At 42.7% G+C, this 60,948-nt stretch overlaps 2 protein-coding genes across 2 annotated transcripts; one reads left to right on the top strand and one right to left on the bottom strand.

The window, feature by feature from the left end:
• The first annotated feature begins 4,362 nt into the window (after positions 1-4,362).
• Positions 4,363-15,975, top strand: pmm2 (phosphomannomutase 2). The gene is made up of 8 exons (XM_034120945.1): positions 4,363-4,620; positions 7,587-7,698; positions 7,904-7,980; positions 8,141-8,232; positions 8,507-8,606; positions 9,858-9,933; positions 10,051-10,163; positions 14,885-15,975. The coding sequence occupies exons 1-8, from the start codon at positions 4,546-4,548 to the stop codon at positions 14,987-14,989; spliced, it is 750 nt and encodes a 249-aa protein (XP_033976836.1). The 5' UTR covers positions 4,363-4,545; the 3' UTR covers positions 14,990-15,975.
• A 12,984-nt stretch (positions 15,976-28,959) lies between these two features.
• On the bottom strand, positions 28,960-43,481 carry mtmr7b (myotubularin related protein 7b). The gene is made up of 14 exons (XM_034120943.1): positions 43,155-43,481; positions 42,219-42,344; positions 41,318-41,480; positions 40,613-40,770; positions 38,362-38,490; positions 37,598-37,732; positions 37,370-37,502; positions 37,148-37,257; positions 36,638-36,763; positions 36,466-36,515; positions 35,513-35,713; positions 34,422-34,556; positions 34,080-34,252; positions 28,960-29,706 (listed from the first exon to the last, which is right to left on the bottom strand). The coding sequence occupies exons 1-14, from the start codon at positions 43,176-43,178 to the stop codon at positions 29,645-29,647; spliced, it is 1,725 nt and encodes a 574-aa protein (XP_033976834.1). The 5' UTR covers positions 43,179-43,481; the 3' UTR covers positions 28,960-29,644.
• Positions 43,482-60,948: the final 17,467 nt, after the last annotated feature.

Below are 60,948 nucleotides of genomic sequence, written 5' to 3' on the forward strand. Positions count from 1 at the left end.
GAAAAGTCCTTTGTTTGCTCCGAGTCAAACTATCACAGTCTGTTTATGTGTGGTCGGGGCTTCATGAGCGTTTAACCGTTTGTTTTCTACAAGAGACTGACAGCCGCAGAAAACAACTACAGGACCGTTTTTTATTCAGCAAGCTGCATTCAAAAAGGAGTCGACTAAAACTGCCCTGGTTAAGTCAAGTAAAAACAAACTGCTCATTTTAACAGAAAGAAAATTTAAAATAGACTTTACCCTTTGGAATCCAATGACAAAGGCTATATAAACCTAGATCCAGGTCAAAGTAACAACAAACCCTATTACAGTTTAATAAATTGATGCCAATAAAACTATATACATTACATAGGCTACTGGAAAACAAAATATTTGACATCTGCTATTAATTAGATCTTCATAAGATTGCGTGATGTAATGAAATCAAAGTAAAAATTAAGCCATTTCCATATAAAGAGAAGCCCAATACCAGCCTATGTTTTTCTTTTTAAAGCACCCTATAATATTTAATTAATAAGCAGTGGAAATGTTCAGTTTAGCTTTTGCCCTTACTGCATGGGAATTATTTTACGTAATTCGCCTTACTCCTGCTGGTTATTGTAATAGATAGCTATAGGGCCTACCATAAACTTAAAAGATGCTCCATTTTTATTCCCTTTGAAAGTGGATTGCAAACTCACCTTCGAGGGTGGATGAATGGAAGTTTGTGAGAGAATGTATGCCCATGCTGATCTTTTTCTAAGCATTACAAAAAAGTGTTTGTTTGATAACCTGGAAGTACATTCCTATTCTCCACAGCCAGGTTGATGCTGAACATGTTTTAATCCTGCTGCAGGACTAAAAAAGACCTCTGCTGGCCCGTCTTCAACAGACTGCCACAGAAACTTTAAGTAAAAGGACTAAAAACACATTTTTACTTTTTTAAATAACTTTAAAGGAGGCAGACAGAGAACCAAATTTGCATTGCTCATTTTTTCATTACAATTACAATCACCTGGTCCAAATGGAAATCAGAAACTAGTGTCAGAGGAAAGTGTTGGATTGGTCACAGGAACATGATGCTCTTTTAGAAGGGAGCTTGGGCATGTGGGTGCAGATGACTCCAATAACAAATGAATTGATTGAATATAGCTTTATATTTTGTATGTGTTTGTGTTCTTATACCATCCGTTTTGGCAGAGTATTTATGCTGCTCCTCTTTCTTTGCATGAGATTACCACACTTTTTTCAACCTGCTGGATCATGTTTGATCATGGCTGGATGTTGGCTTCATTCCGTGTGATTACATGATCTTATGTAACTACTGTGAGTTTTATGCAGCATTTTCTGTTTTCTTCTTCTTTTTTTTGCAGGTGATGTAAATGATAAACCCAGTTTGAGTGAATGGAGGGTGATCAGAGCTAAGAACTTTGTCTTAAGGTCACCTCTGCATTTAATAATAATAATAGTAGATTTATTTTGTAAGCGCTTTTACGGGTGCTCAAAGTTGCTTTACAGAGATAGTGAAAAGAAAAGAACAACAAATAAATATAGTACTTATATATTTATATGGGTTTTCTTTGGGGAAGGGGTGGGGTTGGGTCAGGCAAATGCATATCAAATAAGCACATTAGCAAAATGTTCTTCCTTTTGTTGATGCGATGGTTTGATGATAATTTAATCCTGACAAAGTTAAGCCCTTTCAGTCAATATAACAATTCTAACAAAATAACGGTAGGCAGCACCAAAGTTTGGCCTAATTATGAAGCCATAGAGTTGGATTCCTCTCATTTTTTTAAAAACATAATCAAAAGCAGAAAATGTGGGTGGCATAAAACTGGAATCAGTGAAAACATGCCAACCTAGCAACAAGTCCTAGTTTACAGTTACTATTTAACACGGTGTAGCAGATACACTGTAGCTTTTTTGTTTAATGTATACCGCAAACAGCTTGCCTTTGTACTTCACACTGAAAACGTATAGGTAAGTAGCCTTGCCTAGGGGAAGTTTGTGTTTATATTCATTTGATCTTTTTTTTCAGACTGCTCTAACAATACTACAATTAACTCTTCTCCCAGTTAACATAAAAGGAGATCTTGTCATTCCTTGCACCTTTCCGGATTGAAAGGCTCGCTGCCCTTCATCCCAACCATCGGTCTTCCATCGATCATGAGGATTTCCAAGGCTTCTCTGAAAACTATGGGTGAGATTGAACAACGCACTACTATGAAGGTTGATATATGGAAGAAGTTGAGTGGGAAGGTGATGTAGGACAGATCCATAGACATACACCAGGTCCAGCCAAAATATGTGAAAAATAGTTTTCCTGCGTTTGACTGACTGTATTTGCTCTCAGAACACAAGATCATGGCGGAGTGCTCGACGCATGCAAACCTGGCACCACTGGCTTCTGGCAGCTGGTGTCAATGTAGTTGTTACAGGAAGTAACTGCTGCCACCACAGTGAAGAAAGTCTTCCCTCCTACATTAGGTAGGGGGAAGCCTCTAACCGGGGCAATGTTTCGGTAATCTTTGTCTTTTGGGTGGTTACATCTCTGCTCCATGCTGATGGAATAGATTTGGTCTTCCCGCCAACTCTCATTGGTATCCAGAGTATAGCTTTAGCACCACGGGGCAGTTTATATATACGTTGTAGGATACAGCGTTTCGTCCATGTTGTGATGCAAATCTTGCTTTCTCTACCACCTGCTTGTTCTCTGTACACTTGAGTGGTGCAGTGTCAAAGAACAATCACATTCAAGCGAAACAAAATGAAGGTTAATTTTAAAAGTCACCTCTTGTTTTTAGGTCATACATAAACCAAAAACATAAAAAACTATTTAAATAACTTGCACCTTTTTGGACCCTTTTTATCCAACTCTGTCTCTCAATGTTCTTTTCTGTGGAGTGACCTGCCTTGAAACCAGACTGGTGCGGATGCAGAAGGTTGTTCTGATGGAGATAACAGGAGAGTTGTTTAAAGACAGCGCGTTCGAGTGTTTTAGACAGGAACGGGAGGAGAGAGACAGGCCTGTAGTTTATAACATCGGACGGGTTGAGAGTGGGTTTCTTTAGGAGAGGGTTTACTCTTGCCTCCTTGAGACTGTTTGGAAAGTGACCAGAAGATAGAGAAGTATTGATGAAATGGAAGGCATATGTAAATACATATGCTCAGTTGTCACTTAATTATGTATGAGGGGTGTAGAATAACACAACAAACTAAAACTTTACATATAAAGGCTTTACTATTAGGTTATTATTATTCAAATGATTGTATTAGATGTTTAGGTGTACCTAATGAAGAGGCCAGGGACTGGAAATGTTATTTTTTCTCTGATAATCTCTAACTTTTTTTGGGTCTATCAAAAACGAAACAGAGTAGGGATCATTTTTTTGTCCCAGATTAATATGGGGCTATAACCTGTGACTATCTGTGACACAGACATTGATTTATTTCAAGTGGCCTTTATTTAAAAGAGGCAGGTCACATAGTGCTTGGTTTCTCTTAATGTCACTCTTTTCATCTTGAAGCTCATTCAGTTTTCTGCTATCCCTACAGTGTGTGTGTGTGTGTGTGTGTGTGTGTGTGTGTGTGTGTGTGTGTGTGTGTGTGTGTGTGTGTGAGAGTGTGTGTAAACTTCAACATCTTTCTTCAACGTGTTGTTTTACAGCTAATGAAGTCTCCTCAAAGATCCAACTTGAAAATCTCCACGTTCATTGCCACCAACAGAGTATTTCCTTGTTAATTAACAATCAGTTGAAGTCTCAATATGTGAGGTCAACCAAGGTCATGGTGGAGGATTCGATAGATGTATAAAGTATGAAGCACAGAGAGAGGTGTTGATGAATCATTTAAAGGAGGTAGGGTTAGGATGTCACTTTAAAGGGAGTATTGAGCATGAGTAAGGGGGGCACAGAGGTGAGATGTTTTATTATCGTTGGTTTTGTGTGCTTTTTTATATGGGGGAGATTGAGAACTTTTGGTCTACTCCACACTGGAACAGAAAGGTGGCGGTAAGTAAAACCAGAAGAAGAGGAAGCAGAAGTAGTTAACATCCATCAGGAGCATGTGAATGTGGCTTAGACGAAGAAAATGTAGAACATGCTGTCACTGCCAGATGTATAAAACACAGAGAAGAAAGTTAAAGAAATGTGGAGTAGGATTGTTAAATCTTAAGAATCTCTTGAGTTGCGAGAAAGACAACTTTATTTGAGTTCTTAAAAAATACTGGGTCGATGAAGAGAATTTTTTTTTTATATTTCATTTATTTTCCTTTTTCTTCTTCCTTGTAGCTCACTGTTTTTCCCATGTGGTCCACAGTCACACTCCAGCATAGTAGGTGGCGGTAATGCACCTTAAACGTTAGGTGCCACCCGCCATTAAACAAAAAGAAGAAGAAGTTGCGATTTCTGCACTTTTGCAGATGTGAAGGGCGTGGACGAGAGAAATACAACAACTCTTCGAGCAAAGCGACAAAGACTGAAGACACTGAGGGACAGAGGAGACACTCAGAGGAGACAATCATATTCAGGACAGTGAGACAGGCAGCGGCAGAGAGACAGGAAGATGAGAAGAGCCGCCGAGGACCCGAGCACGCTCTGTCTGTTTGACGTCGACGGCACGCTCACAGCCGCGAGACAGGTAAGTGTGTTTGTGTGTGCGCGTGCGTTTGTGTATGTGCGCGCACGTGCGTTTGTGTGTGCGTGCGCGTTTGCTTGTGATATATCCGGCTCAGAGCCATATAATATCTATGCGCTGATCCGGCTCTACGATGTTGTTTTTGTATCGCTTCCGAGCCAGATTGTGTTCCGCAGAAACACGCGCTGAGAGAAAGGTTCCTCCCTGAATCATTAGCCGCGTTCACACCAAGTACTTTCCTGTACTTAGTTCCGGCACTAAGAGCCCTGGCGCTTTTAACCCCAGGGTTACTTAGTACAGATCGCGTTCACACCGGAGTACTTTTCCCTGAGGGAAGATTACAAGTACAGTAGGTGGCGGTAAGCACCTTAAAGTTGTTTGCAACCCGCTACAAAACAAGAGAAGAAGAAAAACTGATACAGGATCTGTTTAATCGCCATGTCGGTTTTCTTTATTGCACTCTCAAGACATAACATTAAATAGAAATATTTTAAATGTAACTAAAGTGTCAGTTGTACATGTCAGTAAACATTGTCAATATAAAATAAAGTGTCAGTTGTACTATATAATAACAGTAATAACAATATAAAATAAACTCCCAGCTGTAGGGAGTCTCAGCAGCAAACCCACCTTTATTATATATCTTCCTGAGACCCACTGCATCCGTCTGCCATAAACACTATGCAAACATACATGTTAGTTTTGGCCCATAGTGGACTCCATGTTGTGTTGTGTGAAATGGGGGGGAATTAAAAGTTTAGGTCAAATAATATTTAAAATGATATAAATTGTCATATTTGTGTATGTGCCCCTGCCATTCCCCCACAAGGTTGCAACATTGATGATAAATAAATGACAAATAAAGCTTTGCCAGTTTATAACCGATGAAACATGATGGTATCAGAATAATCACTTACATGTGATGTATAGGATGCTACACAGGTCACAAAAGATAAAGTGTCAGGAGAAATAAGCTTAATCGCCATGTCGGTTTTCTTTATTGCACTCTCAAGACATAACATTAAATAGAACAATTTTAAATGTAAATAAAGTGTCAGTTGTACATGTCAGTAAACATTATATATAAAATAAAGTCATAACAGTAATAACAATATAAAATAAACTGTCCCAGGTGTAGGGATATTCTCAGCAGCATGCACACCTTAGTGCAACGTTGTGTGTCGTGTGTCAGTATTTACAAAAACTATACCAAATAAACTGTTATTAAATGCAGTTTGTCGCTCATCCTGCCGCTGCGCCAACGCTTCCTCATGGCGCAGCGCCCACACTTCATCCTGGTGCTGCTGGCGCTCCATCTGCTGCTTGAACACTTCTGCCTGGCGCTCCATCGAGGTGAGCATCTTGTCCTCCGTTTCCTGGGCCTTGGTGAACAGCACCATCTGATCTCCACGCAGCGACTCATTCACCACGGCACGCCGGTCCTCCAACGCCTGGGCGGTGTCAAAGAAATTCGCATCCCGTGTCCGCTTTCCTAAGAGGGGAAAATAAGCAATATACAAGTTTAGTCGCCATGTAGTTTTACAACATACTAGGAATGTGTTTTTTGTATTTTCACAAATAGAATTAAGGTTTCACAAATCTGAAACTGTGTTATAAAGAATGTTTAGACCCTCTGGGATAATCCAGTCCAAATAAATCGGCTATGCAGCGATTTAAGAGGTTCAAACACGGAGGATTGTTCCTTTTTGAAGAGTGCTTCATGTATGCTTGAACTTTGTTTAATGTTGTTGAGGCAAGTTAAACATAAAATATGATGAATATTATGAAATAAACATGATTGTGAACATCAGTTCGATGCGCAACGTTCTTTCAAGACAAAGTTACAGTGTGTGTGTACTGTGTGCTCGGGGCCGGTGTTAGCCTATTATGGCTAGCATGGCTAGCTTGATCTACTGAGCAAATAAAAGTACATCTGAGACCATTATTGTGCAGATTAAAACCCCAGTGCATGTAGTTGATTTTACCTTCGTCGTGGTCGTCATCGTTGGCCACTGAATCCGCCGTTTGTAGTCCTGCCCGAGTTTCTTTATTTTTAGCCGGTGTGCCGTGGGGCTGTGCTCATTCCCAGGTCGAGTGAAAGCTACTGAACTGGCTTCAGTAGCATTCCCTGGGTCGCGTCCTCTGCGTAGATCTCCAGAAGCGCCGACACCTCCTCATCATTTCTTGATGCTTGCCATAACTGCTTTCAAAAACAAACACAACGCACGGAGCGTTGTGTTTTTGTAGCGAGGAAAAACAATGGCGGCTCTACACAACATTTTCAGAGTTGTACGGGCGTGGTTTGCAATTCGCCCAGCCAATCAGCACTGGGGCACTTTTGGAGAACTTTTCACCCACAGAAAAGTACGTTCTCTGAGTTGGCTCTAAAAATGGGGGTAAAAGTACCCGAGATTAAGTACGATTTTTGGTGTGAACGCGACTCACGGAACTAAAACGCGAAAAGTACGGTGAAAGTAATCCGGTGTGAACGCGGCTATTAGCTGATGTGAAGCTGCTCCGATGCTCCGCCGTAGCGTCATGAGGCACTCACTAATAGTTATCATTAACAGTATTCACGTATGAGCTTACTTTCTTTAAGTGGTGGGTGTTTGATTGTGTATTACTATCAGTGCTGGGAGAATAACTGTTTCACAACAGGGTATAGTAAGTGTGCTTGTTCAACAGACAAATCAGGTAACACAATGTACTATCACTGCATGAAGAATGACCATAAAGCCGCCGCCACCATAAAGTTATACAAAATAAATATTCTATAACTAGTAATACAAGTAAAATGTCAGAGACCGACAGAAATAAGTGAACACAGCTTTGTTTTGGCTGGAAAACTAAAACATTTGACACAAATCCTGACAACTGGAGTGCATGCAGGTCTTTTTATTGTATTGTTGCAATAATCTCTGTGTTTTACCTTAATATTCCAGTTAATGTGTGTTTGTGTGTGTTTTCAGCGTGTCACTCCACACATGTCAGATTTCCTTGAGAAGCTAAAGACTCGGGTTCGAGTCGGAGTGGTAGGAGGGTCGGACCTTTGTAAGATCAAAGAGCAGTTAGGAGAAGATGGTGAGACACGCGTATTGTAAACCATATCTATCTATCTATCTATCTGTCTATCTGTCTATCTGTCTGTCTGTCTGTCTGTCTATCTATCTATCTATCTATCTATCAATCAATCAATCAATCAATCAATCAATCAATCAATCAATCAATCAATCATATAGATATAGACCGTTAATTAGTTAGTTTGACTCTCTGTGTGATTGTGCAGTGATCCAGAAAGTGGACTACTTGTTTGCTGAGAATGGTCTTGTGGCCTATAAGGATGGACAGTTGCTCTGTATCCAGGTGAGATTGACGTTATGTGTGCACACCTTTTTTATTAACAGCTTTTAAGCCTGTATTGTCATCTTTTTGTTTGACATATTAAGTTAATTTGCCATCCTTACCTTTTGTTTTGTAAACAAAATAAATCAAACTGTTTACTGTGTCTGCTTGCTGTTATCAGTCTATTCAGGCCCATATGGGAGAAGAGTTGCTCCAGGACTTCATTAACTTCTGTCTCAACTACATGGCCAAGATCAAACTGCCTAAGAAGAGGTACAGATACAGCTGGTTTAGATTAGAATTAGAATTGCTGGGTGAAACCCTCTTTATTTCACACATGCACACAGCACACACAGTGAAAGTTGACCTCTGCATTTAACCCACCCTAGTACTAGGAGCAGTGGGCAGCTATTCTACAGCGGTCATGATCTCATTAGCCATATGTACTTGTTTTTTCGATTTCTGTGTAAGCATGCAGACCATTAAAATGTTAATAATAATTAAAAGTAATGAAGGAACATTTATTGTAATTTGGCATGTTTCACAGGGGGACATTCATTGAATTCCGTAACGGCATGTTAAACGTCTCCCCTATTGGGCGCAGCTGTACCCCGGAAGAGAGGAAGGAGTTCTACGAGCTGGATCAGGTACACACTCATTCACATAAATGCATCATTTAAAGCTGCACTCATCCATATCTTTCACATTAAAGGTAGAATGACTCACAATGTAGTGTTGCAGAATTGCGTTTCTAAAATGTAGTCAGCAATCAGCATTTTATAGTTTCCGGTTCCCTCGTCTTGAAGGCAACCATTTTTGAACGTGTTTTTTGTTCAAACCTGAAAAAAGGTCTGTGGTTAACACAAGCTGGGTTTATGTTTTTGTGTGTCACGAAAAGACGGTTTCTAACAAGTGAATACATGACTGTGTGCATCAGGCCAAACATTAGCCACCTTTATCTTAGTGTCTAATGGCGCATTTCCACTACACGGCCTCGCTCGGTAGGGCTAGGCCTCGTTAGGACTGGCTCACTTTATGGCGCATTTCCATTACAGTTTAGGAACTGGGGTAGTATCTATAGTAACGCAGTGTAGGCGGAGCCGTGACGTCATCTTCAATGAGAACCCCAGAAAAACAACACAGCCGTTAGCTGTTAGCACTCAGAGCTCACAGCTCCTCATATATGTTCAGAAACTAGACAAAAGTGAAACAAGTACAAACCACAGACTGCCTGTGTCATGGCGAATACAGTCGCTGCTTTATTTATGTCTGTATAGGCCGTTGTTGTGAGTGTGGACGGTCGGAGCATATACTGCGTTAGCTTAGCCAATCTCCATTTAGAAAACAAGCATTTTAAAAGGTTTTTCCCCTGCCGTCTGTCTGCAGACTTGACAAAGCATTAATTCATGGTTTTTACTAACCGGTATCAGTATGTTGTTACTTCGGCATCATTTTGAAACGTGTATTACAATTAAATCACGGTCAAATATGTCCATCTTGTTGTAGTTGTAGCCCCCTTGCCAGCGATTCTCTCTCTCTAGTTTAGCATACTCAGCCCGACTCAGCCTCGTTGTCTCTGGCCCTAGACCCACGATTTTATGAGGCCAGAAAAACTGTGAATTAGGACCCGCTAGCCGGTACTAGGCCAAGTGGAAACGCAACCAAAGACGGGCCGCTGACGTCACAGCCCTCTTAAACCGTGCTCCGCGCTGTAGTGGAAACGCGCCATTAGTCTCTTCTGACTTTTTTTGTTGCCGTCTTTGCGAAATAACCATTCTTCTTTAACCTTAGGATGTTTGTTTTACTTCTCGTTTCAAAAAGGAAAAAAAAGATTAAAATGACAGAAAATGGCTCCATATTTAGTGCTGTGTTTATATTTACATGCTGCTCTTTTTCAGAAAGAGAAAATCAGAGAGAAGTTTGTGTCAATATTAAAGGAAGAATTCAAAGGAAAAGGACTGTCATTTTCAATCGGTGAGTCAACTCCAATTTCAGTTCCAGTGTTGGTTTGGAAGGCTCTATTAGAATGTAGGAACAGAGCATCAGGTGGATGTCATCATCTTCCTGCCTCTCGTCCTTTTCTGCGTACAGGAGGCCAGATCAGCTTTGATGTTTTTCCTGACGGCTGGGATAAGACATTCTGTCTGAGGTTTGTTGAGGAGGACTTCTCAACCATCCACTTCTTTGGGGACAAGACCAAACCTGTGAGTATGCTAACTGATGGCAGAGGACAGAACAACATGGTTCTTCTTTCAAAGGCTCAGGCCATACACACAATCGACAAACTTACACTTTTTGTCAACAAGTTGTAAATCTATGCTGTCTGTCTATGGCAGCCCAGCAGAGACCTGCAGTATACTGCAACCCCCCCCCCCCCCTTCTGTTCACCCTCACTAAGCTGGCCCATATTTCTCCAGTCTAGAGTCTGTCCTGCTTTTTAAGCTGTCTTCTTATTGTTTCATGCTTTAGTGTGGATGCATGTTTCTCACACACACACAGGGCACACTCAGCGCTGTGTGGTCAGAATCAGAATACCTTTATTCGGGGACATTTTGACATTTGTTACAGCAAGTAAAGGGCCAAAGACAGCTTAAAATGTATTAAGAAGCATGCATACAAATATTAAAGATACAACTAGAAATTACACAATATACAAAATAAACATCCATTCACAGTTTAGAAATAGCAGCCAGGTGAGAGTGTTGAAGGTGGAAGTATTTATTTGCAGTATATATACAGTATATTGCACATAAGAAGTATTTCAGGAGTGTAATAGTCTTTGTTATTATATGTGTGTGGTGGTTGTAAAGTCTGACTGCTGCGTGAGTGGGTTAGTACATTTAAACTGACTGTAGTTCATTTAGTGTCATTATCTCCAGTTGCATATACTGCAGGTCTCTCTGCCTTTCAAATATGAACTAGAACATTCTTAAACTCCAAGGTTTCCACCCAGCTCATTGCTGAGAAACACATTTAAAAACCTTTTTGAGTACAGCTTTGGCTCAGTCTGCATTCTGCTGGCCATTTGTGATGGGAGGAACAAAGCAGCATGGTAATGCGTTTAGAGCTGGGAGTGGTCCCTGCAGACCCCTGTGGAGACACACAGCCAGGTGTGAAGGTACTGAGGTGAGCCAGATGCATGTCTGACGGCTGTGAATAAAGACACTGCTGCTGAATAAGGGTCTGAATGCTCTGCTGTGGGAAGCTGACCCATCTCCATTCACAAACATGCTCCCATTGATCCAGCCCCCCCAACTCAGTTTGCACACATTCATGAAAGATCTGATTCACACTGCTTTACTGATAACTGCTTATATGCTATCAGCCACTTAGAAGCAGCATGTTGACTTTCAGTGTGTCTGCCACTCCTGTTAGCATCTGTTTGAAGACAAGAGATTTAGGCCCAGGCCCCACGGGAACGCATACGGCAAAACGCATAGGATTAATGCAAACGCAATCGCCAAAAAGCTTCCGTCCACACGCAATATACACCGGATAGTGTCTTCCCACACGAGACAGCTCCGTTTAGATCCAACCGCTGGAAAAGCTGCAGTACATATGCCGAGCCTGTACGTGGCGCTGTAACTTCCTCCACAAAAGCAGCAACTTCCTCCACAAAAGCAGCAAAGAAGAATGGTTGTCATGGCTGCACTTCTGTTTATTCTCCGCGGTGGCGGCCGAGGGAACCGGGCAGAGTTTTCGCCGGTCAACGTGTGTTAAAGTTTAAATCTTCATGCTTCCTCATGCAGCAGCTGATCCAGTAAGTAAACCCGACAGTAAAAATAAACATATTTATAACTAGTTTAGTTTGAGAGGTAATTAAAATAGCTAAGGGTGGTGATCTGACTTGAAGTGTGTGTTTTGCTCCCGCTGCTTCACAGCGGGAGGAGCTGCGTGTCTCCGTCCTGTCAGATTAGACTTCACTCGCGTTTATGTCCATATCGAGAGAAAGATAAATAATCTGAATTCAGTGTGCAGTGTACTTTTGCGGGGGTGAGCAGCAGAGGTGGGGAGAGGCGGGGGGAGGCGGGGCTATTGAGTCGTCATTATCACAAACGGATGACCGTATAGGCTACCACACGGCCCCGTTGGACCCCCCAGAGCGCTCCGTTCCCAGATCTATCCACCTTTGGACCTGTTGTCGTTCGCCGTTTCTACCGTTCCGTTACGGCGTCGTGTAGCAAAAAGGGCTATACGCAAGAGAAATATGCGGATACAACCCGTTTACGTTCCCGTGGAGCCTAGGCCTTAGGCCCCGGCCCCACGGGAACGCATACGGTAGTTTCCGTTACCGTTTTGTGTCGTATAGACCGTTCGGCCACACTAGGACGACAGAATATGGCAGTAAACGACTACGGTAACGATAACGGGTCCCAAGGTGGATAGAACGGCATACGCAACGCTCTGGGGGGTCCAACGGCTCCGTGTGTACGCCCAATGATCATTTTCTGACAGTGATGACGCAATAGCCCCGCCTCTCCCCACCTCTGCTGCTCATCCCCGCGTCAAAGTAAACTGCACACTGAATTCAGATTATTTATCTTTCTCTCGATATGGACATAAACGCGAGTGAAGTCTAATCTGACAGGACGGAGACACGCAGCTCCTCCCGCTGTGATGCAGCGAGAGCAAAACACACACTTCAAGTCAGATCATCACCCTTAGCTATTTTAATTACCTCTCAAACTACCTAAACTAGTTATAAATATGTTTATTTGTACTGTCGAGTCATCATTACTGGATCAGCTGCTGCATGAGACAGACACTGACGCTGTCAGAAGAGGAAAAAGAGAGGCTCCGTGTATTTTATTATTATTATATATATAGTCGTTATTCATTTGTTTTAAAGCTCAATAACAAAGAAGACCTTTGACCGGCACTTTTATAATTTTGTCGGGAAGATTTAAACTTTAACCTGTTCCACTCTGAGCCTGTTTTTCAGGTCTCAGGCTCGAAAATGACATTCCCAGAACAAATGACCATATCTTCCCTTCTAAAAGGGTTAAATTAATAATCTTTTCTCAAAGTAATGATAAACCTGTGAGTTGGATGTAGAAGTGTCAGAATCAATATAATGTTTTTTATTTTAAAGAAAATTCAGATTTTACATAGTAAAAAACTGTAAATTATAGTGTCCGTCCAAAAATTATTTTTTACAGATAGTGAAAACTACCCTTGGATGATGGGTTAGTAGACTAAAAGCTTTAGGAATCCAAAGTACAACATATAATAAGTACCCTGTATCAAGATTGATGCAAAACAAGTGAAATTTGACCTTTTTAGAGAGATTTAGCCAAAAACTGGGCCATCTGGGGTCCTTTGGGTGGATTTGACCTATCTCTGGCCCCCCTTGCTCGATTTGGTTGGTTGACATACCCTTGTGACCGTTAGAGCCAATAGAATCGAAGGGGGAGGCTCCCACCCAGACACGTTGTAAAGAAAAAATGTGGTTGCTTCGCGTGTGGAAAACGAAACCAAAGTAGAGGAATGTCTCCTTCTGGAGTTTGGAAACTAAAACGCAGTTGTATTGCTTATGGATTATCAGAAATAATTTCAAAGAAGGCACAGACACATAGGATGAACCTATGGATTAACTGCAGCATCGTTTTTTTATCGTTTTAATGCCATTGAAGACCACTTTTGACCAAGGTAAGCCATATTTACGTGTTTAGCTTCTTAGCTCCACATGTGATGATGTACGCTTTCGTTTAGAGCGTCGCGAATGTTTATCACTGAGTGTTGAGGAGGGCACCGGTAGATTCAGTGTCTCCAGGACACCAAAAAAGAGTGGTTGGTTGTGCATCTAGGATAAGTAATAAGGGAGTTAGAGTGAGTTTAGTTGCCTTAGTATGTTACGTTTTTTTCGCTTGAGGCTAATTCAGAGGCTGAGTGCTAGCAATGTGGGTTTTTTTTGAAAAAAAAAATTAAAAAGATCAGTTAGCTGAGTTTCTTCCCGTTACATGGATATAACACATTCATAGTTTTATTCAATATTAAGATTCCTTAGACGTTGTTTCCTGCAAATGACGCGTTTATCCGCCCGGTACCGGGGGAAGGTGTGAAACAGGTTAACACACGTTGACCGGCGAAAAACTCTGCCCGGTTCCCTCGGCCCCCACCGCGGAGAATAAACAGAAGTGCAGCCATGACAACCATTCTTCTTCGCTGCTTTTGTGGAGGAAGTTACAGCGCCACGTACAGGCTCGGCATATGTACTGCAGCTTTTCCAGCGGTTGGAGCTAAACAGAGCTGTCTCGTGTGGACAGACACTTTCCGGTGTCGATTGCGTGTGGACGGAAGCCTTTTTTGCGATTGCGTTTGCGTATGCGTTTCACCGTATGCGTTTCACCGTATGCGTTTCACCGTATGCGTCCCTGTGGGGCCGGGGCCTTAACTAACTTCATGTACAATTCCACTGAGCAGAGACAGCCTCCTCTGTCCCAGAAGAGGAACATCCTCACTCTTAAAGACATGTGTATTCACTGTGAGCTCCTTGTAGAATAAGACAGTAAATAGTCACATGACTATGGCTCGAGGATAGAAACGGAATCTACCCATCGGAGGGTCAGTAATTCCATCCTGCATGTATTTTATGAAATGTTCTAAACTGTGGACAGATGCCCCAAGCTCTGTACAGCTCCACGAGTTTGCTATTCAGACAGAGTGTGTGTGTGTGTGTGTGTGTGTGTGTGTGTGTGTGTGTGTGTGTGTGTGTGTGTGTGTGTGTGTGTGTGTGTGTGTGTGTGTGTGTGTGTGTGGTGTGTGTGTGTGTGTGTGTGTGTGTGTGTGTGTGTGTGTGTGTGTGTGTGTGTGTGTGTGTGTGTGTGTGTGTGTGTGTGTGTGTGTGTGTGTGTGTGTGTGTGTGTGTGTGTGTGTGTGTGTGTGTGTGTGTGTGTGTGTGTGTGTGTGTGTGTGTGTGTGTTAGGGAGGAAACGACTACGAGATCTACTGCGACCCTCGGACCATGGGCCATGAAGTGTCCAGTCCAGAGGAGACTCAGCGACTGTGCCAGCAGCTCTTCTTCTCGTGAGACTATGAAGAGTGTTGTACACACACTGATACTGCAGGTCTTGTTTCATCGTATCTTAAGGTTTAATCACAGAAATAATTAATTGAATGCAGCAGTGTAGTATTAATGTTGAGAGGAAAGACTAACGGACATTCGGGTTGGGTTTGAAATAAAGCTGTAATGGCTGTAATTGGGATATAATGTTTTAAAATGTATTGTTGGAGGAATTGTATCCAGAGTTGGGCTTGGCTTGTCATCATTACCCCATGGTAAACAGTTACCCACTAAATGTATGCTTTTGCAGAGATGTGCAATCTCCCCAATCGTGTTTTCGATTGTTAAAGCAAACCTCAACAGGAATCTGTTGTATATGTGATGCATGTCGTTACACATGATCAGGAATTGGCTATTGACAGTAGATCAAAGATCACCTGAAAGGCCTGGGACACTCACACAGAGGACTGATTCCCTTCTGATGATCACATGTCATGGAACACACTGAGCTGGAGCTCTCATGTCTTCCTCTTGGCATGTCTTCTTGTAGTGTCTCTGTCAGCCATGTTTAGTATCACTGCTGCAGTGTATTCACACACAGTCACCACAGTATCCAGACGTCCTCCTGTATGTTAGCGAACAGCACATACTAATACTTTGATGCATATGGTTGTCAGTAGAAGGCATCACATTTTGTAGGAAATATCACCAGACAATGCATTGATGTCATGGCCCCTGCAGGTAGAAATGTATGAGAATATATCTGTCATGAATGCCCTATACAAATGTGTGAACTTCTTTATGCACAGCACTTGAATTAAGTTTAAACTGAAGAAGATTCTACTGTAAAAGATGTGAACTGTGGGAAATAAAATAATCGACCCATTCTGAAAAGTACAATGTGTGGGGAGCCCCGCAGATATGGGATATTAATAATTGTGTAAATCATTTTTAAATGAAGCAAAAAAGGTTTGCACAGAATACCTGAAATAAAGACATGAGCAGGAAAGGTACTCACAAATGTGTGTGACTGTGTTCCTCTGTGTCCTCACTGATACTGATATATATCTGCAAAATAGACAATGATTGTTTCTTTGTTGATGTATCATAATGGGAAATGTACAGGGATTTGAAACCATGAGAAATGTCTTTGTGAAATATTCATATGATCAGTTGTGAGCTGTTTTCAGTCCCTCCCCCTGCTGATGGAGCCCTGACAACAACCCCCCCCCCACACACAGTATCGGTGCAGTGCCTTTTCAGTGGGGCAAGATCATAGACTGTATAAAGGGCAAGATATAGCAAATGTGTGTGCCTATCCTGCTATTTCAGTTTATTCTTTTAATCACACAGCGTTAAGAAAAAATTCAAATGTGCCTACATAACTGTCAGTTGCAGCCCTAGCATTATTATTGGTACTAACAGTATATTTTAAAAACGTTTTAAAATGACCATCTTGAACAGCTACAACATTAAAATACTTCTAGGCAGATTGTGGACAGTAACAAAGTACATTTACTTATATTAAGTACTGTACTGCTCCACTCCCATTCAGGCAAATAGTGTTTCGCTAAGCTGAACAGCCAATCACAGTGATTTCTTTTGCCGACAGCCTCTGCTGCCGATTCAACATGTCGAATAAAGCTGTAATGGTTGTAATTTGGATATAATGTTTTAAAATGTATTGTTGGAGGAATTGTATCCAGAGTTGGGCTTGGCTTGTCATCATTAGGCTACCCCATGGTAACAGTTACCCACTAAATGTGTGCTTTTGCAGAGATGTGCAATCTCCCGATTGTTAAAGAAAACCTCAACAGGAATCTGTTATATATTGTCATATGTGATGCATGTCGTTACACATGATCACGGAAGGCAGGGTTGCCAACTTTGGGTACCTGGCTGGAGTGAGATTTTGATATCATGGGTTTAATTACACATATGCGCACTAAATGACTGCTATCATGTCAGTAGCGGGACCTTAGCATATATATTGGATATATATACAATATATGCAAATACACAATATTGGACACAGACTATAAAGGGCACAAAGTTTCATTCACTAATGAAAGTCAAACACATGTTTGTTTCCACTGTTTTATTGTGCCTGTCGCGATAAGCAAATAATTGACTTATCGTACGATAAATAAAAATGAACTCGATAAATTGCCATTTACATGAGGATGTGACAAGCAGTTTGAAAGGATGTACTTGAATTATTATTATATATTATCATTATGTCAGTGGTCTAAAATGGTCATACAACGGTGCCGACAATATTATCGTTTATCGCAATAATTTCCGGGAAAATGTATCCAACAAAATTAATTATCGTGAGAGGCCTATACATGAAACACACACACACACAAACAAATCTACAGACTTACTCCAAACTGCCAAATATATTAATTAACACACTCTCACTCTCATATACTCTTTGACTCTATTTTGGCCTAGTAGAACAATAAGCAGCAGACTTTTACTTTTTATCATTTCTACTGGACCTTAGATCTGCGCATGTGCAATACGGGTCGGGGATTGACCAACCGGCTCCCACTGCTCTGCTGTCTGTTAACGTTGTTAAGAGTGGTGGGGGCGGGGAGGGAGCGGATTGACAGCTTGAGCAGCTGTCAACTCAACATTGTAAATAACCAACCAAAAATGATCGCCGGTTCATCTTGTTTTTGGCGTGAGAATAGGTTGGGCAGCGTGAGAGCGTGAGATTGAGAGTGAAAGCGTCTGTCACACGCCAGATGCGTGAGAGTTGGCAACCCTGCGGAAGGTGTCGACACGGCCGAAAAGGCACGACGATGTTTCAAAGAGCGTCTTCCCTCACAGGAAAGGCAAAGAGGTTCCACCATCATTTAAGTTTATATACACACCATAGACTGTATATATAAAGGGACACACCAATCTGAGTAGGGCGACAGGACGCTCATCGACAGCCGAAATCGGCTTGGTGTGTCAGGGCCCACAGCTCAGGAGGAGCTGCTAGTGGAAGCTCCCCCCAGAGGTTTTTCATGTCACATTAGCTGCGTCTCACTTTCCTTAACTTCCATCCTTGCGTCCATAAAATAGGAACTCATTTTCAAAAATAGATAAAAGCCATTCTTAAAATGTATAAACAAACTATAGTTTAATACAATAGAAATACAATAATTGAGAGAAGAGCATAACGCATAACAGAAATATTGTGGGTTAAATAAAAGTGAACAAAGGTTGCATGCATTATCATAACGGTATTGTTAGGCATAAAAATAACATTACGTAACGGCACTTACACTTGTGTTGTGATGGCTGTTAAACTGAGACAAATCACGTAATTCATGTCTCAGCTGTGACTGAATGGAAATGACAATAAATAAAAATGTAAAACGAAAAAAGCTGTTCCTGCTGACAGATAATAAATCTGTCTCTCTTTTAATGTTATTGGAGTTGGAGATCATGAAAAATGTTTCCAATAACTGAATAAAATGATTGTTGTTGGACTTTGTTGTTCAGATATATCAAATATTTTTAACTAGATGATAGGCCTACATTAATTGAAACAAAACACTGTATAAACTGAGGAGTGCCTCCATGGATGTATAATAAGAACTGGATAGAGCGTGGGGGGCGGGGCCTCATTCATTCCTATGAGAGCTGCTCATTGGCGCATGAAGACAAAATGGCCCAACTTTTGAGAGAGCGAAACGTCACAGATTACCCAAGTACCCGTGGGTGTTTCTCAATCGCGAGTATGCTTGCTTGGTAGCACATTTCTGCCGAGCATCTTGCTTCAGAAGCGAGGCAAGAATACTTCCTGGCATTCGGAAAACGAAGAGTGGAACACGCTAGCAAGTGTGCAGGTGTGCGTCATATGAGAGGCCCCGCCTTACATTTCCGCCACAGATTTGGGAAAATTGGTCCGTGCGCAAAGCATTGTGGGGATTTTAAGACCGCGGAGTCTACACATGTGCAGCCTTGAAATTTCTCGCTACGAAGTACGCCGGGCTCGGTAGATTTTCAAGTATGCTGGAGATTGGAACAGTACTTCGGCGGCACTCGATGACGTAGTATGCTTGTTGAAATAGTGGCTCTGAAGCAGCTTTACTCGCGATTGAGAAACACCCCGTATGTGCACTCATAGAGCATGTGCAACTTTAACCACGCCCCCCAAAAGGCTCGTTCACATCAAGCACGTCAATTTGCGTACACGTAACAGCACCGCACGTTCATGACATGGATGTATCAGCGCCATATAGATAGATTCTATCTATATAGAGAGGCGAAGTCCCTCCCCTTCCGGTGGACCTCCATGGGACCTTATTTTGGAAAAAATATGTATTGAAGTCAATGGAGAGAGAAAGATTATCTTTCGATCCCGTTTGAATTGTGCCACGAATTACACATATGATGTTTGTCAATTTAAAAGATAATTTTGCAAGTCAAAAAAAAAAAATGTGTCGTAAAACTGTGAAGTAACACATTTTTGTGTGTGAAACGCTCAATGAACTACATCTCTTGCACAACAACACACGTCACCAAGATGGCCGTCACTACTGTCTTGTCAAAAAAGTTATTGACTACCCTCACTATCACCACAATGAAACACGTCCAGAAGAATGTCATGCAAAGCTGCCTGCCTGCCTTCCTTTGATTCTCTCTGAACTGCCTGGTCTTTTTAATGTTTAATGTCAACCATTTGTGCAGATAGCATGAAGTAGAGAAGATCGCCGATGCTAATGTAACGTTAGCGTTAGCATTTCTCCCCCGGGCTTAAATGGTGTATTATAGAATGATCACACCGGTGTGACAGTAAAAATGACAAGGCTAAGGCTGTAATGCTAACTAACGTGCTAGCTACTAGCTAGGTAGCTAACTTGATCCAGCCACTCCTGGTCCTTTCATCAGACGGGAAGCGAAAGAACGAGCAAGACCCATTGCTGGTATGATTACAACCTGGTACAAGGCACACAGGCATCTTGTTAAAGTTATCTTATCTTAGCTATCTCTATTTTAGTGGAGGAAAACAATTGTGACATCAGTTATGACATCACTTACGCGACTCTGGGATTTGTAGTCTTTCTAGTTGCGTATTTTTCATAGTCTTATATTTCAACAGTTTTACGACAAACTGTGACTTTTTTTACATGGAACATTTTTTAAGATTGACAAACATCATATGTGTAATTAATGGCACAATTCAAACGGGATCGAAAGATACGTTTTCTCTCTCCATTGACTTCAATACATAATTTTTCTGAAATAAGGTCTGACTTCGCCACTCTATGGCGCTGGGATGTATAATAGAGAACCGCAGTGACGCGTCCTAACACCCGGAAGTAAACTCCTTCCGGTTCCTTCGTCAAAAACGCAATGCAATTTCTCCATAGGATTTTGGAAAATAGCTCGAAATAAGGTCTGTGGTTGACACACATTTAAGAGACGGATCACGTTTTGTTCAGCCGGATAATATCCACATGTCTACCCTACTTTTATCATTTAGGAATCATAAATCTAGTCGCCAGAAGCAAAATGCTAACGTTATGCTTTAAACGAACTACAGCAGGGTCGCTGCTTCAACGTCACGCCAACTTCAGATCCATATTCAAACATACAGATTCTAAATGGTACGAGTTGAAGCGTTTGTTTGAACAGTTTGCAGGAGGCAGGTACTTGCTTTCAAGCAGAACAGGGCAAACAAACTTAGCGGGAGTGTTTTATGTGTTCGGTGTAATGACGTAAAATGGCCTGGACAACTTCTGTAGTCCTATTCAGCCACATGTTAACAACCATCGTTTTTCAGACACGTAAACTCTTCAAAAATCACCAGCGGGGTCACTGCTGATGTATTTAATGTTGTAGAACAAAACGTGATCTGTCACACAGACCTTATTTCGAGCTATTTTCCAAAATCCTATGGAGAAATTGCATTGCTTTTGTCGAAGGAACCGGACGTGGTAAAAATGCTAACTTACTTGCTACACACATTGCCGTCAATAACCCACACACAAACACCAACGCAACTTCAATTTCAAAACATGCAGTAAAAAGTCTCTTGTTTTCACACACATTGCAGGGGTGTGGCACGACCACTAAAACAGAAACATATGGACATAAGCCATATGCCATCTGCACACTTCCACATATAAAAAGTGTGCAGATGTATTTAGTATCCTATGCATGTGAACATGTTTTAGATGGGTGATGGACCTAACATCCACTAGGGGGGTCCGGGGGCATGCTCCCCCGGGAAGATTTTATTTTAAATATTGAAGTTAAATGCATCAATTTGGTGCACTTAAAGCAACATTAAGAGATCTATGGATACATCTGTCAACACCCATATGAAACAGAACTGTAAACAGATTTACTTTATCTGTATTTAAATCACTCCCCTTTTAAACTGTATTCTTGTTTTACTGTCCTATAGAATTTCATACCTGTTTTTCATTTATTCTCTTATTTTTTAATAACTACAATGATCATATAAAGGTGTTCCTCAGAAATACTTGTTTACAGATGGCGGACTGGCCATCTGTAGAATCTGGAGAATCACAGACTGCCGGCACTGGTTTTAGACGGCATCATTGAAGTTGCGATGACAGACGACAGAGGTACACCGTTTCCCCGCAGCGAGGCTCCCACCGTTGACAGTGCACTAGCCCCCCCCCCCAACGGCAAAGTTGGGGGGGGGCGCAGTGTCTTGTTTGGGGGGGCATGGCCCGCGAATGACCCCCCATGAAGCTGACCCTGCTGAACACGTCACATGAGCGTGCCGGGCGGCGCGGTCCCGTGGGTTAGATCCGCGTTCATAATGCCGAGGAAAATAACTCTCAGAATAACGTTATTAGCACATTTTACAACTTGAGGAACGAATGTTTTTAATAAGGGCTATACAAACGTTCATACTGGGTAGTTTATTTAGTTTAAAAAAACAACGGTGGTTCCTCGGTTATCGATCCTCGATCCTCGGTCCTCCGGCACAAATAAGCGCCATGGGACGCTCCTCAAGATTGCGTAGAAAAATCAACTTCCGGTGAGACAGAGGACAGAGGAAATTACAAATAAGTAACTTGAGATCGACCCAGTGAATAATACTTGAGACCCAGGTTGCAGTTGCATTGTCCAAAAATCAGCTCCGATCGTCTTTTCCTATCCACTATTCCTTGACCTCTGTGTGAAACGTCACAGGGTTAAGGAATAGTGGATAGGAGAATTCAAAAGGACTTAGGAAAAGAGACTGCAGTGCTTTGAGAATCCGACTGCACTTACACTATCCAATGTATTTATGATGCGTCTGCTGTGGGGAAACTACAGTTTTTATACACACATGGATGTTTAATAAGAACGGCTGGCTACAACGCATCTAGAGACTCTGCACTCTGATGGTGTTGTTTTGTGCTTTATGAACGTGGACAACAGTGAAAGGCGAAGGTTGGAATTTAAATTAAAAAGTAAAGGGAAATGTTGTTGCAAGGTATTGTGGGGCAGCATTTTCACCTTTCCTTTCGTTAAGGAAGGTCCAGTGTTTCCTAAGCTAAAGGAGGTTATAAAAAAATAAATAATAATATATATTCTTTTAATAAAGTTTTTAGATGTAAGCCTATCATCCACCACCCCGTTAGCAGGTGCCACTTGATTGACGTATCTTTGAGACATTCCCTGTCGCTCACGAAATTAATAGACTGACTTCAAGTGATGCTGCATATTTTTGAACTCACTGCACTTATGGTAGAAACCAACTACAACGAAATGAACATATTTTACCATGATTTAATTGTAATACACGTTTCAAAATGATGCCGGAATAACTACATACTGATACCGGTTAGTAAAAACCATGAATTAATGCTTTGACAAGCCTGCAGACAAGACAGCAGGCGAAACACCTTTTAAATGCGTGTTTTCTGAATGGAGATCGGATCGATCAGGCTAAACTAACGTTGTATCTGCTCCGTCCACACTCATAACCAGTAGCGTGGCGTGGGGAAAAAATTAGGGGAAGCCAATAATACGTCCTTTTTTTGGGGTGGGGGGGGGTGGTCAATGAATGTAACGCTGTAACCAGATGAGTGATTACAGCGCCCGGTATCATTTTACACACATTTGTATCATACAGATGCAGGACTTACACACGCCTGCTTTCTAACCGACAGGTCCGCACGCACTCTCCAGACGAAAATCTAATAAGCATTCATTCACCAACTAAATCAGGAGACCTTTAACGTTTTACGTCTGATTCGCTCCTTTTTTCCTCGCTGTACACAGCTCCAGTTTGGGCATTGGCCTGTCATCAGATTTAATTTTAGTTGCTGCTGTAGCGGGAGTTTAGTAGAATTATTTTTGATGAAATACTCCAAATCTCCATCCTCCATAATTGCACTTGCTTCAGTTGCTTGCTACTTTCTAACGGCGGTGAGAGTGGTGCAGTGACGCTATCTAGTATCTATCGATTCGATTTATGATTAGAAAATTATAAAAGTAGAGTAGACATGTGGATATTATCCGGCTGAACAAAACGTGCATTTATCTAACAGCCGCCTCTGGCTTCCCTTGGCATGGCTCTGACTAATCACAGGTTGGCAGGGGCATGACGTGAGCCTTGTCTGATTGGTCAATCCCTCCATTTTTTTTCACCAAGGGAAGCCAATTTCGCCTGGCCTCCTCTCGCAACAGAGAGTGCAATCTACTGTTTTACCATAGAGTGGCGAAGTCACGCCCACTTACTTCCGGGTAATGGGACCTTATTTCGGAAAAATTATGCATTGAAGTCAATGGGGAGAGAAAACGTATCTTTCGATCCCGTTTGAATTGTGCCATGAATTACACATATGATGTTTGTCAATCTTAAAAAATAATTTCCATGTCAAAAAAGTCACAGTTTGTCGTAAAACTGTTGAAATATAAGACTATGAAAAATACGTAACTAGAAAGACTACAAATCCCAGAGTCGCGTAAGTGATGTCACAATTGTTTTCCTCCACCATTCAGATACCTAAAATCAGCGCAATATAGATGGAATCTATCTATATGGCGCTGGCTAAGATAAGATAACTTTAACAAGATGCCTGTGTGCTTAGTACCAGGTTGTTATTATACCAGCAATGGGTCTTGCTCGTTATTTTGCTTCCCGTCTGATGAAAGGACCAGGAGTGGCTTGATCAAGTTAGCTACCTAGCTAGTAGCTAGCACGTTAGTTAGCATTACAGCCTTGTCATTTGTATTAGCCTTAACATGAAGTAACATTAAGTAACCCAAAATGTTAAACAGTAAGAGTAGTAGTCATATTTCGTGAACCCTTTGAATAGTACTGTCACCGGTGTGATCATTCTATAATACACCATTTAAGCCCGGGGGAGAAATGCTAACGCTAACGTTAGCATCGGCGATCTTCTCTACTTCATGCTATCTGCACAAATGGTTGACATTAAACATTAAAACGACCAGGCAGTTCAGAGAGAATCAAAGGAAGGCAGGCAGGCAGCTTTGCATGACATTCTTCAGGACGTGTTTCATTGTGGTGATAGTGAGGATAGTCAATCGTTTTGTTGACAAGACAGTAGTGACGGCCATCTTGGTGACGTGTGTTGTTGACCAGAGATGTAGTTCATTGAGCGTTTCACACAAACAAATGTGTTACTTCACAGTTTTACGACACATTTTTTTTTTTTTGACTTGCAAAATTATCTTTTAAAATTGACAAACATCATATGTGTAATTCGTGGCACAATTCAAACGGGATCGAAAGATAATCTTTCTCTCTCCATTGACTTCAATACATAATTTTGACGAAATAAGGTCCCATGGAGGTCCACCGGAAGGGGAGGGACTTCGCCACTCTATAACATCTAGAGGGGCGCTGTTTCACTCTTTGTAAAATACTCAATGAGAATGGGGGAGAGATGGGCCGGCAGCAACACACAGCAAAGAAGAATTTCCGAAACTAAACTAAGTGTTTTTATTTATTTATTAAAATTATAACTACAATCCGAAAAAACAGGGGAAGCCTGGCTTCCCTTGGCCTCCAGGAGAAAACGCCACTGCTCATAACAACATGATACAGACACAGATACAACAGCGACTGTATTCACCATGACACAGACAGTCTGTGGTTTGTACTTGTTTAACTTTTGTACAGTTTCTGAACAGATATGAGGAGCTGTGAGCTCTGAGTGCTAACAGCTAACGGCTGATGTTTTGGTTTTCCGATTCAACATCAGTGACGGCAGGCTAAGATCCTCACTGCTGATTGGTTACCGCGCGAACGCGTCATTCGCATCAAGTCCGGTGTGAACGCACCAATGGTCTATGCACGCCCGGATAAAGAATGTTGTTAGAATTTTGAATTTGTAAGAATTGTGTTAAAATAACTAGTTTTAATGTTAATGTTAAATGTTGCACTTGCATGGGACTCCCAGCAGCTTCTACTGAAGCCTTCCGAGTAAATCGCCAGAACGCCGACACCTCCTCATCTCCACCGCTCCCATCAGTGGCGTAACAAGGTTGTGATTGGCCCCGGTGCAAATATTGTTTTGGGGGCCCCCCCCCCCCCATTGCCCCAAACATAAGCGCACGCTGATGCGCTCACACACGCACGGACATACACAACCACTCAGAAGCGCCACATGTATAGGCTATCAACAACAGCCTGCCCTGGCCTCAGACCACCACAGCCTGACAACGGCACAGCGAACTAAGAAGAGGATTAAACCTGTTTCCTTGATGTTTGTCTCTGGGGAATGGGCCGGTAGGCCTACATAGACCAGTTGCTATAATATAGCTTTTGATCTTGGCGTCGGGGGTCTCAATAGCGCCATAGAGTCCCCTATCGGTTGGGGCCCTTGGGGGAACTGTTGGACCACCGCCGGGCACAGCCAAATCCAGCCTCTCCTCCTGGCTGGCTGGAGAAGAAGGTTGCACAGCCACGGCCACGGATACAGCTTCACTTGTGGAGCTAGATGGCAATGATGGTGGTGAGCTATCGTTAGCCTCCGGCTCCGGCTGCCGCTGCACGTCAACATTGCTAATGTTAGCGCTCGATTTCGAGGACAATGTAGGACAAAAAAAACGGTCTAATTTTGTCAGTTTAGCTGTTACGTCTTCTTGTTCTCTCTTGTCCTTTCTCTTTTGAGCGCTGCTCTTGTGCTTTGGTTTGCTGTACATTATAAATGCAAGCTATTACATTTTTTATAATGCTACCGAACTTGCTACTGCTAGCTACAGTACAGTACAGGTTGATTAAACGGTTCGCTCGTCACGCAAGGTATCACATGACATGAGGGAGCAAGGTCATTGGACAGACAAATTAATTTAGGTTGCTTGGTTACTTTGAAGACTGCGTGAACCCAAAAAAATAATATTGATAAATAATATTAAAAAAGATATATATATATATATATTATTTATTTTTTTGCACCGGCTGCACCGTCGATAGTTACGCCACTGGCTCCCATGTTTTCTTTTGTGTTGCCATAAGTTAGTCTCTCTGCGTTTGTGCGCTGGGCTAATGCTAATGCTAATAATGCTAAAGCGAGGATAATAAAATGGCGGCTTCACAAAACTTTTTTGGAGTTTCACGGGGCGTGGTTTGCATTCCGCCCAGTCAATCAGACATAGGAACCTTTTTCTCCCACGAAAACTGACGGAAAAGGGGGTAAAAAAGGTTCTGATGAACTCATTTTAGTTCCGGCTCTTTTTGGTGTGAACGCGACATTTCGGAACTATATCGGAACTAAAGTGGGAAAAGTACTGCGGTGTGAACGCGGCTATTGTGAAGAGGAAAGCAGTATTTTTATTTTGTAAGGGACAAAAAGCCCACTGCACTTTTTTACAAGAGACTCATTCATGCGACGCTGACGCCACCTTCTGGTCGAACCAATGGGGAGAAAAAATGTTGTTCAGCCACGGTTCTAATCGTTCTGGCGGTGTAGCCATATGTTTTAACAAATGTCCTGGGAAGGTTGTCACTTTTAAGGCTGATGAGATCGGTCATTGGCTTGTTGTGGTATTAAATGTTGAAGGCGTTTAAAAAGGATTATTGGAAATGTAATGCAGATCTTTTCAAAGATGAGGAGTTTATCAAAATGGTTAGAGACCTTATACAGACAATAAAAGATGACAGGAGTATAAATAGTTCTAGCAGTAGATGGGAGTATTTTAAATTCAAGGTGAGGGAGTTTTCAATACAACATAATAAATCCAAAAGTATACAACAAAAGCAGTATGAGATCCAATTGGTGCAGGAAATAAGTCATTGTTGCAGTAAGACTATAATGTCCGATGATGATAAAAGTAATTTCATTGGCCTACAGACTAAACTAGATCATTTATACTTTAAAAAAGCCCAAGGTGCTCATGTAAGATCCCGAGCTAAATGGGTAGAGGAAGGGGAGAAAAATACATCTTATTTCAGTGGATTAGAAAAAAGGAGAAATTTATAAATTCTACTCAAATCTTTATTCTTCTGAATATTCTACTATTGATTCGGATATGTTTCTGGAAAGTATAGGGTCACATATAGCACCGCAGTCTCTTAATCCTAAATCCTTTTGAATTCTCCTATCCACTATTCCTTAACCCCGTGACGTTTCACACAGAGGTTAAGGAATAGTGGATAGGAGAAGACGATAGGAGCTGATTTTTGGACTATTTGACTGCAACCCCCGCCTCCGACGCTGTATCCAGTTCTTATTATACATCCATGGTTAGGAACCTTCCTAAACTAAACTGACAATTCGACCGCAACCCAAGTATGTTGCAGTTCTTTCCCTTTAACAGTGCATTTATTGATAAATCATTGACATTAATGGATACAGAACACACAGGCTACAGAAAAAGGTTCAGGTAGAGAAGGGACATGTAGTCATACACAGCAGCACATGGACATTTGTCCTCACACCCTTACGTTATTATATATTTTCACACCTGCCAGGGCCAATGAGAATTCAGTTATCACACTGGCCGTCACTCAGTCCACGTGTTAGGAATGAATCTGTGACACATGGAGCCACAGCAGGTTTACTGTCAGCGTTACGACACACTAACACAACAATGTGCTGCTGATGTGTTAATATGGATCGAACAGAGTATAAACATGAAATAAACTTTGAAGACATGTTCCCAGAGTTCCTGCTGTTGGTATTCATCTGGTGGGAATGTAAAAAGCGAAAGATCACCTGAAAGCACTCATTAGTCACACTCAGTGCATCTATCTGACCAACTGCACTGGATTTTATGATGTACACTGAGGATACATATGATTACATCAGTGTGGAGATAGCATGTGTAGACAGTACACTGAAACATAAGAATAAAAGGCCATAAATAAATAAACATGTTTTTGTTCAGATTTTTTTGATTGCTCTTCCTGGTAACAACTAGTTCAAACTGGTTCAAAACATTCACACTGTAAACCATGTGCACTTCCTGTTCCACTCTCCTTTGTTTCATTATGGCTGCCACTGCAAACTGGTTATTTAGCTTTCGGAGGATTTTATATATTTTGAACTCTGGTTTCTAAATACTGACAGAGGCAGTGGCAGAGATGTGTTTTATGGAGTGAAAGGTTTTTGAGCAGGAAAATGGACCATGGGGAAAATAATTTGCCTGCTTATTGACCCCCAGTGTTGAGTCTACACAACAGAACATCTGCAATTTACTGAGCAGATGCTATTTCTCACACTCACTGGAAACCTGAATCTGATGGATCTAATTCAAATCAGAGAAACTGTTATGGATGGGAGTCTCTGACTGTCCTACTTTACTAGTGCCACACACACACACACACACACACACACACACACACACACACACACACACACACACACCACACAACACACACCCACACACACACACACCACACACCACACACACACACTACACACACACACACACACACACACACACACACACACACACACACACACACACACACACACACACACACACACACACACACACACACACACACACACACACACACACACACACACACACACACACACACACACACACACACACACACACACACACACACACACACACACACACACACACACACACACACACACACACAAACAATGATAATAAATCATTCAGTAAATCTGTCATATAGCAAAGGATGTATTTGTTGAAATGACGCCCTTAAAATGACCCAAGTTCATGTTTGTTCTCCTATGTGTTCTTCGGACTGGTTCAGTCTGGACTCATGTCACATCTATCCAACTCACAGCAGTAATGTTGATTCCTTTAAAAAAAGTACAAATGACAGAAATAAAAAACAGCCTTTCTGGCTAGCAAGAAAAAAATAAATTAAAACAGTCAGAAGAAATGTCTCCAGTGCCTCGGTCAGACAGTGTCTAACTCACTGAGACTCTAAAGACACCAACTACAGTTTGAAGACGAGACATCAATCCAGCTGTCAGCAGCCATGTTTAACTAGTTTAACTCGTCACATTCTGCCCCCCCCACCAGCTGGACTCAATCATTTAAGGAACTACCGTAAGAAAAGTCCCCCCTCCAGCCAGGCACCAGGGTCTCTGTCCTCTCAGGCAGCAGTGAAGAAGACGGCGACTCCCGACCCCAGGTCTGCTGCAGAGGGAGATCCTGCGGGGTGGGGGGGGGCTCCTGTGCAGGGCTGCTGGTTGGGTCTGTATAAAACACGGCGGGTCCGGCCCGCAGTGGGGGGGCCGTGGGCGGCTAGTCCTCCTCCTCAGAACCTTCTCCCACGTGATTGGCTCCCCGGTCAGGGCTGCTATCCTCTGCAGAGGCAGGAGAACAACACACACTTAAATTCAACAGCCCCTCCCCCATACATCTCCATAACGATGAAAACCATCTCCTCTCTCACTGTGTTGGGGGGGGGGGGGGGGGGGGGGGGGGGGGGGGGGGGGGTGGCTGAACTTCAGTTGGACAGATAAGAGCAAACTGAATCCTGGGAAATCCTGACAGATTAGCAGCAGAAAGGAATACACTGAGGTTCCCCGGAGACATGTTTTAACAAGTTTAAATATGCTTCATTATTATTTGTGTCTGATATGTTGTTCTACAAAAAAATGAAACTAACGTGTTAGTCTTTAAATACCATCACGCTCTTTTTGCTCATTGAAGATCCAGAAGTGTGTGCGCTGGAGGTTAATCACGGTTATGTTTCCCAAACTTGTGATGTCTCCACACACTGCTCACATAAGGCAGATGAATGTGGATACTTCTCTACTGTTATTTAAACCTGTGAGGCCGTCTGACAGTGGACCAGAGACTCCTCTCTCACTGTAGACCAGTGGGCCTCTGTTTGTCGGTGTGTGGCAGGAAGCAGGGGCAGTACTGGGTTCCTGGTCTCTCCTTTTTTAGATCTGTAACTTATTCAGTTGCAAATTCCCAAAGCCGAGTTGGGGCTTGTTGGTGAACAGTTGACACTAAAGAGGCTTCTCAATTCTTACATTTCCCCTCCTCGACTCCTCGGTCCTCCGGTAGTGACCCGGAAATGGATTTCAGCGTGCCATGTTGAAGGACATCTAATTTCTCTAAATGCACATCGAGGACTGAGCATCGAGGAGGCTCTCTGGAGGAGCTATAACCGAGGAGACACTGATGGGTCCTCCACGGCTTCTCCGCGGATGCATTTCCGGGAACGGTGGAGGCGTGACGCACGGCCGGACTTATCTCAGCCAATGACAGCTCTGCATGCATCCCCTGGATATTATTTTAGTAACTGCTTTCATCGTGACGCGATGTTTACAGTGAGAACAGCTGTGAGGTCCGTGCAGAAAGCAGAGCAGTGTGTATAATATATATCACTCAGTATAACAGGCCTACATTACTCTCTGTATTTGTTTGCTGTAGTTTAGTAGATATCTACAAACAAAGAGTCCATATTTTTCTAAGACCATTTAGTGCTTCACATAATAAAATACACAACGGCTGTAGCCTGATTATATTATATGCTTTAGGAGCTGTAGGTGCGTGTTGTACAGTGTGTAGGTGTGTGTGGTACAGTGTGTAGGTGTGTGTGGTACAGTGTGTAGGTGCGTGTGTGGTACAGTGTGTAGGTGCGTGTGTGTGGTACAGTGTGTAAGGTGTGGGGTGTGGTACAGTGTGGTAGGTGTGTTGGTGGTAACAGTTGTGTAGGTGCGTGTGTGGTACAGTGTGTAGGTTGCGTGTGTGGTACAGTTGTGTAGGTGCGTGTTGTGGTACAGTGTGTAGGTGGCGTGTGGTGGTAACAGTGTGTAGGTTGTGTGTGGTACATGTGTGTAGGTGCGTGTGTGGTAGCAGTGTGTAGGTGTGTGTGTTGGTACAGTGTGAGGTGTTGTGGTACAGTGGTGTAGGTGTGGTGTTGTACAGTGTGTACGGTGCGTGTGTTGGTACACAGTGTTGTAAGGTGCGTGTGGTGTGGTACAGTGTGTAGGTGCGTGTGGTACAGTGTGTAGGTGCGTGTGGTACAGTGTGTAGGTGCGTGTGTGGTACAGTGTGTAGGTGTGTGTGGTACAGTGTGTAGGTGGTGTGTGGTACAGTGTGTAGGTGTGTGTGGTACAGTGTGTAGGTGGTGTGTGGTACAGTGTGTAGGTGCGTGTGTGGTACAGTGTGTAGGTGTGTGTGGTACAGTGTGTAGGTGCGTGTGGTACAGTGTGTAGGTGTGTGTGGTACAGTGTGTAGGTGCGTGTTGTACAGTGTGTAGGTGTGTGGTACAGTGTGTAGGTGTGTGTGGTACAGTGTGTAGGTGTGTGTGTGGTACAGTGTGTAGGTGTGTGTTGTACAGTGTGTAGGTGCGTGTGGTACAGTGTGTAGGTGTGTGTGGTACAGTGTGTAGGTGTGTGGTACAGTGTGTAGGTGTGTGTGGTACAGTGTGTAGGTGTGTGGTACAGTGTGTAGGTGCGTGTGTGTACAGTGTGTAGGTGCGTGTGTGGTACAGTGTGTAGGTGCGTGTTGTACAGTGTGTAGGTGCGTGTGGTACAGTGTGTAGGTGCGTGTGTGGTACAGTGTGTAGGTGTGTGTGGTACAGTGTAGGTGTGTGTGGTGCGTGTGGTACAGTGTGTAGGTGCGTGTGTGGTACAGTGTGTGTAGGTGCGTGTGTACAGTGTGTAGGTGCGTGTGTGGTACAGTGTGTAGGTGTGTGTGTGTACAGTGTGTAGGTGTGTGTGGTACAGTGTGTAGGTGCGTGTGTGGTACAGTGTGTAGGTGCGTGTGTGGTACAGTGTGTAGGTGCGTGTGTGGTACAGTGTGTAGGTGGTGTGTGGTACAGTGTGTAGGTGCGTGTGTGGTACAGTGTGTAGGTGCGTGTGTGGTACAGTGTGTAGGTGTGTGTGTGGTACAGTGTGTAGGTGCGTGTGTGGTACAGTGTGTAGGTGTGTGTGGTACAGTGTGTAGGTGCGTGTGTGGTACAGTGTGTAGGTGTGTGTGGTACAGTGTGTAGGTAGGTGTAGGTGTTGGTAAAGTGTGGTAGGGCGTGTGTGGTACAGTGTGTAGGTGCGTGTGGTACAGTGTGTAGGTGCGTGTGTGGTACAGTGTGTAGGTGCGTGTGTGTACAGTGTGTGTAGGTGCGTGTGTGGTACAGGTGTAGGGGTAGTGTGTGGTACAGTGTGTAGGTGCGTGTGTGGTACAGTGTGTAGGTGAGTGTGTGGTACAGTGTGTAGGTGAGTGTGTGGTACAGTGTGTAGGTGAGTGTGTGGTACAGTGTGTAGGTGCGTGTGTGGTACAGTGTGTAGGTGAGTGTGTGGTACAGTGTGTAGGTGCGTGTGGTACAGTGTGTAGGTGCGTGTGTGGTACAGTGTGTAGGTGTGTGTGTGGTACAGTGTGTAGGTGCGTGTGTGGTACAGTGTGTAGGGAGGTGTGTGGTACAGTGTGTAGGTGCGTGTGTGGTACAGTGTGTAGGTGCGTGTGTGGTACAGTGTGTAGGTGCGTGTTGTACAGTGTGTAGGTGCGTGTGTGGTACAGTGTGTAGGTGCGTGTGTGGTACAGTGTGTAGGTGCGTGTGTGGTACAGTGTGTAGGTGCGTGTGTGGTACAGTGTGTAGGTGCGTGTGTGGTACAGTGTGTAGGTGCGTGTTGTACAGTGTGTAGGTGCGTGTGTGGTACAGTGTGTAGGTGTGTGTGGTACAGTGTGTAGGTGCGTGTTGTACAGTGTGTAGGTGCGTGTGTGGTACAGTGTGTAGGTGCGTGTGGTACAGTGTGTAGGTGCGTGTGTGGTACAGTGTGTAGGGGGTGTGGTACAGTGTAGGTGGTGGTGGACAGTGTGTAGGTGCGTGTGTGGTACAGTGTGTAGGGGTGTGGTACAGTGTGTAGGTGCGTGTGTGGTACAGTGTGTAGGTGCGTGTGTGGTACAGTGTGTAGGTGCGTGTGTGGTACAGTGTGTAGGTGCGTGTGTGGTACAGTGTGTAGGTGTGTGTGTGGTACAGTGTGTAGGTGCATGTGTGTGTGTGCGTAGATGCGACGGACAGACGGGTCTCAGTTGGTTTGGTGTCCTATGCTTACTTTTAATACTTGTAAATACAACTTTTGGCCCGTCATTTCAATTCCCCATTTCAGTGACCAGAGAGAGGGGGGGGGGGGGATATATCCAGTCTCTGATTGTGTTACGTTATTATGAGAGTGCTCTCATACTTGTTTGATTCTGAAATTGTATATATTTATATAAATATATGTGTATATGTCCGCATCTGTAGCCTGTTATTGTCTCATTATACCGCACTGTGAATTAAAAGTAAATATATAAGTCATCATGAACACATCTGTCCATCAGACAGAGGGCTGCTGTGCCTCCTGTCATCATTAATGGACGTCTCTTTAAAATGACCGCTCTAACCGCCTGCTGCTTCCCCTCCTCTCTCCTCGGCTCCCCTCCTCGACTCCTCCGCTCGCATCTCCTGTGGGCGGGACTAAGTCACGAGGATAGGAGTCGAGGAGGGGAGTCGAGGAGGGGAAATTAGAGTGTTGAGAGGCCTCTCAAGAGAATTTTGATGAGTTCCATTTTGCTTCTGTTTTTGTCAGGGATGGTAGCGGGGGGGCCACAGGCCAGTGTGGCTCTGTGTGTGACTCACTGAGGATAAACTCTGCTCTGATGAGGGCAGACGGGATCACAGACCTTAGAGCTTCATTTTGCAGTGATGCATGTTGGGGGTGTGTGCTAGTGTGTTGTATGCCTTGTCTGAAGCCCAGGTGATGGTGGGGGGTTCCTCCCGGCGGTACCTCCTGCTGATTGGCCAGCTCCTCCTCCAGCTGCTGGGACTCTTCCCTCACAGTAGACAGGAAGTCAGCAGGTGACTGACGAGGAGGCGTGGATTTCTCTGCGTGGTTATAGAGACCCTTCCACATCCTGAGACGAGTGACAAGGAGAAAATAACGTGTTTTTTGCCAATGTTTTTCTTCACAATCATTTCCTAGGAGATTATGTTTGACTGACAGCGAGTTGCTAGGGTTGAAGAAAGTAAAGAAGTAGGACCAACAAAATAAAAATGACCGTGTGTACGTGTGCAGGGACTCACTTGAAGCAGTAGGGGGTGGTGTTGGGCCTCAGGACCCCCTGGCTCTGGCTCTGCTCAGCCCGGTACAGAGGGTTGGTGTACTGGGCCCGCTCCTTCCACAGCTCGGGCCAAACGGAGTGAGTCCGCTCTCCAAGCCTGTCCACAGCACACAGCAATGTTACAAAACCATGACACCTTCTCAAATGCAGCACTCACTCTTTGCTGTAACAGACAAGGGAGCTGAGGGAAACTGGATCTGGATCTTCAAGATCCCCCAGGCAAAATGTGAGGGTCAGCACTGACAAAATGAAAACTCCCCTCAATGTTGTTGCCAGTCCAGTGTGGCAGAAGTTAATTTAGGATAACCAAAGCAACCACACCAATGATCTGTTACTGTCCTGACAGCATGCATCCTGATGGGACTGCAGTGGAACTACATAATACACATCATAATAAAGATGTGAGTGATGGACATGGGTGCGTGTCACTTCGGTTAAATGGTTTCCTTGCGTCCCTCACTTGCATCCCTCACTTGCGTCCCTCCCACCAGGGAAGCATGGAGAGACGCAAGGAAACCACGAGAAGCAGGGAAATGAGTTTTTAAGAGCAATGGGACGTCCTTTCCTCCGGAGCGTCACGTGAAGCGACGTCCGTTTGTGATGACGCCGCACAGCTGCATCGTCCAATCAGTGAGCGATACACAGTAAGGGGGCGGGGCGAGTGTATGAGGATTTCACCGGAGGATGGTCTGGTAGTTCCTCGATTATCGCTCCTCGCTCCTCCGGCACAAATAAGGCCACTGGGACGCTACTCAAGATGGCGCAGACAAATCAACTTCCGGTGATACCGAGACCGAGGAGCGAGGAAATGAGAAATAAGAGAAGTGACACGCAGCCCACGTGAAGACAATTTTGCTAAGTCCTTGACAAACTGCAGTGGGACTATAACTGATGCAGTTTTGGAAAATAATTGGTAAAAGTTAGCATAATAGTAATAAAGTGATGGAACACTTCAAAGTACCACAAGCACAGGGTCATTCATCAGAACTCTGCACACTGTGCTGGTCTCTGCACACAGTCCAATACAAGCGACCGTGTGTGTTTCAGTCCTACCTCATATCCCTGCGCTCCTTCTGGCAGTTGCCCAAGAAGGTCCCGTACTGACAGGAGTAGATGTGTGTGTGTATGGCGACGAGGAAGCGCTCGTTGAACTCGAAGGCACAGGGGAACTGCTCGGACAGCTGCCACACACACTCCACAAACTGATCAATGACAGGAGACACTTCTTTAGGATCTCCGTCCAGGTGGCCGTACCTGCAGGGACACAGCTCCATCTTACTGCCCAACACACACTGCATTCTCTCCACTAAATCAAGTTATATTCAAGTTCAGTGCTGTACAGTGCCTCCAGTAGAAAAGCAGACGGGTACAGGAAGGAAGGGAGGAAACAAAGAGAGCAGAGAAAGGATTGAAATGTTCATTAATACCATTTCTCAAATGTTATCTCTTCATGAGTGAGTCAGAGCTTAAATGTAGAGAAAACAGTCTACAGATGTCTGTGATGGATGATATAATAAATAATGAATCAGTAATTGTATAATTATAATGAATTTATATTATTTGTGTGCTTGTTAAAGCTACAAAATGTTGAACAAAATGTTCCACCCCAGCTTGGATAAGAAGTGGTCAGGACGCCCTTTTGATGACCTCATGAAATAATCGCAGTGACATCACTTTGAGCTCTGATGACCTCCAATGGGCTTTTAGAAAATGTAATTGAACTAGTCACATTATCATTTCACAAGTAATTAACCGTTTAACAGTGTTTGTTATCTGTTCTCCTCAATTTAAATAATCATCATAATAATAATGAATACTGCAACTTAAAGAGAGGTAGCACCTATGTGATCAAATACCCCGGTTGGATTGGCATCACATCCGATGCCTGAACCTGCTTTCATCCCAGTATTGAAAAAGTGATTTTGACTTGTTTTGACCCTTTTGTCTTACACAATAAACACACATGATGCAGTTAAGGTCAGATTATGTCCGACTTCCACAGTTACCTGTGGGAGAACTTGTGTCCGAAGGAAACCCAGTCCCTCTCTATCAGCACCTGGGAGAGAGGAGAGGAGGAAATACAAAGGAGGCCAGCGAGGAAAGGAGGAGCAAGAGGAGGATCAAATCAGAGGTAAGAACAAGAGGCTGTAAGTACTGTGTGTGTGTGTGTGTGTGTACCATGAGGCCTCTGATGGTCCTGTAGTAAGGGTCCAGCAGTATACTGGCCACAGAGCAGGCCTGGGCGGTGCGGTCCCAGCCGTCTGAGCAGTGCACCAACACACTGATTCCTTCATCAGCCACGGCCTGCAGGGGACAGAGAGCAGCTCAACAGCAGGACCCCCCCAAGCCGGGTCAAAGCCCTGATACACCAAACAGACCTCATAGAACTGTCTCTGGCAAAAAGTCATAATTCCACCCACCACAACGAGGTATCCTAATGACCAACTGTCACGTTCTTTGTCATACGACCGGACTTTGCTTTGCTTTGACTTTCCTGTAAATCTATTGCTGCTTTAAGACAATTTATGTTTGAAATATTCATAAAATACTGAATTAAAGCTGACACTAGAGAGAGAGAAACGATCTTCATTGATTGTTGGTTTTAGTACAAAATGGGTTTTATGACTTTTTACACAGATGATATTTGTCTCACTGAAACGTGTGTGTGAGTCTGCCGTGTGTACACACCCTGGCTATGAAGAGACCCGCATCCAGGATCGCTTTAATATGTTTGAGCCAACCAGAGTTCTCCAGACCATACAGGAAGTCAGTCATGGATGGAAATCGCATCTCACCCACTGCATGGAAGAGAGGGAGACAGGAAAGTAGTGAGAGATGCTATCAGAGGAAGAGTTCTGTGTGACCCTCACACAGAACTCCTCAGTCTGCACACGGTGCTCCTCTTCTTACCGTCGATGATCTTCTGCTGGCTGCTCCTCATCACGTGAATATTTTCAATGCCGATGAAGTGCAGCTTGATGTTAGTGTAGTGGTCTTCATTCTCGTAGCCTTTACCTGCAGCGCGATTTGCCATGGCATTCAACTGTACCCAAACACACACAAACAATCTATAATCTCACAGTATATTTGTAAGTATATATGTGTGTGTGTGTGTGTGTGTGTGTGTGTGTGTGTTACCTTGGGCCTGGTGTCCACCACATAGATGTAGTCACTTCCTGGGTTGGCCTTCATCAGGGCCTGCAGCATGGCCTCATCCTCCTGACAGCGGCCGCTGAAGCCGGACAGAGGCTGGCTGCATCGACACACTGCGGCCTGTGATGTCACCACAATACACACTTTGTAGTACACTCCCACTGAGTCCTTTGCATCAGCAACATATGCAGGGGTTTTTCTAGAAGAATATTGTATGAGGGCGCTAACGTCACTACCGGCCTAAATTAAGCCCACTTTCCAGGGAAATAATGCATTAGAGCGAAGTGGAAAATAATGGTTTGTTCACGTCTTAAAGCTGCTTACGGTTTCTTGACTTCCTCTACAGAAAAAAGGACAGTTAAAGAAACTATCTAATTCAGAAATCACAGTTAGAGTGTAAGCCTGCTGCCTGCCACTCGTCCCCCGGCAGACCCACCGGACATCCATCCCATATTTATTCCAAGCTCCTCTGCTGTCTGTGCCGTCTGACGGTCTATTTGACATGATTTTCACATTTTTGGAGTAATTATACAGTTTTTGACGAACAGAAATATTGTTTTCTGGAATCACTTGAAATGTTGGTATGAGGGCTCACGCCGAGAGTAAGAGGGCGCAGCGCCCCTGTTACCCGGTGCAGACAACACCCTGCATATGATCCTCACTACATTCATGACTCTGTTGTTTAAAGTCTGTTGGTGTGTGTGTGTGTGTGTGTGTGTGTGTGTGTGTGTGTGTGTGCGCACACACACCAGAGTGTCTTGGTGGAAGTAGGATAGAGCAGGAAATCGTCCTCGGCTCCTGAACCTGGCACTACCCACAATGATGGGGGGTGTGGCCGACTTTGGAACAAACAGCTCGGATGGGTACGTTTCACACACCTGGGGGGGGAAACATATATTTTAACTTTGTAGATTATACAGATTACCAACTGTTACGTGGTTCCTGTCCACCATAAATGATGATAAACAAAGACAACATATTAGTTTAGATATACTAAATTGATCCTTATTGGGAAATTGTTTATAGTATATGCTGTGGCTCACTGAAGAATGGAACAAAATACGCCCTATGGCACAGAGGAACAATGTACATACTGTAACACTTACATTACTGTCTAGCGTATAACAGCTGTTAGTAGGATCAATTCATCCTAGATTTGGGTTTTTATGGCAGTTGTTGACAACAACAAAAAACTACAATATTGACAACCATTTTACCATTAAAGTGGTCATTTTACAGGGGGTATGTAACAGACTGTTTCTCGGCATTCAGTACAGTGTTTGTGCCAAAGTTGGATCATAATGTGCAATAATTGGACATTATGGCAATATTATGGATATAATCCCTGAACATTTGGATTTACCCTACACTAACCTGAACTCAGATTTGATATTAACCATACATATCTATATGCCACACTTATAATAATGGTTTATGACATGAATGACTCTCGTGGTTACAGAAAAGAATGTGTTTTTCCAAAAAGGTCAAATTCCTCCTTCAGGGAAGCTATTTGTTCTTAAAGAAAACATGCATGTATTAAACAACTGAATCAGCTTTTATCTGCACACTCTATGCAGTCTAACAGCATTATGAAATTCATGTATGATTTACAGTTAGCAGCGTTCCTGCAGGTTTCACCAACTCCAATTTAAGACTTTTTAAGACCACTTTAAATAGAATTTAAGACTTATTTCACAGCAAGAAAGTATGAAGGAGAATTGCTATGAAAGAAGAAGAAGTGTGTGTATGTGTATGTGTGTGTGTGTGTGTGTATGTGTGTGTGTGTGTGTGTGTGTGTGTGGCTATCTTCTGAGCTCTGCTCCCTTGGCTACAATCTTTCATCGTTGCTGTTGTATGATTGGTGTTTAGCTACGGTATTTAGCGTCTACAGCACTTCCGCTTTTAGGGTTGACGTCGACCCACACGTCGCCCGGATGTTGTTGCGGGAGCACGCTGCACTAGCTAACGCTGCACTAGCTAACGCTGCACTAGCTAACGCTACATTTGCAAAAAAACGCTATAAAAAAAAAAAGAAGTTCAGCTTCAAACACGTTCCCCTCCACTGGTTTCAACCAAGCACTAAATTCGATGTTTTCAAACCAAATACGGTTGAACTTACACTTCACCATATTTATTTGAAAGTAGATTTGAAGATACATGAGTTTCTGACTGCCGCTAGCTGAAGCTTGGTTGCTAGGTTACTAGCTGGGTGTTCGCCGAAAAGGGGCCGGATGCAAAGTTAGTGATTATATATGGTTCCATGTTGATTTATTTCAATACAAATGGTTGGGGGGAACTGAAAGGCTCTTAGCGTACAGGTTACTTTGCAGCCCGGACATTTCCCCCAAAACACATTTAGACGCGATCGCTACACAGAAGCACCTTTCAAATCCCATCATTTTTTAAGACCTTTCTTATTTTTTTGATCATATTTAAGACTTTTTAAGGCCTTGAATTCTGATGATCCAAATGTAAGACTTGTTAAGACCCCACGGGAACCCTAGTTAGTCTGGAGCCAGAAGAACAAGCTTAGTGCTGCTGCAGCCCCCTCAGCACGCCCCCCCCCCTTCCCGCGTCCATTCGCGATGTCTCGCTGTCTCGCAGCAAGCCGGAAACCACACCAGTAAGCCAGCTCACACTGTCAGTTCCTCGTAGCAGCGAGCTGACCAATCAGAGCACAGTGGGCTCACAGGGAGGGGGGGGCAGGAGCTCCAACAAGCCGTTTAGGACAGAGAGTGAATACACATACTATACAGAGATGCTGTATGAGAAACCAATGTGAGTTTGGAAAATTGAACAATGTAAATCTATTCTAGTATACCTCAACAATGGAATTATGATCAGTAGAAATGGCCATGACATGGGACCTTTAACAACTTTAACAAGTATATAAGAGTTATGGAAATAGTAGAGCTTAGGTACTGTTTAATGTGAGACGCATTGTTAATCTCCTACACTATAATAAAGCACATAGTTAAAGCTAAGAATCACACTGACCCTGTATTCACTGTTGGCCGCTGTAGAAACCCACAGGTTGTTAGGAAGTCCCATCCTCTTGTAGTCAGCCGTCAGGTCCATGAAGCTCCACGACTCCTGCCTCTCCTCTTTATTCACATTGGGGTTAAAGGACAGGCAGTACAGCTCACTGTACTTCTCTGAGAGAGAGAGGAGAGGGGAGGGGGAGAGGAGAGGAGAGGAGAGAGGAGGAGAGAGTAGAGGAGAGAGGAGAGGAGGGGGAGAGGAGAGAGGAGGAGAGGAGAGGAGAGAGGAGGAGAGGAGAGGAGGAGAGGAGGAGGAGAGGAGAGGAGGGGGAGAGAGGAGAGGAGAGAGGAGAGGAGGAGAGGAGAGAGGAGAGAGGGGAGAGGAGGAGAGGGGGGGAGGAGAGAGTAGAGGAGGAGAGGAGAGGGGGAGAGAGGAGGAGAGTAGAGGAGGAGAGGAGAGGGGGAGAGAGGAGGAGAGGAGAGGGGAGGAGTGGAGGGGGAGAGAGGAGAGGAGAGGGGGAGAGAGGAGGAGAGAGGGAGGAGAGGAGAGAGGAGTGGAGAGGGGGAGGAGAGGAAAGGAGAGGAGAATAACTTGAAATCAGTATCTTCACACACTGAACACAAGACCCCAACACACCTGCTCCTGACAACATGCTTTCCAGGGTCTGTGTTTATGAAATCCCTTTAAAACACATTTAACCAATCACAAACACATAAGCACCTGGTCGTGACAATCTGACCAATGAGGTGTGGACATCCAAACAGTCTCTCTCCTGTGGAACAAGGATCTGGAAGACCCGGAAGTCTTTACATCGCAGGATCACCTGACTTCCTGCGGGGATGGTGGGGGTCCTCTCCACACTGCTCACCATACTGTGCAACACCTGACACACACACACACACACACACACACACACACACACACACACACACACACACACACACACACACACACACACACACACACACACACACACACACACACACACACACACACACCACACACACACACACACACCACACACACACACACACACACACACACACACACACACACACACACACACACACACACACACACACACACACACACACACACACACACACACACACACACACACACACACACACACACACACACACACACACACACACACACACACACACACACACACACACACACACAAAGAGTATTGACAATGTTCCACTTTCTCGATTGGTTCCTTTTGTTAATAACTAATGAGGCTTTTAATTAATCTTATTAAGTACACAAGTAAGGAATTTCAATCAGCACTATACAAAAAACAAAAAACAACACAAGCCACATTATTGAGTTATCTAGTTTTCAACGCAAGCTATTAGGGATCTGCTTTCTTTGTTCCTTTTAACCCAGCAGACAGTCTGGGAGAAATCGGACCCCGCTGGATGCCTATTTTATCTGGTCAGGTCCAGAGGGACAGGGCAGTGTCCCCCACCCCCTCTTTAAGCAGGTTATTCAGTTACATTGAAACAGCCTTTTTCAGACAAGGATAGGAGTCAGCAAATGAAGAAAGAACGCCAGGATTCACGTCGTAGAATCTGAGATGTGACTGTGAGTGTGGCGCGCAGGGCTCCCTGCTCACCCAAGACTCCTTGCGTGTCTCTGGGTTGTTCTCTACAAAGATGGTGTGCGTGGCAGAGAGGTAGAGAGTCCCAATGCTGGCCTTTCTCTGTCCTGACGACCGGTCGAGGAGACGCACATTTTCCACCTACCAGAGGCAAAATATCAGAGACAGACAAATCTAAACATGACAAATACATAGGAAATATGTCTCTCCACTCACATAATCACAACATAGTTTATTAACTGCAATAGCAGCTCCCAACAGCCTCTGCCATGACTCATCAGATTACAACATTCACTGAGCTAAATCTAAGTGTGCCTGAAAATACACGTCATCCAGTAAGTGTTGCCACACATGACATAGTTATGAGAATGTGTGTATTACATGATTAGTAATGTTCCTTATAAAGCCTATCAGACAATGTGGAAACAGGGAGGATGGTCCTTTGAGGCCTCTGTGCCTTTAAGAGGTTGGCAGACAGGAGGAAATGGTTGTTTTGTATCACCATTACAGGACAGAATAATAGATCACACATTCCTATTGCATAAGAAACAAAACCTGTTGATGTCAGCGCACGAGCACATGAGCATCATAAAACCACAGCACCACACGCGCCAGCTGTGTTTAGAGTTACGTCAATAATTTAGAGGTTGAACACAATGTTATTGGTTTAATGTGTACCGTCAATGTGTTTGGTAAATATGTGTTAAGCAGAATATTAACTGGACACAAGAACGTGTTCCCGGGGCTGTCCCTCACAGACAGCCGGTACTGTGGAGCTGCCCGCGGGGTTCAGCAGAGACAGAGCGGGGAGAGCTGATGCAGAGAGAAGGACGAACCTGGCGCGTCATTGAATAAAAGCTAAGCGAGAGGGCACACCAGAGGAAACACAGCCGAGGACAGAGGAGGGACGTTACGTGAAGTCCCTGCTGGAGAAATGCCGAGCGTTGTTACCTTGGGCGTCCGGATGTGCTCCATCACTGACAACCAAAATGGAGGAGATGGAGAGAGAGTGGTGTTGTGTTTTCGCCGTCAGCAGTTATATTCCCTGATTTACGTCAAAACATGAGCTGTGTTCTTCGTGGCCGATGTTCCCGCGCTGGCAAGGGATATTTCCCATGATAACCGGTACCCAGGCTTTGTTCCGTTAAACTGGAAGGAAATGATTCTTTACTAACGGTATCCCGGCCCGGTAACGGTACCAGACTATCTCCTCGGTCTCCTCTCACGGTGACGCTGAGAACAGCTGCGGTGATGCGTTCCACACGTCACGTTAACAAGAGAACGTGCGGGCCTCCGGTTATACCTTTCAAAATAAAAGCCAGTGTTTCTGAACGGGCCGTCTCCACAGCAGCGTTAAAAAAATCTTGGAGGTGGGCGTATCTGAAGCTTGAGGATTTTTTGCGAGCAACCAATCACATGAATCTCCCGCCCGCGACATACGAAGCAAAAAAGCCCGAAGTAAACTGGATATAAACTCCCCAAAACAGGCGAAAACCTACCACTGTCTCTGCCACCTCCCTCCATGCCTGGCTCCTCCGGTTTATATCCCGGTAGGTCTGGTCATAAAGCACCGGGTGATTGATTCGCTACCGCTAATTTCTCCTCCATTTTTTGGAATATGAGGAAATGACCTGCGGTATTTCTCTCCCAGCATACACGCCGTTTGATTGGCTAGAGCTTGAACTGTCAGATTTGCGTACACGGGATTTGATTGGCTGACGCTTCCACCTCAGCCTCAAAAGTTGAACATTGTTCAACTTTGAATCCTCAAAATCCTCAAAATCTCCGCTCGCCTGCCCACAAAGCATTTCGGCGAAAAGTGAGGGAAAGTGACGTCACCCCATTCAAAGTGAATGGGCAGAAGCGTTTCAAGATTTTTTAACGCTGCTGTGGAGACGGCCAAGACTTGTTCCAACAGTGGTGGCGTTCCCCTGTCGGAGATCCTCATTCTCACAAGCAGGGCCGAATTCACCATATACATTGGGGGGGGGACATCCCCCCCAATGTATATGGTGAATTCAGCCAAAATGTACAAAATATTCAGATACGCTCAAAATGTCCCCCCCCTCTGAATTATTTTTTTGTATTTGGTGGTATGTGTTCCAGCTTTCGATCAGCAACTATATATCCATAATCCACCAGTTAAAGGAAATACAACTAATGTGTTTGCCTTGTGTTATATTAGCTGTACAATTTACCACATGGTGTTCTTAGTTTCCATACCTCCTGTGTTTTACGAGCGACTTATCAAGTCTTGGCAAACGGCATAAAACATGATTAAACATGATAGTATATAAAACCATGCTCGTATCTACAACCTATAGAAATGCAAAACGGCGTCAGTTTAGACGTAATTCTGTCCTCCTGCTTACCGCATCATTTATGAGAAAACATTTCATAACATTAACATAACATATCCGTATTTATTTATTTCTCCAAGTTATGTTTTTGTGTGCACTGAGGAGTCGCAAACAGGCGTTTGTTTAATCATTTTAAGATTGGTTTTAATCAATGTTTGAAAATGAATTCTTCATATAATAAATGAGAGGTAACATTTTATTTATGGTATTATTTCCACATATGTCTCTCCATTCTTCCTTCTGCCAACGGTGTCGCAGTTTCTCGTCTCTCCCGTTTTTGTGCTTAGGGTTAGAGCAGGGGTACTCAAATACAAATCTTAAAGGTCCAAAAAAAATGTTTCAATAAGACAAAGGTCCGTTTATTACGGTTCAAACTTTTAAACAATTGCAACAAGATTCTTAACACGAGGTTGCAAAAACAAAAATAATCTGTATGCAGCAGTTTTCATTGTTATTGTGTCTGTGCTTGATCTCTCAGAGTCGCAGTGTGAGCTGCACAGTTATGAATAAAGGCAGCTGCACCCTCTTTCATTCAGCATTCCCATTATTGCTTTATAAATGTCTTGCCACCTTGTGTGTCCACTGAGGTTCGTCAGGCCCAACACATCTTCAACAAACTCCCCCTTTGCCTCATCATAAAAACTCACAAACACCAGCAACTGAGCATTGTCAGTGGTGTCAGTGGACTCATCCACAGCTAAGGAAATGCACTGTGCATTTTTTATTCCATCACAAAGCTGATTAATCAAATCACCAGCCAGTATTTATGTTCTTCTGGTTGCTGTGGAATCTGAGAGGGGGATTTGCTTGATTTGACCTGTTATTTCCTCTTTTTGTTTGCCTTCAAACATGGTCTCCATCACTTCAGTCATGCATTCTTTTATACTTCAGTTATTATCCAGTGGAATGTCCTTACCTACTGGCCTAGTTCAATCAAAGTGGTTACTTTTTTTTGGCTGGGCAGTGTAGTTTTACACACCGTCTTATTTGACTTTCTCAGGACTTAAAACTGTTTTTTGGGGGCAGACCCCCACAAAGAAAAAAAAATATTTACACACGTAAGGTCATCATCTTAACAGTTTTGTATGCTCATCCGTGAGCAGAGCATCAAGTTGACATGTCTATTACAGCTGAATGCGGCGATTACCATCTTGTTCAGCAAAACGCCTCACAAACTTATTAAGATCAACAGCTTTAGTGCGTTTTGATTCAATGCCGAGTACAGCCAAACTTGACAGTCTCTTCTCTGTCATTGTAGACCGCAAATACCTCATTCCTTCAGTACTTGGGTCAATCATATTTCCACGCTCGCGCCAGGGCCGGGGGAGGAGTTACAAGACGTGCATCTTGTGCTGCATTCACTTGCACTCGGACATTAGAGACTTTCTCTCATAAATGTCAGATGAGCCACAACTTTTCTTTCAAAACAAAGCTGCCAACTGGGGTGGCAGCTGAGGTGGCAAGGCCTATTTTTAGGGTGGCTGTTGCCACCCCATGCCACCCCGGTAGCTGAAACTAGGCTACTAGCTACAGTACAGATGCAACTAGATGAGCTGTTAACTCTCGCTCTGAATTTTTGGTCCCGCCCAATGTTGACTCCATGGTTACGGCCTTGCTCACAAGACCTTCATAGACTTACACATCCTTTCCTATCCTTTATAATCAGAGGTGGGAAGTAGCGGAATACAAATACTTCGTTACTGCCTGCCTAGTACATACACCTAGGACGACTTTTTACTTTTACTTCTTACATTTTAAACCCAAATACCTGTACTTTCTACTTCTTACATTTTCCAAACAGGCTGGTTACTTTAGTTTTAATCTGTGTTTGGTGGCGTGATCATTTAGTGGGAATGCTGATACAGCATTCCAACTATCTGTTATGCTACGGAGAAAATTCTTATTATTATTCCGCCGACTTATTTTGGCCGTCTTCTCCTCCCACATTCAACATCGCAGAAACTCCGTTCAAACATCAAAACGTTCAGCTCGGTCGGGAATCGCAGGCTATTACTTTTATCATTCATAACTTTCATAATTCCAGAGATACATCCCATAATACATCACATTTTTAACATGGAAGTCAATGGAGACATTCTTCAGACTTCAACAAATCTTCATGTGACTTCAACTGCTAACTGTTCATTCATACTCAGAAACCTCATTCCAACTTTACAATGTTACACATATTTCTGACATTATTCTTGTAACACAACTTTTAAATCTGATTCTTACTTTTAGAGATATTAAACATTGTTCAGACCTTGTTAAAGAGGTTTTCTTCAGATTTTAACATTAACTAGAGTGCGTGATGTCACAGCTAGAGTGTGGGAATTCTTGAAATGTGCCTTCATATTTTTTTTAAAACTGCCATAATTCCCAAACCCTACATTCCTGAGACATCATTTTTCATGACAAACGTAGGAAAACATCTCGTAGCTTGAAAAATGACAAATAATTAAGCAAAAAATAATTCAAAAAATTCCTCTTGACGGCATGAAGTGACAAAAACGTTCAACATGTCTCCATTAAACCCCATTGTAATTTCAGGCTGATATTTCCTGCAGCAGCAGCCGCACACCTTTTAGTTAAACTGCCAAAAAGGCCACATTATTAACCCGAAAGTACACAAAAATTACACTTCAGATACTCAACTTCCTTGACATGCTTCACGTTTTGAAATTTCACAGATATCTGTTACGGTTCTTCGACACGGTTCTTTATCTCTCATTCAGAACAATGGAAACCTTTGATCTCTGCAGAGCTCGTTAGCTCAACTATAAACACCTGTGCAATGGAACACGATGATGTCATTACTCCAACTGACATGCTCAGAGCAGCAGACTTCAGATAAAGGTTAATGGTCCTGCCCTCAACAGTTCTACGTCAATTATGGGGTGTCATCATCATATGCCGAAGATCAAGAGAAGAGAGAGAGAAGAGAGAGAGGGCGATCAAGAGAAGAGAGAGAGTAGTGTAACCTCCTAATGTAATGTATAACTCCTATGACAATGTTCAAAAAGTGTTCAAACTTCACGTGTGCTAACAGTCCAGCCGTGAAGACATCTACGGGACAGTTTTGAGATTTCTTCAAATGCCGTTGCCATGGCGACACAATGCTCACCATGAAACACGGTTTTCTCATAACTTCAGTGAAAATGCTTCAAACGGCCCAAAACTTCACAGGTTTGGTAACGATGCAGCCATCAACGCATCTAAGCGTAGTATGGGGTGTCATCAAATGCCGTTGCCATGGCGACAGACCACTCGCCATGAAACACGATGTCGCTGTAAGTCCAATGGACACGGTCCAATCGTCCCCCAATCTTCACTTGTATATCACCGGTCCATGCCTCAACAGCTCTACGCCAAATCTGAGATCTCACCATATGCCGTTTCCATGGAAACGCATCCCTCGCCATAAAAGACGATGTCCCTTTAACTCCTATGAAAATGTTCAAAAAGTGCTCAAAATTCACATGTGTGCTAACAGTCCAGCCGTGAAGACATCTACGGGACAGTTTTGAGATTTCTTCAAATGCCGTTGGCGACAGATCATTCGCCATCAAGTTAGTTCTAAAGTTTGCAGTTCAAATATTCTGCTGCTTTTCCAAGCCTTTTTACTTTCTTTTCTTCTCTCATCACACATTCAAGCCCCCAGTGTTCATGTATCATTTCAATCTAAATTCTTCACTTTCTTCTTACACATTACATTTCAGCATAGCAATTCAGCGTCAGCTTTTCAGCATAAAGCATTCCCACTAGCAATATCTTCAGGAATTGCATTCTCTAGTTATTATTTAGAGTCATTGCGTGCCTATTGATTTTAACCTTTATATACAGCAGTGGCGTAGCTGTGGGTGGGCCCACATGCACGTCTGGCCCACCCACAGCCAATCAGCGCGTCATAGCGATTTTGACGTTCCTGACAAGCGGCAAACTCTGGGGCAGAGCCGGGAAGCCCAGAAGGAAGTGCCACAAACTGCAGTTCCTCTAGTGGCCAACAGGGGATGGATGCAGAAAGGATCCATCCCCATAGACCCCCATGTTAAAAGGCCCAACTTTACAGCAGAAATAAACATGTTTCTAGCCTGGATCCAATCAAACTTATTCTGGATATAGTTAAATTCCACCTTCATGACAATGGAATAGGGAGTGCATTTTTTTTACCGTGAGTAAATTAGTAAGTAAAGTAACTTTTGCCGTGAGTGAATGAAAGTCTTATTTCTTCTTGAGGTCTGCAGTGAAGCGTGTACACATTTGCTGAATATGAAAAGACTCTCAGTGTGTGCCCACTGTGCGACTGTCAAGGATAAACAACCTGTGGCCTCCGAGCCAGTAATGTGGATGTCAGTTTTACACACATTCTGAGGCCGCCGTGCCTATTTTTTTGTTTTCACTGCTAGTTTATGCTTAGGTTTAATTAGTGCATTAAAAAATAAATAAAATCATTAATGAAATTTCAGCTCAGACCCCACGCTTAATAAGTCTCCCCCTGGCCCACCTACGTTTCTCCAGGCCCACCCACACAATAATTCCTGGCATTAGCTAACAATGACTTTATTGATCTATTAATATAAAGGGAGGTCAGGTACTCTTTAAAACAGCTGGTAGTCATGGGTACTTTTTACTTAAAGTGGACTTATCATGCTATATTTGAATAATATATTGTAGGGCCATACCTATATAAGGTATATTTATACGTTTTCTTTTTCAAAATACCAAACAGATCATGCATTTTAGCCATGCCTCATTTCGCTCTATTTTGCTCTCCTCCACCCCTGTCTTTGCAAAGGAGGGGGCCGAGTTACGAGCGTCATGTTACCATGCTGTTACCATGCCACGGCAACCTCTCATTCCCCTGATAGGTGGAGAGTTGGCCATATAGGCAGAGCTCCTCCGTCCTGACGTCAGAGAAATGTTCAAATCTGGATCAGTTTTTATCAGATCCGCTGCAGCCCCGTTTTTAGAGATTTGGGTATGGAGGAAAAGAGAGAGGGTTGTGTTTTCTGACACTTGGTGAGTTCCCTGGAACACCGGGGACACATATTCATGTATAAAAGATGTACAAAAGTGCATTTTGCATGATAGGTCCCCTTTAAGTACATTTCGAAGCACTCTTTACTTTTACTTGAGTAAAGAAGTTTAGAGTATTTTTAAACACGAGTATCTTTACTTCTACTTGAGTAAAGTATGTGTGTACTTTTGCCATCTCTGATTACAATACCCTTTGTCTTGCATTTTCAGCAGTAGCCTATAGTGCTCAGGCCGTCTCGAATCCATCTATGAATAAGAATCAGAATCTTGATATTGATGTTCTGATGCGCATTGATGCAAAACATCTACTGTCCAATGTAGATTAAATGTTCTCAAGCAATACAATTCAGCAGGCCTTCATCTTTGAGGTTCTTGACTTGAGTACAGGGTTGGGAGGTGTAGGCCGTGTCTCAATTCAGGGGTTGCATCCTTCGAAGGGTGCATTCGTAGACCGCATACGTCACTTCCGCCGAAAGAAGGCTGTCCCAATTTTAAAAAAAAGACAAGACTCCTCCGAATGCGGCCCACGAATGCAGCCTACTTTTCCCCAATTTGAAGGATACATCTGATGTACACTCCGCGGCCTACCATATCTCAGGGTGCAATGCGCGCGGGGAAGAGTGAGTTTTTTTCAAATGAAATGGCTTCCGGTCTCCCCAGCAGAGTGGATTTAAAAGCAGCAGCAAGCGGAGGAATCACTAATAAATGTGAGTATTGGGTTTTAACTTACTTTAAATTAACTAACGTCACACACGTCAAACCCAAGGGGCATTAAAACGTACATTTTCGTTAAATAATACGGATAAATATGTGACGCTAACTAGCTAGCTGGACGTACTGCACTGTTGTTTACACTTATTTTAATTCAATTCAGAAGTTTACTAAAGTCATACAGAGATCTTGGCTCTGTTATAGATAAGTTATACTTTATATTACATAAATAGACCAAAGTGAAAACATTTAGACCGGTATAGCCTACAGTACGGTAGGATTTATAAAATGCTACCCTGACGTGTAGCTGCTGTTTGCTTTATTTATTTCTCTGACATTTTGCAATGTTTTACTGTTTATTAAACTTTGGGACAACATTACAACCTTTGTGTTCAGCTCATGCTGTTTTGAGGTAGGGCTAAAAGAAAAGCCTATTTTAAATATTTCCACCAGATTTGACCATCTTTTATTTAGGTTAAAGTTTATTCAATTTATCCTAATCCCATACTAATAAGACAATCAAAAATAGACAGCAGCCTTTTGCTTGATGTTAGTTTGTGCCGTGCTGTCAAAGGGATGCACGTGTGACTGTCATTTCATCTCTTTAGTTTTAAAAAAAACCAGAACAGTACATCATTTTGAATGATCCTTTAGGGATTGTTTGTCTGAAATGCTTAGAGTTACATTTTGCAATAATACTTCTGCAACCCTGTGTTTAATATGATTAATTCACTTTTTTCTTTTTCTCTTGTTTTTCTCTGTAATTAGGACAATTCTGGAGAAATGGATCTGCTGGAGAAGGACCCCTAATCTGAAAAGTGCACAGCGGATCATCAGGACAGAGCTGCCATCCACCTGGACCCCCCGAGGTGCTGGAGAAGGACCCCTAACCCCAGCGGATCATCAGGACAGAGCTGCCATCCACCTGGACCCCCGTGGGGCTGGAGAAGGACCCCTAACCCCAGCGGATCATCAGGACAGAGCTGCCATCCACCTGGACCCCCCGAGGGGCTGGAGAAAGCAAACCGGCGATCAGGACCCTCCTCCACCGAGACCTCTGCTTACTGCCGTCCTACAGACTTGTGTCTTAGTTTCAGAATTAGATTTTGTATGTGTCCTTTCTTTTAATAGATATGTAACGATTATAGCTTGAGTCTGTCTGATTCCCCAAACGGCTGCTTCTATATACTTGCTGCACATATAATACAAATAAACAACTCCATAAACACACTTTTGCTGATATTTGTTTTACTGCTGATGATGTTAAATAACATGATTGATTTCCTCTGTCTCAATGATGAAAGTTATAATAATAGAAGACATGAAGCTGCAGAGAGAGGATGGATATATTCTTACCTCTACTTTGTGATAAGATGAAAATACAATATTTAATAGTAATTGTTAAACACATTGTTTATTTCATTTACTGAGGTTTTAACCATTATTTCCAACATGTGTACATAAGCAGTGGAATAATAGGATATCTCTAGGTCATTAAACTGTCTTCAGTTTAATTTTATTAATACAAAAAATAGGTAATAGAAAATGTTTAATTGTGTATTTCAGCAGAGCGGGGAGTCACGGTGCTGCTGGACCTGGAGGTGCTGACCTGGAGTCAGTGGGACATCATCTGGGCAGGTTTAGGGGAAGAAGGAGAATATAAACTGTTATAATCACAGCTATTAAGATTAGAACACTAATATTGTTAAGAATCAATCTATACAACATGCTTTTGTTCATTTAAAAAACATATTGTTTTATTAGTACAGAAAAATTAAGACTTATTTTAAATATGAAAAAATATGATTAAATTACATCAGCTATATATAATTTACTTGTTAACTTACTAATGTAACATTACTGGGGGCTAAAGTATGGAGCTAATTTCCTGCCATAACTCCACAAACAAACTAAACAGGTTTTACAAATGCCACATGATTCACTAACAAACACAATGTGGTTTGCAAATACAAAACACCATCTACAAACTAATGCATTTAGTTTTGCAAAGAAAAAACGTATCTATCAAATAAACACATACCATTTTTCTAATAAATCATGTTTCAGAGACAAATTCAGCATAGGTTTTACAAGTACACCATTTTTTTTTTACAACTACAACACTTTTTTTTACAAGTACAAAACCTTTTATTCTCACGGCGGAATATTACTGCCAAACGTCACGTGACTCACTCATGTGACTTTTGGCAGTAATATTCCACCGTGGTTGTGCTCAGAGCCGTATAATAGAAGAGTTACGACATCTCTGTTCACTCCAATGGACCAGTTTTTTTACAGCAATGGCGGATCGTGGAGCCGTCAATAGTTCCCCGGAAGTTAGCTTGCCGCTGACTTCCGGGGAACTATTGACGCCAGCAACACAGTACAGTTGCAGCATAATAGACCGTTCTTGATGGACTTTTAAAGGTAAGAAGACGTTTAAAGATTTATATTGCAGATATTATCAGCACATCTGAGTCAAATGAACATGTGTATTAAAGGATGTTAGTGGATTATCCCTAAATCAGTAGATTTAGGGAACGTTTACAGATAACAGATTAGGCTAGGATACCGGATAAAGTTAGCAACACACGTTAACCATGAACAGCTATTAATCCGTTCTCCTAATGTTATTTCATCCAACGTTGTGGAATTAGAGAAAAAGTGCTTCTAAACGTGATTTTTTTGTGGGGTGGAGGAATATAATATTAGTTAAATATAACATTGGGGCACGTGTGATTGTAATGAGTGGAGGTGGAGAAATTATGATCTCCATTTTGGAGTAGGCCTACAAACTAGTATAATAAAGTTAACGTTACACAATAATAAGGAAGAGAGCTATTTGTGTGATACATCGCTATTGATATGAATTTAGAGTGCATATTTGAGACTTCCAAACAGTAAACAAAAACGTAATTTATGGGTGAGTGTTTTTAGTGTATTCTGTTGATTATTACCTGTCTGTATTATGTTGCAGCACAGCTGATTTTGAAATGATGGCAAAGTGAGAGTGAAAACACAAGGTAAATTTAATACTACTGTTGTATATAAGTAAGCATACTAAACATGTATTCTATCACTGTATATATATTACTATATAAGTAATCTTGTTAGTGTATATTAGTAACCTACTGTATGGCAGGTGGAGGGGCAGTGATGTTACAGGTGGAGGAGCAGGGATGTTGGCTGGGTGCTGGCAGGTGGAGGGGCAGTGATGTTACAGGTGGAGGAGCAGGGATGTTGGCTGGGTGCTGGCAGGTGGAGGGGCAGTGATGTTACAGGTGGAGGACTTACTGGACATGTATACACTCATTACATACTGTACGTAAAATACGACCAAGAATGTGAGACAACTTTATACAAATTCATATCACATCCATTACTGATGCCATTTGTCATACTTTGTTAAACTCACAAATAATAAAGTTCCATAACTTCAGTTGGAAACAAAGACCACACCTTATCTCCCCAAGGCAATTTCCCATCCAATAGGTGTGCTATATAGGTGTGTATAACCCTTTCTCCTGTCTGTTTCTCCCTCTTTCAGCACAAGAACCAGAGGGGGATTCAATAGAGCCTGAATACCTGCACTGAGACCCTCACCCTGCACCCTGAGTCTCAACTCTCAGAGTTTTTCAAGCCTTTCCCTGTTATTTGTATTAAACCAAACATTAAGCTTCCCAATGGTGTGGTCTTCGTTTTGTGGAAAAAGTGCAAATGCAGTGTTTGAATATGATTACCTCACATATTTTGTTGCGGCTGTCTGTTTTGATTGTTAAATTGCTCCTGCTGACTTGAGCTAGCCATTTTTTCCTCCTCTCTGTGTCAGTGGGGAAGCCGTACATTCTGATTCTTACTCCTTTCTCTGAGCGATTGGAGCATCCCCAGGCAGCACAGCAATCCATGGTGGAGACGATATGCCAGGACAACACGGAGGAAAAGGCACAGACAAACTGCATGACATGCTATTCAATGTTTATTGAATTCCATGTATTTACAATGGATGTTCCTAAAACAACACTTTTAACGTCATAATCATGTTGCTGCTAGTCCATTGATAGACTGTTGGTCTCCTGTCCTTTCTGAAAGTCATAAAGATGACATTAGTCATTTAGATTACTTATGTCCTCAAGTACCATGGGATTACTGAAACCACCATGAATTAAAAAAATGGTAGAAATGAATCTAATCTAAATTTTGAAGCATTCCTTGCCATCCCCTCCCTCTAAATATATCAATAAACATTAGGAAGTGATGCTCCTGACTACCATACCTGTTTAAGAAGATAATATTTGTTTTAAATAATTCAAAGCAATACACAACAGCAACAGGCTCTTTAACCAAGCCAACAGCCTAACATGTATATGTTAACAAGTAAACTAGCTGTTCACACTATTCCTAATATTATCCATAAATATTAGCAGATTCTATTTATTTTTTAAAACATATTGATGTAAATACATACACATATCGGTATGTTGTATAAATATTGCAAATCAAAACCTTTATTCACTACTTATTACCAAAAATCGTAGTTCTATCTCCGGTAATCATGCATTCATAGGTCCCGCCACAAACTTCCGGGGAACTATTGACTCTCCCTGAACCACGTGACGATCAAGCATTTTGGACTTCCGCTGTCATAACTCTCTCTCTATAGAGTGGCGAAGTCCCTCCCCTTCCGGTGGACCTCCATGGGACCTTATTTCGGAAAAATTATGCATTGAAGTCAATGGAGAGAGAAAGATTATCTTTCGATCCCGTTTGAATTGTGCCACGAATTACACATATGATGTTTGTCAATTTAAAAGATAATTTTGCAAGTAAAAAAAAAAAAAATGTGTGGTAAAACTGTGAAGTAACACATTTGTTTGTGTGAAACGCTCAATGAACTACATCTCTGGTCAACAACACACGTCACCAAGATGGCCGTCACTACTGTCTTGTCAACAAAACGATTGACTACCCTCACTATCACCACAATGAAACACGTCCTGAAGAATGTCATGCAAAGCTGCCTGCCTGCCTTCCTTTGATTCTCTCTGAACTGTGTTGGAGTAGAATACCTCTGCTACGCGCCGTTCGTTGGATGAGGCTGGATCTCTATTAAATTAAGAAAGGAATTGAAAACACCGGAATCAAAGTTATAACAAATTATCTGAGTTTACTTCTAGTAGGAAACCAAACACATATACAAGTTATACAGAGTACTCGAGTACTCTGGGCTTTTAGATTTGTGATGCGATGCGGATAAATGCATCGGGACCAGACAAACTCATCAAACGAGAAGAAATTGGACTTCAAGTTTGTGATTCGATGCGGACACAGATATCGGAACCAACAAACTCACCAAACCCAAAAGCAATTTTACACACACAAACGTCAGTATTTCTATCTGTCTTTGGGGCGGAGATTTGTCGATTCTTCCTTCCCACTTTTCTCCCAAGCGAATTAGAGAACCCCTGGGGAGGAGCTGTTTAAACTGCTAACCTCCCCCAAGTGTCCTGATTGGCTGGATTCGCTTCTGGCCGAGGTCAATCAGAGTTTCGAACAGAGTGAGACCCCAAACCACACTAGGTCAAAAGTCAATGTTTATCTTTACCTTATCTTACTCTACATTCCTTTCCCAGGGGATATTTTCACCTAACCTTCCCTCCTTCCGACATTTAAACTCTTCCTCACCTATTTAATGATGTGTCTTTAACGACTTAATGACCGCATCTGGCTTTTAGGGATGATAAGGATCAATGTTGGTGTGTGAAACACAGAATCTCTAAGTCAGTGAATTTAAAAGTGAGAATAACATTCTTTTTCTAAGTGATTATCAAAACCCGTTCAAACAATATATGTTTACTTCAATACAGTGTAGAATCATATCTTCTTACTTCAATCCCTCTTTTGATCTCACCTCACGAGATCAACATATAGCACTTGAAACATTACCACTGTCAATTTTCTTCTTACTGTGTCTGTCCCAACATTTATATAAATCCATCAGAAGTTGGGATATAGAGCACTTTAAACCTTTAGGAACAGTCCACAACAACAACTTATTATGACAGTGGAGGGAGAATAAAATATGTCTAAAAAGCAAAGTCCTTGTCAGCTGAATCATCTTTACTCTTCCCTCAATGGTGGAACTGATGAGTCTAACACACAGTGAGCAGATACAAGGCACACAACAACAACAACCACATGTCACTAAAATGGCAATAAAAGTAGCCACAGAAATCAGAAAAGACATTATCATACTTTTCCCTCTTTTGGTAACACATAGTTCTGTAGAATAAAAAATACCAATCCCTTATATTGTGGGATATAAAAATAAAGTTGAAAGTTCCTCAAAAAAAATGGATTGTTCAGACAAAGTTCCACACCGGCTATATCAACCTGTTTCAGCGGGAAATGGAGTTCCCTGTGCCGTCTTGGTTTGCCATATCTTCGTCCCCCCAGCCCACTGACGGCGGCTTCTGGGGTGCTTGCTAGAGAGATGTGGCCTGATTGTCTTCCCCTGGCCCGCTGATGGCGGCTTCCGGGTCGACTGTTGGAGAGATGTCCTCCCGATCCTCCTCCTCCGGACTGCTGATGGCGCCTCCTGGGTCGACTGCTGGAGAGATGTCCTGATCCTCCTCCTCCGGCCCGCTGATGGCGCCTCCTGGGTCGACTGCCTTGACGAGAGCCAGATCTGTTCTGATGTCGTCCAGGGTCCTCGCGACGAGGGCCAACTCTGTCCTGATGTCGTCCAGGGTCCTCGCAGGTGTTTTTCCCGACCGCACACTGGCTCCAGTGGTACCAGTTGTCTCCCTTTCCATCTAGGCGAACGGCATGGGAGGTCCCCTCCAACCAGACGTAATCTGCTGTGTTGGCCTTGTGTTTCTCGGGTCCCCCTTTTGACGTCAGCAGCCTGTATGGAGAAGTCTCATACCAAGCCCTTAAGTTGCTGGAAATATGGTTTTGAAATCATCTTTTCTACTTCTTTAGTGTTTATTGGCAGCACCAACTAGACTGGAGTGTGGACAAGAGACTATGCAGAAAATAATAAACAAAAATTAAAAATTAAAATAAAAAATAAAAAATAAAAAATAAAAAATAAAATAAAAAAATAGAACAAAAATAAAAATAAAACAAAAAAGGAACAAACTAACAAAACAAAAAATAACCAAAGCTAGATTATTTTAAATGTATCAATTTCTCTTAAAAGCAACAAATAAAACAAAACAAAAAATACCATAACTAGTATTTTAAATTGATAAATTTCTCCTAAAAACGTAATAATCTCACATACATATTGTCTGATGTATATCCTATCCTTTTCCCCCTTTTACTGAAATAGAACGTCGTTAACGGTGTTCCCATTTTCAGAAATATCGAGCCTTATACATCAGTTATTTAATATCAGCTATATATTTATTATTACTATTACTTATATATCAGGCATTAAATGTCAGCCTTCTTCCATGATTGACCTCGTCTACATTATCTGACTTATATTGATACGTGTCCGTTTGTATTTATTTAATATACTGGGCAATTATTGATAACTTTTGAATCTCCCTCTTTTCTTAACAACTTGAGGTATGGCTATTTTGAAATCTGACGTGGTTAAGAGATGATTTGTTTATTGGTGAAAGGAACACTCTTCCCCTCAATGGTGTGGGGGTGGATATTTAGGGAGAGTTCCTTACAATCTCCAGATCTTCCTCTCAGTGTAGAGGCCATAAAACCTTTTAATGGGCTCTGTGGTCTGTTCAGATTTAGATTTTCTTCCTCTCCAGAGGTCACGCCTGTCTTTGACCCTGTATGCCGCTTTGAATCTGCAGCACCTCAGGACAGAGAAAGGGAGATCTCTTCCCAAAATTGTAAGCTTCCTTTTGAGCAACATAGCTCCACATTTAACACTCCCTGACTTGTTTGTAAAGCGTTCTTTAAGGCCCGAATTGAGTCTTCCGTTATGTAACGGAAAATCCCATTTCCAAAAAGGGTCAGTTTAATAGCCCTTATCATATTATCGCTCTGTGCTTGCATGCTAGGACCTATTGTCTTTGCCAGAGCTGCTGCTACTCTTTCTACATGTTTTAGATCCATATTAGCAGGGTTCACTAACATGGTTGGTTGATCCAGTTTAAGATTTTCAATATCTTCCATTACTATTTCCAACATTCCTTATCCCTGAATATCAGGTCTAACAATGTGTTTTCCTTTAGGAGTATTAGATGGGATACTCATAAGTGGCATTTGTGAGCCCTTATCTCCTTAGGGTGGAGGTAGGGTCTCAGACATTATACCACCTTCTCGTTGCTCTCTGTCTCTCAAGTATTACACAGATTTGACTTTAAAAAAATCACACAGAGCTTCTCATACCTTATCATATCACATTCAGGCACATTTTTATTGTGCGATGTTTATTTCAACAGATAGCGTGACTTCCAGAAGTAGGCTTCTACAATCTCCTCACGGTGATTGCGACTTCAGGTCAAGAGTTAAAAACTCAGTCAACAAAATCTCTTTATCGTCACGTTTAATGAGCCTGATTATCCCCACAACAGTTTTGTGATGAGATACGGTCGTTCCAAATAATTAGTTGGAGGTCGCGTCTCTCTCCTCCTCTATCACCCACCATATAACAATTACAGAAATTTTATACATTTAAAGCACCACGAAAGGTAACCGCATTAATCAATCTTATCATGATCTGCGGGGAATGCAACCCTTTTTTACACCTTTTGTAGTCTTTAATAGAAGCGCTGCAAGGTAACCGCATTAATCAATCTTATCATGATCTGCGGGGAATTTAACCCTCTTTTTCTAGCCTTGCAGCCTTCGTATTTAGTGAGTGAAGGGCTGGGATCTACCCGCCACACTCAAACACTATTTTTGCTCTAGATCCAGGACTGAATACCCTTCTCTAAGCACTAATAATCTAATTTAACTAGAATATGTATTGTATTTCCCACCGTGACTAAGAACACTGAGAACGCTGCTGACAACTCTAAATTTTTTAGTATAATCAATCACAGATTTTCGATAATCAAAACAGGTGTCTGCTCACCTTTTGTATATGGCCATTGGTTTAGTTGTCACCAGTATCTCTGTGTCCTCCCCCTGGACTGGATTCTGTCCCCCGGCTATCGGTGTTCCTTTCTAGAGATCAGCTCACAAACGTCGGGAAAGTCACCACTTGTTGGAGTAGAATACCTCTGCTACGCGCCGTTCGTTGGATGAGGCTGGATCTCTATTAAATTAAGAAAGGAATTGAAAGCACCGGAATCAAAGTTATAACAAATTATCTGAGTTTACTTCTAGTAGGAAACCAAACACATATACAAGTTATACAGAGTACTCGAGTACTCTGGGCTTTTAGATTTGTGATGCGATGCGGATAAATGCATCGGGACCAGACAAACTCATCAAACGAGAAGAAATTGGACTTCAAGTTTGTGATTCGATGCGGACACAGATATCGGAACCAACAAACTCACCAAACCCAAAAGCAATTTTACACACACAAACGTCAGTATTTCTATCTGTCTTTGGGGCGGAGATTTGTCGATTCGTCCTTCCCACTTTTCTCCCAAGCGAATTAGAGAACCCCTGGGGAGGAGCTGTTTAAACTGCTAACCTCCCCCAAGTGTCCTGATTGGCTGGATTCGCTTCTGGCCGAGGTCAATCAGAGTTTCGAACAGAGTGAGACCCCAAACCACACTAGGTCAAAAGTCAATGTTTATCTTTACCTTATCTTACTCTACATTCCTTTCCCAGGGGATATTTTCACCTAACCTTCCCTCCTTCCGACATTTAAACTCTTCCTCACCTATTTAATGATGTGTCTTTAACGACTTAATGACCGCATCTGGCTTTTAGGGATGATAAGGATCAATGTTGGTGTGTGAAACACAGAATCTCTAAGTCAGTGAATTTAAAAGTGAGAATAACATTCTTTTTCTAAGTGATTATCAAAACCCGTTCAAACAATATATGTTTACTTCAATACAGTGTAGAATCATATCTTCTTACTTCAACTGCCTGGTCGTTTTAATGTTTAATGTCAACCATTTGTGCAGATAGCATGAAGTAGAGAAGATCGCCGATGCTAACGTTAGCGTTAGCATTTCTCCCCCGGGCTTAAATGGTGTATTATAGAATGATCACACCGGTGACAGTACTATTCAAAGGGTTCACGAAATATGACTACGACTCTTACTGTTTAACATTTTGGGTTACTTAATGTTACTTCATGTTAAGGCTAATAAAAATGACAAGGCTGTAATGCTAACTAACGTGCTAGCTACTAGCTAGGTAGCTAACTTGATCAAGCCACTCCTGGTCCTTTCATCAGACGGGAAGCAAAATAACGAGCAAGACCCATTGCTGGTATAATAACAACCTGGTACTAAGCACACAGGCATCTTGTTAAAGTTATCTTATCTTAGCCAGTCAAAACAATTGTGACATCACTTACGCGACTCTGGGATTTGTAGTCTTTCTAGTTACGTATTTTTCATAGTCTTATATTTTAACAGTTTTACGACAAACTGTGACTATTTTGACATGGAAATTATTTTTTAAGATTGACAAACATCATATGTGTAATTCATGGCACAATTCAAACGGGATCGAAAGATAAGTTTTCTCTCTCC

The sequence above is a fragment of the Trematomus bernacchii genome, unplaced genomic scaffold (genome assembly GCF_902827165.1).
Source record: "Trematomus bernacchii unplaced genomic scaffold, fTreBer1.1, whole genome shotgun sequence".
NCBI classification, from domain to species: Eukaryota; Metazoa; Chordata; class Actinopteri; order Perciformes; family Nototheniidae; genus Trematomus; species Trematomus bernacchii.

Bases quoted from the DNA above. Each gene is read 5' to 3' on its own strand.
- pmm2 (XM_034120945.1), top strand. From the start codon at position 4,546: ATGAGAAGAGCCGCCGAGGACCCGAGCACGCTCTGTCTGTTTGACGTC. The intron at 7,981-8,140 runs GTGAGATTGACG...TGCTGTTATCAG, and splicing joins GACAGTTGCTCTGTATCCAG to TCTATTCAGGCCCATATGGG. The intron at 9,934-10,050 runs GTGAGTCAACTC...TTCTGCGTACAG, and splicing joins AGGACTGTCATTTTCAATCG to GAGGCCAGATCAGCTTTGAT.
- mtmr7b (XM_034120943.1), bottom strand. From the start codon at position 43,178: ATGGAGCACATCCGGACGCCCAAG. The intron at 42,345-43,154 runs GTAACAACGCTC...TGCCTCTGGTAG, and splicing joins AGCACATCCGGACGCCCAAG to GTGGAAAATGTGCGTCTCCT. The intron at 29,707-34,079 runs GCATACAACACA...CTGCCTCTGCAG, and splicing joins TCACCTGGGCTTCAGACAAG to AGGATAGCAGCCCTGACCGG.